The following is a 72,089-nucleotide window of genomic DNA, read 5'->3' as shown; positions in this document are numbered from 1 at the left end:
TTTCTAAAAGAAAGAGTATGAAATACATTTTTTTCATTAAACTACTGCCATATATAGCTCATATATTTACTGTTCATTTTAAAAGTTTGAGGTTTGTGGATTTATACATACACACACACACACACACACACACACACACACACACACACATATATATATATATATATATATATATTTTTTTTTTTTTTTTTTTCATGTAATGTATATTTTTACATTTTTCAGCAGCTATTACGCCAGTCTTCAGTGTCACATGACATAACTTTTGATTAATTTAATAAATCCATACGGTGTAATAAAAGTATTAATTTCTTTTAAAAAAGATTACTAACCTCAAAATTGTTTTAAAATAATTATTTGTTAAATATAAATATACTATAAATAAAATATATTTTTTTATTATTATCCTGAATGAAATTATCCTTCAGTAAACAAACTAACAAACGAATTTTGGGTAATAAACAATGGGGTCATATCATCAGTGCAACTTTGTTCTGTCCATGAAACATTTTGATAAAACTGCAGTCATCAGTGTCTCAGCATGGCTCTCTGCAGGTGAATGTCTATGAAATGTCTGCTATGTTGATAGTGGAATGGATAGAGGATATTGGCAGCCACTACAATTCCTTCCCAAAAGCTGCACAAATAAATGTAGACCTCTTGCTAATATCAGCAGATATGAGAGGAAGTAGGCCTGGAAGGACATTCTGACACTTGTGTGGCATAAACAGAGAAAGAGCCTTAAAGGTGACATCAGACACACTAATCGCTAGCCATGGTATGTTATTGTTGCCGTGGGAGAAAAGGGCGTTTAAAAGTATGCAGAGATATTTTACCTTACCGACCAAGAAAAACATCCACTTAGACCTTTACCTCCTGAGCTCTGGGTTATTGTTATTATACTTTAACAGTACTGCAGTGGGTCAGATACGCTAAAGCTACCATTGCCAAGAAAGATGGTTTTTGATAGATATTCCTCAGTCTTGGTTCATTCACACAACCGGAACCGCTGAAATATGAATATGGAGCATTAAAGACAGACAAACGGATGGAGCAACAGCCCTTCTGAGTTCAGTTCAACCATATCAGCTCAAATCTGATACTGAGCCAGTCATGCCTACTGCTCACATGTCTTTTTTGAAAGCCTCTGGTTTCATTCAAACAGCATTCTCAGCTTTCTTACTGGAAAAGACCATTATTTAGGGCCCACTGACATGGCGCAATATCATCTGAGAAGGATCGGGCGAGAGTTTCCTTTTAAAGCTCACCGCTTGCCCTTGATGATGACAGATTTAATATGGGCATACAGACACAAGGCAGATCTGATATCAAACATATCTCCTTATTTTATTCGTCTCCCTTTGGAGTTATTTTCAGCCGCCCATGACAGTCTCACAGGTCGAAAAATACAGACTGAAGCCAGACATCGAAAGGCCTGGGCGGGCAAAACCACATTGTTTTTGAGTTTTCGCTACCAGAGGAGACCTGAATATGGATGGCGAGTTGGAGCTGATTAGCCATGGAGATTATTCCCAGTTGGTTTTCATTTTCCCACCTTGTTTATAAAACATTACATTCCCCTAGAGTCCCAAAACAGCAGCTGAGGTTTCAGCAAGATTACACACTGTACACGGAGGGAACAGGGTATTTGTTACTTTAGACGAGGCTTTAGAGTACAATTGGGTAAGTCAAACATCCAATTAGTTTTACTGAAACATTTGCGGCCAGCTCATACTGTAATGTTTTAATTGTGCAGTCTGTTTTGTGCACAAGCCCTCTCGGTGCTTTTACTGGCTGACTATGGGCTTGCAAAGTAGGTGATGAATTATAATGTAAATGTGTCGCATATAAACCTCTCCTCTTTCCAATATGATCCTGATGTATTGATGTCATTAGTGCGCTTGGTCTAAATGATAAGCACAACTTGAAAGGTTAGTTTTGGCCCCCAGTGATGTCACTACACACATTATGTCTGTATTAGTAGACCTCTCTTTTTTTATTCTGTCTGCAAAAGGTTACGCAAACATTTCCTTAATGAGAAAAATCAAATTCATTTATCAACATATTTTGAAGGTGACACATTTCTCTCTTAAAAATAAAGGTTCTTTACTGGCATCTGTTTCCATGGAAACTTTCAACTCCAGGAAACATTCTTTATAGTGAAAAGGTTCTTCAGATCATTAAAGTGTTTCTCAAATTAAAATTATAGTGAAAAGGTTCTTTTTATGTTTTATTTGTTTATGTGTTTTAATTTTTTATTTAATTGTTAATTGATTTGATACATATTTTAATATTAATTTGTATTTGTGTGATACATAAATAAATAAATAAATAAAATGTTATTAATTTTATTATCTGTATTAGTTTGAAAAGCTAAATTAGTTGTTGCAATGACCTGGTGTAACATTTGACGGCATAAAAAGCTAAAATATCAAGGTGCAAACTTACAGTCAGAGTGTTAAGTTACGGAGCATTGGCACAGGATCTAAGGATCCTCAACAGGATGTGTTTTTACGAGGCATCCTCAAAAGTCTAAACCACTGGAGCTGTGGGTAACAGCCAGCAGTGTGCGTCATACTGTAGCCACCAGTGGTTGGATGCTTTGCACTTTTTCCCCTTAAAGGTACATTTGTAAGAAGCCATAACCATTTGCTTGCACTTTCCCTTATACTTCTCTCTCACACTGATTTCCATTTTTATAGCTTGAAGAACTTGATGGAGGTTTGCTGCTAGCAAACATTCTCATAAAACAAGAGATGGTATCATTATGGCTTGACACATTTATGTAGTGAAGAAACCTGAGATATTGCTTGTTTGTGATGCCATTAAAATCTAAAACAAAAATGAAAAGAGGAATACAGACTGGTTATATACAAGTCAAGTCTTCAAAGTTGTAAATGTTTAAATTAAATTTAATATAGTTACATTATATAATACTTTCTGTTTTATATTTTATTTAGTTTTCATTTTAATGTTTTTGTCATTATTTTCATTATTATTATTATTTTATTTTTAAATACATCTATATAGCTTTTACTAAGTTTTGGTTGTTAGTTTTAGTTTTAATTCAATGAAAATGTTTCGTTTTTAGTTTTAATTCAATGAAAATGAGGAATGTTACTTTGGCACTTGAAATAATTTTATTTCAACCAGTTTGGCAACTAGTTGAAATAAAACACATTTACTTTTTTATATTTTTTTTATTTAAATTAATGCTAATTTTATTTAAAGTAAATGTTTTGTGGTTTTAGTTTATGAGATGATATCAAAGAAATACTGGATTTGAAAATCCAGAATGACAGAAAATCCATTCATTCACACAGAAAAAATATACAAAACTCTTAATGTGCTCCAAAACATGTCGAGATTTGTGTACATCTGGAAAGTTTAACTGTGTGGCAATTGTGGGGTTCTGACCATGCAAAATTGGTCAGTAAATTTAGTTACTCTACTGAGATTTTCATTACTTGCAGGGTTCAATTGAATTCAAATGGGAAAAAAATATATATAATATGCAGCTATATTTTCCAAGATAAAGATGCAAACCCATTTATCTTATGTCACAGTTTTGGTTTGAAATGAAAGGCTTCGTTTTACTTTGGAAGCTGGTTTAAGTTGTCATCTTATTACTCTCACTCCTTCAAAAACACTTGCCATCCAAAGCCAACCAGACCAATCAGACCATCAAACCACTCTTTCAAAAAATGTGAAAATAATCCTCCCTCGATATGCATAAATCCCAAGATATCCAATTCTGATATGGAATACATTGTCCTGGGCAGAAAAATGGACTTTCAAAGATAATTTCTGACTTCTCCACATCAAACATGTAAGCACACAAACCCCGACACATGTGGAAGTCTGACACATCTGACTTATCAAATCAGATCAGGTTACCGCTTCGGGGCACATTTCTCAGGCTTCAACCGCATGAGACTCTTAGCAGAATTGTCGAGATCCAGGACCCCATTACCAGACCATTCGGCAGATTGCAACTGCATGATATTCTTCAGCCGCTGTCACTTTGCCCTCTATCATGTTCCACTGGCAGAACTCCACTGTTTGCCTAGTTAACTTGTAGATAGCCTTTCTTTCCGTCTGGCAGTAAGTACTTAGACTTATGCCAAAGAGAGTTTGGTTAACACTTCAGCTAGCCATTTATATGCTAGCTGAACATGGCCAAGATGCTGAGGGATCAATTACTTTCCAATCTTGTGCAATTGTGGCTGCATAAACACTCCAAACAATGCTGTTTATATGAGCGTAAGGTGGCCAGCAATATTGTTTTATTATCTCTAGTTTTTTTTAACTCAAACTTTAGCCTCTTAATTAATTTCTGTGCAGCTGTTAACAGATGTTGTGAGGTGAAACCCTGAAATATGTTTCATTAGCATCGTTATAGGCAGCCGGTGGAGAGTCCAATAAAACAGGCATGTCAGAGCAATCTGACAGCCAAACAGACGCAGCCGTGAAAACATTTGCTCAGAGCAAAGAAAATTGATGAAAAAGTCACTAGTGATTTGCGGTTCCTAGGAAGGTTTTGCCCACTTCATCGCTTCAAAACCAAGATAAACAATGTTAAAAGAGATATGAATCTGTGAACAAGCTTTTAAATGCATCAAGGGAGAACATTTGTGGTTTGTGTGTTTCAGAAATGTTGTAAGTGAAAAGAAAAAGACTGTCAATCAAATGATGTGTTATTAAAAATGTACAATTTTAGAAACATCTTGAAGCTGTTTATCAGTCTAATCCATTGCATCTAGGATAAAATATTAAATATAAATTATTTTATTTGTATTAATATTTATTATCATTGTTTATAATTCTAATATTGTATGTAGATATTTTTATTGACCAAATCGTCTCGGTTACGTACGTAACCCTCGTTCCCTGATGGAGGGAACGGAGACGTTATGTCGAACGACATATGGGGTCTCACTTCGGAGGCCAATCATCTCTGAGTTTAAGAGAAAACGCCAATGAAAATTGGCTAGTGGATTTAACATACCTGAGCCACTCCCCGTGCCTACGGGTATAAATAGGCGACAGGTGCATCCACTCATTCAGTTTTTACGCTGAGGAGCCGAGAACGTGTCCCGGCAACAGCGAATGGTTCAAGGTTGTGGCATGGGGACATAACGTCTCTGTTCCCTCCATCAGGGAACGAGGGTTACGTACGTAACCGAGACGTTCCCTATCTGTCGGTCACTACGAGTTATGTCGAACGACATATGGGGTCCTATGGAAAACGCCACAACCTGAACACCGTCACAACCCTGTGGCGCTGCAATTGTCGACAAGCCGCAGCGTGTCACAAAACGCTACGCTTAAGGTCGTGACCTTCCCAAAGCCCCAGCGCAAATTCACTGACCTTGGTACCGAAGGGGACCAAAAGGGTGAGTACATCGCTGCTGGAGAAGGCCATGCTGCTGTTCCGTCCACAAAAAGTTTTTGGAAGGGATTTCAACCTTCAGTGAAAGATTGCTTCAAATCTTCCCTATTTGTTCTTTCAGCTTGGCAGAACGATGGGGAAGCGAGCCTTAGGGAAAAGGTCGCTACGGAGACCACATCCTACCCGTAGGGAGGTGACATGTGGAGATACTGATATGGACTGACCCAGGGGGCAGTACTACATATGGAATGGGTCTCTGAGGCAGGTCCTACCTTGGAGTAGGGATGGAACAGCTGCCAGAAGAGACTGACAGAGCGGGTCTGTCAAGGGAAGACACGGGTTTACCAAGAGGGAAACCTTACCGTGGAAGAATTCACATATGGGATTACCCGTAGGGAATCAAGCCATATGGACACCTAGCCCAGTACAGGGGCTGACCGGAACTCCGGGGCATGCTAACACCAGTACTGGGCCTGGCGCCAGACTGCTCCGCCAAGTCTGACCGCCGAGGGTGCTGGAGGATGCTCGACCAGGGTACACCAACCGGGGAACTCTACTGGGAGAAGAAAGGCGCTCGCATCCCTGTGTGAGGGGGAATGGCGCAGCAAGCGTGACACCGAGCCAGTTCTTCCCGCCAATTACCTGTTACCCAACACACGGGAGAAACTGGGTCTACACGAAGGTTGTAAAACCTCACAAAGGTGTTAGGTGTCGCCCAGCCCGCAGCTCGACAGATGTCTGCCAGAGAGGCGCCGTGCGCCAGCGCATAGGAGGAGGCCACACTCCGTGTGGAGTGGGCCCTCACCCCCAGGGGGCACGGCTCGCCTTGGGAATGGTACGCCAAGGCGATGGCATCCACTATCCAGTGGGCCAACCTCTGCTTGGAGACAGCCTTCCCCTTCTGCTGACCTCCAAAGCAGACCAGGAGCTGCTCAGAGCTTCTGAAGCTCTGGGTGCGGTCCACGTATATGCGAAGCGCTCTTACGGGACACAGCAACGCCAAGGCTGGATCTGCCTCCTCCAGGGGCAGCGCTTGCAGGTTCACCACCTGGTCTCGGAAGGGAGTGGTGGGAACCTTGGGCACGTATCCAGGCCGGGGTCTCAGGACAACGTGAGATTAGGCCGGCCCGAACACAAGGCACTCTTCACTTACCGAAAATGCTTGGAGGTCCCCGACCCTCTTGATGGAAGTGAGCGCGACCAGGAGCGCTGTCTTGAGAGACAGGAACTTAAGCTCGACTGAATCCAGCGGCTCAAAGGGACCCCCCTGAAGTCCAGCCAGAACAATAGAGAGGTCCCAGGAGGGAATCAGGGGTGTCCTAGGAGGATTTTAACCTTCTGGCACCCCTCAGGAACCTAACGATCAGGTCATGCCTCCCCAGGGACCGGCCGTCCACTGCATCGTGATGGGCTGCAATGGCAGCCACATACACTTTCAAGGTGGAGGGTGACAGCCTACGCTCCAACCTTCCTTGCAGGAAAGAAAGCACGACTCTGACCGAGCATCTCCGGGGGTCTTCTCGGTGAGAAGAACACCAATTCGTGAACAGACTCCACTTCAGAGCATAGGCCTGCCTCGTAGAGGGGGCTCTAGCCTGAGTGATAGTGTCTACCACCGCCGGTGGCAGATCACTTAGGTCTGCCGCGTCCCATCCAGAAGCCACACGTGGAGGTTCCAGAGATCTGGACGCGGGTGCCAAATGGTGCCCAGCCCCTGAGAGAGGAGGTCCCTCCTCAGGGGGATGCGCCAGGGAGGGGCTGTCACGAGGAGCATGAGTTCCGAAAACCAGGTCCGGGTGGGCCAGTAAGGCGCAACCAACAGGACCTGTTCCTTGTCCTCCCTGACCTTGCACAGTGTCTTTGCGAGCAGGCTCACTGGGGGAAACGCATACTTGCGTAGAGCCTGAGGCCAGCTGTGTGCCAGTGCATCCGTGCCCAGGGGGGCCTGGGACAGGGAATAGTACAGCTGGCAGTGGGAGGACTCGTGGGAAGCAAACAGATCTACCTGGGCTTCCCCGAATCGACTCCAGATCAGCTGGACCGTCTGGGGATGGAGTCGCCATTCCCCAGGGAAAGTGAGCTGTCGTGAGAAGCGCATCGGCTGCACGATTGAGCTCCCCTGGGATGTGGATAGCGCGCAGCGACTTGAGCCGCGCCTGACTCCAGAGGAGGAGATGGCGGGCGAGTTGAGACATGCAACGTGATCGTAGACCGCCCTGTTGGTTGATGTATGAAACAGCCGCAGTGTTGTCCGTGCGGACAAACACGTGCTTGTCTAGCAACAGCGGCCGAAACAACTGTAAAGCTAGATGCACTGCCAGCAACACCAGACAGCTGATGTGCCAAAGCAGTCGAGGTCCTGTCCAGGACACCGAAGCTGCCTGCCCGTTGCATGTAGCGCCCCAGCCCGTATTTGGAGGCATCTGTTGTGACAACAACATGCCGGGACACTTGTTCTAAGGGCACGCCGGCCCGTAGAAAGGCAAGGTCTGACCAGGGGCTGAATTGGCGGCGACACATCGGTGTGATGGTGACACGATGTGTACCGTGGCGCCATGCCCATCTCGGGACTCGGGAGTGGAACCAGTGCTGAAGTGGCCTCATATGAAGCAACCCGAGCGGCGTGACTGCGGCTGCGGATGCCATATGCCCCAGGAGCCTCTGAAAGTGTTTCAGTGGTACCACTGTCCTGCCTCTGAAGGAACTCAGGCAGTTCAGCACTGACTGGGCACGCTCGCTGGTGAGACGTGCCGTCATACTCACCGAGTCTAACTCCATACCGAGATAAGAGATTCTCTGCGCAGGGGAGAGCTTGCTCTTCTCTCGGTTGACCTGAAGCCCCAACTGACTGAGGTGCCGGAGCACGAAGTCCCTGTGATCGCACAACTCCTCTCGGGACCGGGCCATAATGAGCCAGTCGTCGAGATAGTTGAGGATCCTGACGCCCACTTCCCAAAGTGGGGCAAGGGCGCCCTCCGCGACCTTCGTGAAGACACGGGGAGACAGGGAGAGCCCGAAGGGGAGGACCTTGTACTGCCATGCCTGACCCTCGAATGCAAACCGCAGAAACGGTCTGTGACGAGGGAGGATCGAGACATGAAAGTACGCGTCTTTCAGGTCGATCGCTGCAAACCAGTCCTGGTGAAAGTACGCATTTGATAATGCGTTTCTGCGTCAACATCTTGAACGGGAGCTTGTGCAGGGCCCGATTCAAGACTCGCAGATCCAGGATAGGTCGAAGGCCACCGCTTTTCTTGGGTACGATGAAGTAAGGGCTGTAAAAACCCCGTCCTCATCTCGGCTGGAGGGACCGGCTCGATTGCATCCTTCGCCAGGAGGACATCAATCTCCTCGCGCAAGACAGAGGGCGTCCCGGACTGCCACCGAAGTCTCGAGCACGCCATTGAACTTGGGGAGGTCGCCGGGCGAACTGAATCGCGTAACCGAGTCGGACCGTCCGAATGAGCCAGCGTGACGGGGTGGGGCAGCGCAAGCCACGCTCCCAAACTCCGTACAAGTGGCACCAAAGGGACAGTCGACATACCCGCAGTGGTGCAGCGATGGGGAGCTGTGTCGGATGGCCCAGAAAGCATCGCGTTCCGAGTCATCACAGCCACACTCCCCGTGTTCCTGGAGGAACTGGCCAGAGACGCGTGGAGAGGCGTTGCGTCTCCGAACCGCGACCTCTTGACCGCTGGCGAAGGGGGGTGTCGTGGGTGAGAATGAGGAGGCAGTGCGTCGCTCATCGTCAACCCACGAGCCTTGCAACTCGGAGGAAAGGGAAATTGCTCTTTTATTGAAAAAGTGGGTGCCGCCGGCCGTTGGACCAGCGGCGGAACAGAAAGAAACGTAAACTGAAGATTCTCCACCCGGCCCTCCTCCTCCGGGGGAGGGAGTGGCGCTGTTTCCGCCAACTCCTGAAGAGCAGTCTCCCAAATCTCCGAGTTGCCCGTGTCAGGGCCGCTTAGTCGTCTTCCTCGAGGACTTCGCGCAGCCGGGAGTGACACGGGGGGCGCCGCTCTCCTGCGCGGGGCTCGACGCGCCGGCCTCGAAGAACTCTCAGCACGGGGCGGAGCTGGTGTGGAGGACGCAGGGGGGCGCCCACGGCGACGAGCAGGCTGAGGCGCTGCCCCGCGACGGAATGGTGGCAACCGGAGAATCACGTCGGGGCAAGATGTGTTGGATGGCCTCAGTCTGCTTTTGCACTGCTGAGAACTGCTGGGCAAAGTCCTCGACAGTGTCGCCGAACAGGCCTGCCTGGGAGATGGGAGCATCAAGAAAGCGAGCTTTGTCGACGTCTCTCATCTCGGCCAGGTTTAGCCAGAGATGGCGCTCCTGGACCACTAACGTGGACATCGCCTTCCCGAGGGACCGCGCCGTGACTTTCGTCGCCCGTAAGGCGAAGTCAGTCGCCATGCGCAGCTCCTAAATCAACCTCGGGTCGGTACTACCCTCGTGCATTTGTTTTAGCAGCTTGGTGTACCTGCAGGATAGCCATGGCATGCAGAGCAGAGGCAGCTTGGCCCGCGGCACTGTAAGCTTTGGCAGCGAGAGCCACCGACAGCTTACAGGCTTTGGACGGGAGACGCGGAGGATTCCTCCAAGTGGCGGCGTTTTGTGGGGACAGGTGCACTGCAACCGCTCTCTCCACCTGGGGAATGTCCACGTACCCCCTGGCTGCCCCGCCATCGAGGGTGGTGAGGATGGAAGAGGGAGACGAGCGGCTTCTGGCCGTAAAAGGGGCCGTCCACGACTTCGTCACCTCTTCATGCACCTCCGGGAAGAAAGGAACCGGAGCAGAATGCGGTTGTGAGTCGCGCTCTGCGCCGAGAAACCAATCATCCAGCCGCGAGCGCTCAGGGCTGGGCGGTGCAGTCACCTCCAGCCTGATGCTCACGGCTGCCCGGGCAAGCATGGCTGACAACTCTAAGTCAGATTCGGCAGTGGCGACAACACCCGAGGGGGGGCACCCCCCGCCGAATCCTCATCCTCAGAAGCCGATAGCCCATCCCCCGATGCTGCAATCGACATCTGATCCTCGGGCGGTGCACCGAAAGACACGCTGGGGCCGCCGTGAGACGGCTCAGCAGAATCAATCGGCAGCCGCACGGGACATGCGCTGCGGGAGGAGTGAGAGGTCCGTGGGGCGTGGCCCGGCGGAGAAGCTCTCACTGTCACCCTCAGATCTCCCAGAGCGCCAGCCGGCGGTCCTCTGCTCGAGCCAGAGAAACCGGGACGGGTGGCGACAGAGGGGTCTGCTGCACTCCCCTTGAGGAGTGAGAGACGCGATCGCAGCGATGCCATGCTCATACGCCCACAATAGATGCATGAGACATCCATGAGCGCTGCCTCAGCGTGTTGGACGCCCAGGCACTGCAGACAACGCTCGTGACCGTCAACCGCGGACAGGAAACGACCACATCCAGAAGGACACGGACGAAACGGCATCTTGAAAAAGACGCGAATCGTCCGTGATTTGCTCTTTTAGGAACTGCTCTCTTAGCCGAAGCGCCCAGGGGAATCACTGCTGCAGGGACACCGCTGTAGTGCGCCGTCACGCCGACCAGGAACAGCTCTCCACAACACAAAGATGAAACGGCTTTGTAGTGATATCCCATCAACTACTCGGCTCCGAAGCAAAAATCTGAATGAGTGGATGCACCTGTCGCCTATTTATACCCGTAGGCACGGGGGGGAGTGGCTCAGGTATGTTAAATCCACTAGCCAATTTTCATTGGCGTTTTCTCTTAAACTCAGAGATGATTGGCCTCCCAAGTGAGACCCCATATGTCGTTCGACATAACTCGTAGTGACCGACAGATAGGGAACTAAAACTCTCCAATGAATACTGTAAAATCACATAATTTAATAAAGTAATAAGCCATGGGAGGCCATAAAGAAAAGACTGCACATTGAAAAGAATACTGCTGTATTTTTTCCCCACACATAAATATGATAGCTATAACATTTATAGGAGTTTTTGAATGTGTGCAGACATTTGTATTTTTGTAACTAATTTCATTTTCAACACATAACCTAAAGTTTATGGGTGGTTTAACCTAAAGAGCATGGTGTTTAAATATACACATTGTTCAAGAGAGTTTCTTTAAAAAAAAAAAAAAGTTATATGATAAAAGATACCAAAATTTAATAAATACAGTAGTTAAAGTCAATCTATATCAATGCAGAATGCAGGCACATAACAGAGACTGGAATATGAGTCTGACGACTTTCTTCTGTGAAACACAAAATGAGAACTTTTCATAATGTACTGGTTATATGTTTTACTGTACCATGCAATTACCAGTGCATAAGTGCATATGATTTTTCTCATTTGTACATTGCATTTAGTAAATGCCTGCTAAATGAAAAAATGAATTTTAAAAGGAAAATGACAAAGATGTCTGATGTGCACAGCTAAAAACTTGAATTCACGTTCCATCAAATGTGAACTCCCTCTTTCTCAAAGCTATAAATTAATGCCTTTTGCCGCTACAGAATACAGAAAGTCCTTTCGCGGACCATATTTAAATCAGAGAGGAGCCAACATGGCAACTGACCTCCATTTTATTTTCCAAACTATTTGGTTAGCACTGAGAAAATCAAAGCAACCTACATTCCATGTTTACCTTCCCACAGACTCCAGTAAAAGCCTCGTCTTTGCATGACACAAACACCCAAACTTACTGACATGAGTAACACGTACACAGTGCAGAATGAAGTGGATCTGGATGTTACCACATCAAAGGCGGCTGGTTAACAAGACTCCTCAGATGGTCAGAGATGAGTGGACTAAAGCACATTTTATAGAAAGTCAAAAGAATAAGATGGCAGAGTGTGTGTTTGGAGCTGTGCAGAGATGTGTTGAAAGCCTGGTCGCCTCTATTGTATGAACAACATGACAAATGCTGGTTTTTGTTGTGTGTGGGAACATCATTCTGGTTTTGGCCTGCTCTTAGGACAGATTTTATTTTATTTTTTTACAACAATGGAGACCAGTTTTCTGGATCACGAGAATGGAATGCTCATGAGCATCCAAGAGTCTCTTTAAATGATCCATCAAACCAGATCAGTAAGGCTCAGTCTTAAAACTTAGTCAAATGTTTATTGCTAATTTGAAGTAACTGACTGAGAAGGAAATATAATGGATGGAGAATAGATTAGGTTATGTGGCCCATTTTCAGATGAAGCAATATGTTTTTCATCAGGGTTGCCCCTTGTATTGTTTGATCAGGACTTTACTTCATGGATCCAAATCATATTTTTTACAATTCATTTTATTTGAAAATGTATTTATTTTTTAAGAAAAAATATATTTTATTCTTGTGTTTAGAGAAAAATAAATAAAAATAATATTATATGGGAACATGGACCACAAAAGCACTCTTAAGTCGCTGGGGTATATTTTTATCAATAGCCAAAAAACATTGTATGGGTCAAAATTATTGATTTTTCTTTTATGCCAAAAATCATTAGGATATTAAGTAAAGATCATGTTCAATGAAGATATTTTGTAAATTTCCTACTGTAAATATATCAAAACTTAGTAATATCTATTGCTAAGAACTTCATATGGGCAATTTTAAAGCTGATTTTATCAGTATTTAGATTTTTTTGCACCCTCAGATTCCAGATTTTCAAATAGTTGTATCTCACACAAATATTGTCAGATCCTAATAAACCATACATCAATGGAAAACTTATTTAATCAGCTTTCAGATTATGTATACATTTCAAATTAGAAAAATTGACATATACCCCAGCGTTTGTGGTCCAGGGTCTCACACACACACACACAAACAAACACACACACACACACACACACACACACACACACACACATATATATATATATATATATATATATATATATATATATATATATATTAAAAAAAATACAAATTTATTAATTTATAATATTATAATAATAATATTAATTTACTGCTACTTTTATAACTACACTGAAAAAAAAACTGATGTAGAAAAAAAAACTCAGAAATTGCTTTACAATTACAAAAAAATGGCAATTAACTGAAATAGAAAGACTGAAATAGTACTTCCTTGAAAAAGTACTCCAATAATCTTTGTTTTATTTATAACTTAAGGCATAAAAATGTATGTTAGCACATTTTAGCAGTTTTATGTTTCTGTAGAATGGCGGTAACAAGACCATATCTTTGATTCCCAGAAAATGCATGAACTTAATATATACACCTTTAATGCAATGCCACATTTTAGTAGGCACTGACCATCCTGCTCTATCCATGCTGCTCATCAAGCCCACATTCTTGAATGAAATAGAGGGTTTATTCAATACCTATTCTGTCATCCACAAAGCTCTACATCGTTAAGTTTTTATAAGACAGAATGTTTACATTTCTCACACAGCTGCCACGAACGGTTTCAATGTGTTTCATGTAGTCACTATTCAAGAATTTTCCAGAATTTCAGCAGACGTATCTTACAGCCTCAGCGCCTAATGCAGCTCAGAGCATGGTCTATTTTCACCCTCCCCAATGGAGGTGTCTATTACACATCACTGGGACGAACTGAAAACACCTGATGAACAGGGCAGATTATTACAGTGAAGGCTGTGAATACCGCAGCTGAGAGGAATGTCAGTAGTCAAAGAAATCCATGCCAGTCACCGCAGCTCCCTAACAGACCTGACTCATTCCGCTTGGCACCTTTAGCTCCACACGGAAACAATCATTGGTGTAATTTTGCTGAGTGCATCTGTATATGTGTGCTTTAAGAGGTGTTTGTGACTGGGAAGATGACAAGCACAATGCCCCTCATGCCATGTGTCAATGCCCAGCTCTTGGAGCTGTCGACATTTTCTCACACTTTAGCCCTAATAGTGGGTTTGTATTTGTGTCCAGCAGTTTAGTCCTGGGAAAATAAAACCTTTTGCTAACTGCATGTTTCTATCCACAATGTGAAAGCCAATGGATTTTTACATTTTTTTAAACCGACTGCATTAAATATATTAAATGAACAATGACTTATATGGTTATTTTTCTCCTCAAGACACATAACTAATGGACTTCATAGTGAGTGGCTGAGAGACTAAAGCAGGAAAACCTCAGGAAGCTTCTTAAACACAAGACAATAAACAGAAACATGCTCCTCAGGATTGATTTTTCTGATCTGTGAGCACAAACTATCACTCAAATTAGGTAACTATGCCAGGGACAATCACGTTGGCACTCAAGACCAAATGCTTTTGTTGCTGCAATTGCAATTGGCTCTTTGCTTCATTAAAATCATTACTGAATCTGATCATACTTTAGCAGCTGTTGTGTCTGAACTTTTTTAAACAAAACTTTTGCTCTTTTGAAACCTATACTATGAAGAAGAAAAAAAAAATTCTTAAAATGCATTTTTGTCTACATTTTCCAGATAAAATAATAAAAAAATCCATACATTTACTTGACAAGCGATATTGCATTACATTTTTAGATTTTTATTTTTACTGAAAAACAATCAAAAACTTTTTTGGGGGGGTTGATTGATTGATTTTTTAATACATTTTAAAGTAGTATTTTATGCTCATCAAGGCTGAATTTGATCAATCAGAAATACAAGATTGTGAAATATCATTGCAATTTAAAATAACAGTTTTCTACTTGAATGTTTTTAAAAATGTAATTCATTCTTGTGATGAAAAGCTGAATTTTCAAGAAACATTTTTTTCTTATTATCAACAGCTTAACATATTAGTAGAAACCGAGACACTTTTTTCAGGATTCTTTGATGAATAGAAAGATCAAAAGAGCATTATTTATGAAATGGAATTATTTTGTAACATTATAAAATTGTCTTGTCACTTTTGATCAATTCAATGCATTCTTGCTGAATAAAACTATTTAACCAAACACTTTAAAATTCTGCTTATGCCCTAAAATGCTCTATAACTACTATGTTTTTGTGGCTTAATTGAATTCTTTGTGGGAGGAAGGATAGATTCTATTTGATTTGACTGCAACTTTTTTTTTCTCTGATTGGTGGAGGCGATAACAAAACGGGTTTTCCAACATCTGGTCCTGCTGTATATTGTAGGTTGTTTCCTACATTGCAACAATATACAATAGAACTCTTTTAATAACTTAATTCAAAACACAAATCATTCTCATGGTCCATTTTTGATGTGGCACTTGAGTTTATGTGAAAAGGATCGCTGGTGAACAGTGAAGTCAGTCAAAGAGAACAATGGGCGCCTGTGTGGAGAGGCCACTGAAGTTGTGACTTAAAATTAAACAGTGTCACATCAGGGGAGGGCGTCACAGACAGGGTAACCAGTTCTGAAAAATGAACAACGAGTTAACTGACATTTAGATTAAATGATGAAATCATTCATCAATGACTTCCTCGATCCAGCCAGAACATTAATAACCTCAACATAATTGATCTTCTGAACCATGGTGAAACATATCTGAGTAATGGAAAGAAATGTAATTGACATCGTCATCACAGTGTGTCGAAATTTCACTCAGTGTTTATATAAAACTATAATGAAATATGTATCTATTTTAAGTTTGTTCTTGAAGCTGATTGCGCTTTAATATTAAGTTAAATGTTAAGTTACAGATTTTTTCACTTCATATATTTGAGCTTTGACTATACTGTAGCTTTACCGCCAGCAATCCCTCTTGTACCAGGTTAAATCCAGTTTAAACTCACAGCTTGAATTGAAATCTGATAGCCCCTGAGACAAAAGTGAGGCAATGTAACTCGCTCTCCAGATAACAATCACTAAAAGTAGCTAAAATGTGCAGATTTCAGTGCTTCAAATGTGTAAGCATGTGTGAATGTGTTTGTGCATTTATGCATCTTTCTAAACTAATTTGTGCATCTTTCTAAATGACTTATCACATGCTGTTCTTCTGTGTCCTGTGACCAAGGAAGAGTAACATCTCTGGTGAGCGTTCAGTAATGTCTAATTGCTTGTTAAATCAGGATGAAGTTCTGGAGTCAGGCCCGTAGGACGTCTCCAATAGCACCCTTCATTAACTGTTCTGCTCAGTGACCGCTTTGTCTGTGTTATAGCGGACTAATCCCACTCATTACCATGACTTACAAAAACAGCCCTGACAGTGTAACAGGGCAGAAAATCAGGGCAACCTCCTGTTCTTAAGGGCCTAAATAGATGATTATTATTATTTTTATTTTTTTTTAAGTGATAAAAGAAATTTGGTCTTGTACCAACACACATTGTGTATTTATGAGCTAATTATTGACACTTCTCCCAAGTCATATAGATATAATCACAACAATTACCAAGAATAAGACATGCAGAATGATGCATATATATATATATATATATATATATATATAATATATATATATATATATATATATATATATATATATATATATATATATATATATATATATATATATATATAATTAATCAGTGAATGTAGTTATAAGGACGTTTTTGAGAAATATTTTATGCAAAAATTGTTTGTGAATATTTTATACTTCTGTCATTTAGTCACATTTTACACAAGGTTACTTTAATTTCTCAATTGTTCCTCTAACAGAACAATGAAATACACTACCTTTCATAAGTTTCAGTATTTTTTTGGTGGGGGGGTGGGGGGGTTAAGTCTCTTATGCTCACCAAGGCTGCATTTATTTGATCAAAAAGTAAGTAAAAGGAAAAACGTTGATCCTGTAAATTATTATTACAATTTAAAATTGAAAAAATAAATATAAATGATTTCTAATATGCTGATTTAGTGCTCAATAAACATTGCTTATTATTATCAATGTTTTTAAAAAATAATTTGGCTATAATATTTTTGTGGAAACCGTGATGTATTTTTTTTAGGATTCTTTGATTAATAGAAAGTTCAAAACAACAGCATTTATTTGAAATAGAACTTTTAGTCACCTTTGATCAATTTAATGTGTCCTTGCTAAATAAGTTTTAATTACACTTTTGAATGAAAATGTACATTGCAGGCAAGTGGAGACTTTTGCTTAAGTCTTGTGCATCTTATAATTTTCTCCTGAAAAACAGACCCCAGTAACATCACACGTCTCCTTTAATAGTTTCTCAAACTATGTTCAGATTTGCCAAGTTATCAACATCTGCTATGAAAAGTAAGATTTCAATATGATCTGATTAAATACTTCCAATCTGTATGACAACAACTGACCCGTTTGTACTGTATCTGTTTCTATTTGCTTTACAGGAATGCAGAAAAAACATCTGAGACAAATGTAGACAGTAAAATAAAACATATTCAAGAACTCACAGCCCAACAGACCATATAAATCATTTAAAATCAACTCCACACAACAATAAGCAATTGCAAATACATTACAAGAATAGCACAAGATCACATAAACATTTAATCCAATCCTGAGCTATGAAAGACCATCTTAAATCAATAAAAATTTCCTCTGGGTTGCTGTAAGCAACTAAACCTAAATTCATAGAAGCTGTGCATAAAACTCTTACAGCAGCACTATTTGACTAAACATTTGGTAAATAACTGGAAATGTCCTGAACACAAATTCCAGAACACTCATCAGCTAACCTGTAGCTTAGACTGACAGACAGAGCCTGCTTGAATTAGACTGCCATTCATTTCAGCTTGGCTTTTAAAGTCGGAAAATATAGTAAAGCTTGCTTATGGAAATCTTTCCTGTGTGAATTGGCTACTTGTTTAAGTCTACCTCCCTCCATTGCCCCCCTCTGATCAGGAAGTTTTACGCAGTTCACCTTTGACTTTCGCGTCTCCGTATTTATGCCTTTGAAAACAGGTAAATTATAACAATCATCACTTTCGACTATACATGTCTGGGTCACTATGGTTGGCCAGGACTGAGAGCCTTTTAAAACTCCAAAGTCTCCTTTGAGAATAAGACCAATAATATTATTTTCTTGAATAGGGTGCTTGTCTCAAACACATTGGTTGCTATATACAAATGTTGTCTGTATCTACAGCTGCCATGAAATGCATTACTTAATGTATTCTAATACTTTTTAAGATTTAAATGTATGAAACAAATATGCAAATATTACATTAAAAAACATAAGATGCAACTATCTTCTGTCACACTTTTTAGTGTTACCCAGACAATCAGCAAAACAACCAAAGAATAACAGACTTAAACACAAAAAAATAAAATAAAATAAAGAGTTTATGAAAGACAAATGTCTGCCATCACCCCAAAATGAAAATCCTGTTAACATTTACTCACCTTCAAGTTGTTCCAAACCTGTAAGACTTTCCTTCTTCTCCTAAGCACAGAAGAAGATATTTTGAAGAATGCTGGTAATCAAACAGTTATCGGTAGCCATTCATTTCCATAGTATTTTTTTTTCTCCATACTTTGGAAGTCAGTGGCTACTGGCAACTGTTTGGTTACCAAGTCTTCCAAATATTTTTTTGTGTTGAACAGAAGAAAGAAACTCTTACGGGTTTGGAACAACTTGAGGGTGAGTAAACGATGCCAGAATTTTAATTTTGGGGTAAACTATCCCTTTAAGAGGAAACAGGAATTCATATGGTAGTATAATGTCAAGCAGCATGGTAGAGTTACTAAACAGACAGGGAGCTGACAAAGTGAAATGCTGTATTTATGTGGAAATAATGACACACTGTTGCATGAGGCTGGTAAATAATTTCTAACAGGCAGCAGCAATGAGATTTTTTCATTAGCAGTGAGCAGATCAAGGGCGCCACCTAAAGGTGATTCCTTACTTCCATTCAAGCACCAAACTCTCAGGTCTGTCATAAGTTGGTAACCAGAGCCCCGCAGGGAGGCATCACAGAAAACAGAGACTGACACTTGGAAATAACAATATGTCGAGTTAAAAAAAAAAAAAAAAAAAAAAAAAAACACGCACCCTGTCTACCAGACCGCCATCCTTTGATCCACACCAGTCTGACCTAATCATGGGCACTTTTGAACAATTTAAAGTTACCAAAACCACACAATGTCTGCTATTGATAAAAACCAATCAATGAGCAATCAGGTTAACTATATGAATGGGCTAGGAGGTAATTAGTCCAATAGTACAGCTTGGAATTACAGGCAACTGCCCACCCAAGTTCTGCTTAATGTTTTTTGTCCTTATCAGCAAATCTAACTGATCCAACTTCCATCTCCCTTCTGCTTCTTCTAGAAACGATACCTTAGCGAGAGTTCCTACTTAGGTTGCTTCAGACAATCCATTGATCTTCAGATTTTATTTTTAATGCTACAGTTTCCTCAGATACATTATGGTTCTTTTTCAAAACCTAGTGAGCTGCCTGAGTAGGCAGCATTTTAAGGCATTATAGGGTGTATGTAGGCATATAATTATGCTGCTCTCTGAGACACTTTTATGGTCAAATTCTTGCATCGCAAATGACACTGGAATGCAATCACATAAAAAAAATCAGTTCAAGTAATTTTAGTACTTCAGTAAACTTAATTTCTAATGTACAAGTTTTTCATTTAATATTTTGTGACTTTATTTCAATTAATAAAAAGATTTAAATAGTTTTAGTTTTAAATATAAAAACACTAAAGTTTACGATTCCTACACGTTTTGAAGTAAAAAGCAAGAATTAGGATAACAAACTGCATCACAAGTGCATGACTATGCTTCTGACAACTCTTCAATCTTTATTTAAAATCTATATGAGTTTGATGAGATATAATAGTTTGCAAGAGCACCAGTATAAATACAAAGAGGCTGTAAAAGTGCATTAGTGAGTAGAGGAGTTTACCTGTTCATTGTTAGCAACTGCCTTCTTCAAGACACATTAAAGCTTAAAAAATAAATAAAGCGCTTGATATTATTGATTTATTTTGTTTTGTAGAATAAAACATTCAAATATCCTGAGCTTATGTCAGGCCTTATACCTTATTTCAGGCAGTTATTCGAAAAACAACTTGGATGATGGAACTGGAAGTGCAAAAATGCTAACATATTTCCAGGATTTAGAACTCTTCCTGCAGCACTTTTGCGATATAAATATAAATCAAATGTTGAGTCAGATCTCTTGTGCACTTAGTGCTCATGTAATATCCCAAATCATCCTTTTGTAAAGTGTATTTCAGCTGCCTATGCAGACAGCAAGGTTTTGGAGTCTTATAATAAAAGAAAAGCTGTTCCACTGTTTTTGTATTTAAGTGATGTCATCAGGTTTAGATAGAGTTACAACATCAAGCTCCTGACAGAATATATTTAGTCAATGACTCAAGTATTTACTTCTGCCACTGGATATTTAGCCTCAGATTTCCCTCCATAGAAAATATTATTAGGAAATAAAGACAAATATGGTTTTGACAAAGAAAACCAAACCATCTGTTTCTACTGTGCTTCCTTTCACATCGCATCCTGGTCGAGAATTACATAGACTCAAGCTTAGCTTCTTGATATAATGGTGATTCCTTTGTTGTGACTCTGTGGCTTGACGTTATGACACAAGCACTTCTGGATGGAGAACTAACACTGGACTGCAGTACGAATCGTTTCAAACTTTCAAATAAATCTTAACTACATGTCAATCTTCTTGGCAGAAATTTTCTTACCAAAGAGACTTACAAAAAAAAAGCATCTTGTATTGCTGGCAGTACATTTAAGCAGGCCCACACAGAATCTGCGGTCACAGAACTGTCTACATGTTTCAGCAGGATTGAAACCCCATCATGAACTACACTTCCCCTGACCTTTGCATATTTGTTTATCTAATATTTTGCCTAATGAAAATGCATTCCATCTTCATCATCTCCGCTACCATTCAGTACCATGACACATGTGTGTATTCCTCTGCTTGTAAACAAGGCGCAGTTCATGCGTGTTCTACGCCAGAACACTGGCTCGTGTGTCAGCAGCATCACACGCATGTGCCGTGGTACTCTCGTCAATGGCAGCAGACTGACTGGAAGGGAAGAAATTGTTGAATAAAGTTGTTTTTTTTGTTTCCTTTGCGCACAAAAAGTATTCTCGCAGCTTCATAAAATTAAGGTTGAACCACTGATGTCACATGGACTATTTTAACAATGTCTTTACTACATTTCTGGGTCTTGAACGTGGTAGTTCCCTTGCTGTCTATCCAGGGTCAGAAAGCTCTCGGAGTTCATCAAAAATAACTTAATTTGTGTTCCAAAGATGAATGAAGGTTTTATGGGTTTGAAACGACATGAGGGTGAGTAATTAATGACAGATTTTAATCTTTGGGTGAACTATCCCTTTAATGTAGTTCATCTGTATACCCTCATTCTGTCATGTCTACCCAACCTGGGGACAGTTCTGTCAAACAAACTGTGGTTTAGGAGTTAAAATATGAGCCACTGGGACCTTTAAGCGACAGCCAGGTATGTGCTTCCAGCTGCCACCTCCATCTATGCAGCACATCTGCAGCAATGTGATTTGACAGACCGTCATGACTAAATCCCTATTGCTCCCAGTCAAATGGAGATCACTAGCCCTTCTGGTCATTCATATGCAGCGATTCCGACTTATTGTTCAGATTTTAAACATCTGAACTGTTTTATCTAGGAACATCCTTTCCTGTGTGCATCCAGCCCCCTCACCCTATGATTAGCTTCAATACGTCCCGCCCCAGGTCTCAGAGAGGAACAGGAGGCTTGTGCACACTCCTGCGTGAAGCCTGTCTGTTGTTCACCTTTGCTTTGATTTCATGATCGTTATCTCACCATGGAGCCGGTGACCCTAGACAACAAGGCCACTACCTGGGGGAACAATGCTGGGTTTTCAGGATTTCGGTGTCCACTGAGAAGGCTTTTAGAAGTGCGTTCTCCTCCCCCCGATTACAGACACCGTCACTGGTTGGAAAGAAAAGAGGGATATGGTGAAGCCCAATTTTCAGCAGATTAAATCAAATTAGCACAAGAGAGCTCCTGAGAGAGTGGACTTTAGGGGTCAGGGGTGATTGCACGTACTTGCTCTCCACTGCTTTCACTTGCTGTTTGCTTCCGCTGCTGCACAGCTGTTGAATGCTCAAATGGTCCCTCCCTGGAACAGAACCTCATCCACATGCTTCAGTAATGCCCTGAAGGGCAGGCAATGGTGGACAGCAGGTGGCAATTGGGGTTTATATGCTATTACAACATTAAAAACAAAGTTACATGAGTCATTTGAACTACTTTCTTGTGGCAGAAAAAATGCACATTGGCAGTGCATGGACACACGCCTGCAGCTGCACATCTAAAAGCCGTAAGTGTCAATAACAAAAAATATGAACAGTAATTCCTCTAAAGTAATAGTAATTCATAGTTATTCCCTCTAAAAGTTCCAAATTAGTTCTCTTAGAATTAGATCTCTTGAAAAGATATTCGTTGCCATTAGCATGGTTTAAGGTCAGTCGCTAAGTCTTTTACACTCTAGGTAAAGAATATCTTTAGAGTCAACCTAATCCTCTTGTTCACAGGCAATAAAGTTGTTTCCATAGCAGAGTACTGTAAGGTCTATTTCATATGTCTTAAAAGAACAAGGTGATGCCTACAAGGACATTAACTAAGCATGCACTCGTATATCAACTAAATTAAAAGAAAGCATCTAAAATTATAACATCTGAGAATGCAAAAAAGAAAAAGAGAGAGCTATCTTTGCTTACATGTATTCATTTCGCAGGCGTTTTTTATCCTCCACGTACAAGATGGCAGTAACATTAACCAAAATTAGTAATTAAATTAGCCAAAACACTCCAGTATAATATTCTAAAGTTGTAGCATTTTCAACAGTAACTTACACCGAGACTAGTAAAACATAACTGTTTACTTTAGTTACTTTAGTTAGTATTTGTCCATGACTGTGGATTAAGTGTTCGCAGAAGAGCCTGTGTCTGTAAATAAAAAATCAACAATTAGGCAACTCGTATTTCATCTGAAAAATGTGAATGCTAGATGCTGCTTTGATTCATTCAAGTGAATCTTTTAAATCCCTTCACTAAAAAGATTCATTCATATTCATTCAGAAATATGCTAGTTGGTGAGTGATTCAGTAAATCTTTCACTCAATCGAAACACAGCCGATCAGACTCGTATTGGCTTCTTTAAAATGCTACTTTGGGATACAGCGTTTTCTTTATATAATTTATTGTGTTTTAATTTATTGTGATCCAACATTTGCCTCGCAAACATTTCAGGTGAAGGATAATCCTCTTCTTACCTCCGAGACTGTGTTATGATCTATATGACCTTATTATTTTTATTGTGAGTATTAGGCTTATCATTATTGCTGATCACTGTTGTTGTGCTATGTTATTGTAATATTTACCATGATATAATCAGAGGAATATAGAAAAGTTTATGAAAGTGTCACTCCACAATACAAAAGCAAAATATATAAATATGTATAGTATTTTATGTTACAGTACATTAATCAGTGTCTAGCACACCTTCCTAAGGAAAGGATATGGACCAGAAGACACTGCAATTACTAAATGATATTTAGACAGACTTAAAGAAGTTCCAGATCTATAGTTGTGCTCTTATTATTTTAGTTATTTTGCCTTTAATGTAAATAAACGTGCAAACAATCTACTTACTCTTGGGAATTTATTTTGATGTTAATTACATTGTGCAAGCAGTCTCTTTAATATTTCTGTTTTAGGAATTTAACAAAGTATGCGTCGCCCGGGAATCGAACCCGAGTCGCAAGAATGGGAATCTTGCATGATACCACTACACCAGCGGCGCGTGCTGCTTAAGGGATAATGTGATGGACAGGAACCTGCTTCTTTCGCAGTGAGTCTAAATATACAATTATTTAGGCATATGACTTGCAGCACAACGAACAACATACCATATGAATTTCAATACGGCTACAACAAACAGTATGCAATACTACTATGTTATATGTACCACACATCCAGGGTGGAATATGAAAGAGATAAGCATTATAATACAAACTACAGTAAACCATTTTAGTAAAACATTTAAAATATTTAAAGATTTTAAACCTAAAGAAAATACATACATACATACATAGTGTGTTGTGCATATTCGCATCTTTCTCAACACCAGGAGTTTTTTATTATGACCACATGATGGCGCTTTTACTCGTCACACCGCAGTGGGAACTACAAATAGTTTGGAATTGCATATTATATTATATTATATTATATTATATTATATTATATTATATTATATTATATTATATTATATTATAGTTTATTTTTATATTATATTATATTATATTTTATTGTATTATTTTATGTTTTATTATATAAATATAGAAGGGAAAATGTGTTTATGGGGATTCCCCATTTATAAATGCAATATTAAATTACATGTTGGTGGGACTTTCCAAACACTAGCATCACAGTTTTTGCTGCAGGACACAGATTCAGCAACCCAACTGAAATAGCAAGCTCTCTGCATGGGAAAACTTTGCTTAACAAAACAAAATTATGCATATATGCCTCTGGACATAGTACAACATTTTTCCTTTTAGTGTAGAGAATACAAATGACCGTCCTTATTCTAACTTGGACAGTTTCTAGAAACCGTTAGAGTCGATACTGCTTTGCTGTCTGAAGCTTTTTCCTCTCCTAATGCAAATCATTGGTGTTCTTCATTATTACTGGATGTTATCTGTTGATATTCACCAGACCAGATCACACACTGTAAGGAGTCGGGACCAGACACTTCTTTGCAAACGGTGTAAAGTTAGTGTGCTACAGCTACAGACGGGTGACATACACTATGTCAAACCATGGAAACTAGAGCATCCTCTTTGAAAAGAAGCTATCAAGACTGCACCTTGCTGGTGACACTAAATACATAAAGATAAAGGGTGAGTGGCATAGAGTTGTGTGTTGTGAGAGAGGAAGGAAGATGGAGTGACAGAACAACATGAGGAGATGACGTGCTAGCAGTTTCTACTATATGAAGAAACAGTTAAGTTGCAGGTCCGACCTTTAACAGGAAACACCAACTTCCGCACCCTAAATGAAACACTGTGCATAGAAACATGAGACGTTCGTGAAAACAGTTGACTATTTGATATAACAGAAGAAAAGCTGCGAGCATCTGTCACTCACGTTGCTTGTGTTTAGGAGAGCTGAATAACTGGGTGAGGAGTACAGCTGTAAAATATGGTACCAGTCCAAGATGGGGCATCCACACAAGGGGAAAACCTACTTCTTCCTCCTAAAGAGGTTAGTAAAATGCATGACTTTTTCAAAACCTTTTTCTTCTTTGGGTCAAAACAGTGTTTTATAACTTGCCTAATATGTTGCATGCTCAAAGCAGTGGTATTAGTTGAGGGCAGGTGACGTGACGTGTCAAGCAGTGACGGCAGTGTCCTGCAGTACCATACTAAAACAATTTGTATAACTCTTTTAGAATTCAGTTCAGTTTAGTGACCTCATATGCATTAAGCAACAGTATTTGTGCTTTAAAAAATAAAAATACAAAATTTGGACACACCGCAGCACTTTTAGTTTTTAGTTATGTTAAATGCAAAAAGAAGAAGAAGAAGAAATTAAAATGGTGACCAGTTACATAAATAAAAACATTTAAACCTAAATTCTTGATGTTAAAACAGTTTCTGTTACATGGGTTGCTTTGACATTTATTCCATTTATTAAATATTATTACATATTTTTCAGTAAAAACAAGGCACACTAGCAACATGCTAAACCCATGATGGTGGGTCACTATGATAACGTTTCATACCGCTAATAATAAGGAAGTGCTGCAGTGAAGATAGACCAACAATCATGCATTTGCATGGGCATGTTCCATGTGGACCCCGACACTTGATAACTGAGTACAAAAGTGTTTATATGATATTATTTTATAAATGATTCCAATTCTGCTGGATGTTTTATAGCAATAAAAATAGGAATATCAGGAATTAGAATAGACAAGGTTATGTGTCTATGAAGTTTTGTGTCTGGATACATGTCAGCAAACAACAAAGGTATTTGCATGTACTGTAGTTTCTATATCATTGTTAACAGTCTGATGATTGCAGATGATATATTTATTGTCAAGTATCTTTGTTGCATTTGTTTATATCTGTAGACCCAATTCGAGAGTACAGGGTCGATCCGACAGAGGCAGGTACGGTATAATTATTTATGCTTTCTTTCTTTCTTTATTTCTGCATTTCTCTCTGAATTTCTGATTTTAATTGAAAGTCTTCTTTCACTCTCAGTCCTCACCTGCACGGAGAATGGGCATGACCAGAAAACTTAACAGAAAGGTAAGGAATTATTCATTCTATAATTTCTCAATGGGCATGACCAGAAAACTTTAAACTCTATTGATGCTAGTTCTGTTTTTTTCAAAGAAGGACATTGTATTATGTAAACAAATGATTATATGTGCTACAATATAATTGAATTATCAGGATTTCAAAGACTCTGAGAACCCAGAGGAGAGTGAAAAGAGACATAAAGAGAAGGAGGTAATGATTCATCAGAGACTGAGAACTTCCAGAATTTTCCTGTGAGATTTGCGGAATAATGACTTATTATTTTCCTGCAGCTCAAACCGCTATACAAGGAGCTTCTGTACACAATCACTCATCTTTTAGGAAAAACACACACAAAAGAGCAATACAGTGCCAAGCAGTTTCAAGACTATATCAAAGAGGTAACACACTTTTTTTTTGTAGTCTTGTATATTTTACAGTGTGGTTGTTAATCATTTTATAGTTGCATTTCGTATTTTTTATTTTTTTTTAAATATTCATTCTCTGACAGGCGTTCTCCATGACAGAGGATGAGCATAAAACCATAAGTGAAAAAGTTCAGAGCATGCTGGTAAGAATTTGACATAAAAAAATATTATAATATGATCTCCTGTGTAATATAATCCACATTATACAGTATGTAATCTATAAGGCATAAAATACAGTCAGTTAGTCATTATTGAAAAATACACCCAGACAGGGTGATCAAGACCCCTTATGTGTTCTCATGTGTATGGAAAAGCATCGGTAAACTTCACAGATGGCAAGATCACAAGAAAAGCTTACCGCCTATACCACATGTAAAAAGCGGTTTTATTTTAGTCTGTACTTCATTACATTTATTATGTTGTTATTTACTGAATTACATATGTACATTTCTCCATGACTAGCCCCCAATCTACAGCCTCAAGGTTACAGTGAAACAAGCCAAGGGAATTCTGGGGAAGGACATTAGTGGTATGACTTTATCTGCTTTCTGTTGAGTGTGGGTTGTTAATTTTACAGAATAGTAAAAACACAAACATATCTATTACTGCAGAATGGATTTTCAGGATTTGAACTATATATATATAATATAACTACTATCCAGACAACCTCTATATGTATCTGCATATTTGATTACAGGATTCAGTGATCCGTACTGCCTGCTGTCGATCCTATGTGAAAGCAAGGATTCTCGTGGTGGTGGATCATCCAATAAACCTCAGAAAGCAGTAGTTCGGGGTTCAGCTAAAGGGCGGGTGTTGCAGACAACCATAAAGAAACAGACACTCAACCCCATCTGGGATGAGACCCTGAAACTGTGAGCAGACATTTCTTCTGTAGAGAAGAATTTGTTCTTACAACTTGTTGACTGATTGTTTTGTCTCAATGCTTGCTTCTTATTTATAGGGAATTTGAAGACATCTCAAATGCCAATTTCCACATTGAGATGTGGTGCGTGAAAAGAACTTGCTTTTTAATAAGAAATACTGATTGTACTATACTGTATATTTTACATTATGTGTTAATTCTAATCACCTCAGTCATGCTTATTTTAAGGGACAAAGATGAAGAGGTGTCACTAGTGCAAAAATTGGATGAGTTTCGGACAAACTTCCATGGACTTAGGAGGTTTGAAACAATTAAAGCTTGCATTTTAATCATCATTGTAAATAAATAATTATTTTTAAGTCAAAATATTTTAAATAATTCTTATAAATGGTGCTGGCATTTAATTCAACGCTGTCTCTTCACAGGATGATAAAAGAGGCTAAAAAAGAGAAAGGCCAGGATGATTTCCTGGGGAATGTTGTTCTAAAGCTGAAGGTATTTTGCATAACATTTGTCAATACTCGTTATTTTGATTTTCCATTTATCAATTCCAGTTACCAGTTCTTACCTCAGACATACCGTTTTATACCATGTTTAAAGGAATATTATAGTATAATATAAAGCACAAAGATATCCCAATCTCTTATATTTCTTTTGCATGGCATATGCTTTATGTACTGTATGTGTGTTGTGGGCAGGACCTGCATTGCACAGAGGACACATGGTATAACCTGGAGCCCCGAACAGAGACGTACCCAGACAGAGGACAGTGTCATCTTCAACTTAAATTCATTCATAAAGAGGTGAAAGCTTTTATTCTCCTGTGTTAATCAGCAGGCCATCAAGTTTCCCAGTACTTAAAAATGGTAGTTTTTGTTTGGTTAACTCGTAAAGATAACAAAGGGATCTTCCACTGTGTTGCAAGTACTTATTTTTTTGTCTTTTTTTTTTTTTTTAAAGAAATGTCATTTTAAAATATCTTTTTAAAAAGTGAAGTGCAACTGTGTGAATGACTAGAGCATGTGGAATTATTTTCAGTTCATCTTGTGATTAAAAAAAACTGAACCTAAATATCTCTGCATTAGAATGTGTGAATTAATTATCATGAACTAAAACTAAAACTATTAAATCATTGCTAATTGAAATAAAGATGAAATCAAATAAAATATGAGTAATAGATGAAAAAAAAAAATAGTTAACACACTTAAATTAATTACTGGAAATATATATAATATATATAAATATATAATTATTTAGTTATTCTGAAACTGAAAAAAAATCTAAATGGTAAAAGAAAAACTAGTACAAATGACAAAAGCACATACAATTACAAAAATATACTGATGTGAAGTATGTTATCTAAAAAAGAAAGTGAAAGATTCAGTGTGGCAAAGTTATATAGTTATATAGTTATAAAGTTATATATAGTCTGGAAAAAAGCATGTTTGGACACAGACCAAACAAGAAATGAACATTGCGAACTGACTATTATACTTTTAATATACCTCAGATAATTTATGACTGAATGACAGATCCTTAGCTTACATTTAATTTGATTCCTTTATAACAGAGAGATGAGACCCTGAGTGCTGGACGGAGTCCTTATGTGAATTACTGTGGCATCCTGCAGCAGCTTGTTCAATACCATATCTCTAAACAACAGGTACACATTTAAAAGCGAATTTATGAAAGCTTCTCTAAAAATCATGAAATATCTTAAATGACCACTTGTTGTGCAAGCTCCAACATCACTTCCTTCTGCACAATACTCTGCATATACTGTAAAATGTTTCTTTTCAGAACACAGTCACGCTCTCGGTTTTTCAATGCCTTTCTCCTCTCACCCCTCAGGACAGTAAACCGTGGAAGGGAGATTTGTGTGGGGAGGGGACAGCCCTGCTCGAGCACTACGCCAGCCAGAATGATATTTCACCTTTTCTCCAAGACTTGGCGTAAGAATATGCCATCACACTTATCATATGAAACTGATTTGAAAGCAAGACTTATTAAATGAACTCAGCAGACCAAACAGTGTTGATTTGTGCTTTTCAGGGACAGTTTTTAACATTTTTAACTATGTACAGTGAGCTCAGCTGTGTCAGCATGCTGTTTAGATGTATTGAATGGAGTACATGCTGATGGATTAAAAACTCTTTTGTATATGTGTTTGTTGTTTGTGGTGCTACACAGGAAGTGGGTGGCCTACAGCAAACTTTACCAAAGCCTGGAGGTGGACTCAACTGTGCTTTTCCAGCAGATAACCAGTATAGAGTACCACTGGGATCAGCAGGAACTCCCCAACCAGCAGGTTGGTGATTCTTGAGTGGTATTTTGCCCCTGTGATTTGAAAGCTGAAACTCACAGCTTTCAGAGTGGGTGTAGATGAACAGAATTAAAAAGTATTGTCTACACTGCATCAGGAGCCAGGGATGTTGCAACAGGGTCACATGATGTTTTAGCAATTTATCACATAAATCATCAGTGTTATGGGCTGATATCAAGTCTCATCGTCATGCTGTGGTAAAGTTTTTGCTGTCACAAGAAAGCAAAATGTTTTATCAGCAGCTAAAAATGTCATGTGATAAACATTTTTATTCTAGTCATTTTTGTCTTCTATGTATGTGTGTGATTTACTGTCACTTTTGATCAATTTAAAGGGGTAGTTCACCCAAAAATTAAAATTCACTTAATCACTCTTAAGTTGTTGCAAACCTGCATTAATTTTTTTTTTTTTTTTTTTTTTTTTCTCCTGTTAAACACAACATTCGGAAGAATATTCATAACCAAACAGTTACTGGTAGACATTAATTTTCATACATTTTTTTCTATATTTGTCAACTTAAGGATGAGTAAATGATGACAGAATTTTAACTTTTGGTTGAATGATCCCTTTAATGCATCCTTGCTGAATTAAAGTATTCATTTCTTTAAAAAAATAAATAAAATACATTTAAATACTGACCCCAAACTTTTGAATGATAATATATTTAAAACCAGATCAGCATATTAGAGTGATTTTTAATGGATTGTGAGACACTGAAGAGAGACTGAAGTAGTGGCTGATAAAAATTCAGCCAGGCTTTCAAGGGAATCATTTACAGTTTAAAATATGTTAAAATTGAAAACATTTTTAAAAACATATTAAACGTGTTTTCACGGCAACAGAAACAGGAGCTAGGTGACTCTCTACATGGGTTTCTGCAGTATGGGCTCTGCTTAGTGTCTAAATACAGGGACATCTATCCTCCGACCCCTAAAACAACACCACGGCTACAAACTCTGCTGAGGTAACACACACAGACTTGCAAAACATAAGTTAAGAATCACTAGTTTGTTTATATATATATGTTTTTTATATGCTAAAATCTCATAAAGTATATTTTTGTTTTGTGTGTAGGGTTCTTGTTCAGATTTGTAAGACCCGAGCATTTCAGAAGCTCAATCCTGCTCAGTTTGACTTACATGTTGAGGTCGCAGATGCTGTTGTTGTGAGTAACAAAATCTGATTAAAATGATTAATTATATAGATAAAGTAAATATAGTATATAGATTAAGTATGTAGAACTATATAGATGTTATATACTGTACATCACAATAAAACACTTTTTTTTTTTAATGTTTTTCTGTGTATTTGAGAACAAACAGGCTAGTTTTTGGGCTTTACATGCGTGACTCAATTTATATATTTAGTCACCTAAAGCATGTCCCATTTCTCCTAGGATGGCACAGAAGAGTGGTTTAACATCAAAAAAGGTTTACATCAACCCATGACCAAGGTGAGAAACCATGCAGATTATTGACACTGATTCTATATGCATATAAAACATATATTATTTCAGTAAGTTTAGATGTGAGTTGAGGTTCTTTATAAGTGCTCTTTTACAGGATCCGTTGGAGTCCATCAGTGCCCTCTATCGGTTGATTGGAGAAGTACAAGAAGACATTAGACTCAGTAAAGATGTCTGGAATAAGGTGTTTGTCAGGTAAAAGTAATGAACTGTAGATTTTAAAATGCAACCAATGCATATATATATATATATATATATATATATTTAGAAATAAATATAATAAATATATAATAAAATATATAAGGTTTAGCTTCTTTTCTGTTGTAATTTAGTCGGCTAATTCATTTTTAAACATTGAATTTCTTCAGGATGTTGGAGCTGAATATACATGTGCTGCTTATTGAATATATTTTCAATGAGAAGGACAAATTGGAACATTCTTGAACTTTTTTCTTGGCCATTTTTGTGCCACTGAAAATAATGGACAGTTAAATTGACATCCATACTTGTCCATTGCATCACTGATGAGAAGTCATGATTTTTTCATGATTCTCTTATAATAAAATACTCTTTCCCCCGCTGTATACAGTGCTGTGCAGTTGGATGTTTTCACTGTGGTTTACCGAAAACTGGACTCTCTGGTGAGAATCAAGAAATATACATAAAAAACTATTGTGCATTTTTTCTCTGATCAGTTTTTTTCCCATGGTCAGTAGATCATTGGTTGACCCTTATTTGTTCGTGTGTGTGTGTGTGTGTGTGTGTGTGTGTGTGTGTGTGTGTGTGTGTGTGTGTGTGTGTGTGTGAACAGCTGGCTGATGAGTTACAAGCTACCCTCTCTCAGTTGGAGAATCAAATAGATCAGCCGCTGGCAAATGCCCTGTTTCCTGTGTATCTTACCTTGCAAGCCATCCACAAAGACAAAGCCTTCTTACAAAAAAGGTCAGTCCAACAATCAGCTGTAACTTCTGAGTTGTTACATACAGTGCAGATTATTTTGTGTTGTACTCAAAATCTGTTAAAATCTCAACCTAATATAATGACTTCTTTAGCATCTAGGATGGTTCACAAAAAAATGTAAATGTACTCACACTCAGGGCATCCAATAAGTAGATGAGAGTAAAGATGGATCCTTCGCAGTGAATGGGTCCTGAGCACAAACTGCTGATAAAAACATCACAATAATCCACATGACTACAGTCCATCATTTGAAGTGAAATGCTGCCTGTTTATAAGCAAATCCATCATTAAGGCATTTTAACTTTAAATTGGCGATATTCAGCTGATATATATATATATATATATATATATATATATATATATATATATATATATATATATATATATATATATATATATATATATATATATATATATATATATATATATATATATATATATATATAATTTTTGGTTCCACTGACTTTCATGGCAAACATACTATGGAAGTCAGTTGTACCTGAAATTGTTTGGTTGCCAACAACATTCTTCAAAATATCATCTTTTGTTTTCAACAGAAGAACGAAAGTCATACAGGAACAACATGAGAAGGAATAAGTGATGACAGAATTTTTGAGGGGACTATCCCTTTAAACATGAAGTTTTGATTTCTCTTCCAGGGGGAAGTTACTGCAGCTCACAAGTTTCCATGAGGACTTCAGAGATGCTCTTCCATACTGGTTAAATAAAGCCTTTAGCACCACAATTGAGAGGGTGGAAAAAGCTGTGCAAGTGGATCAGGTAAGACTCTCATTGTCATTGTTCATGTGAACTTCCATTAAGCAAAAATGAAAATGGATGGTTACATTGCACATTGACTTAAAGCAGAAGGGAAATGCACACACTCACATTCTCTTTCTCTGTTTTCTAGTTGCAGCCGCTGCAGACCGGAGGAGTTCCCATCAAGCACAGCTCTTCTGCTGTGGATATTGCAGCATGTTTGCATCCTGTTGCTCAGCTCTGGGAACAGTTGAGCTGGCCTGACCCGGAGGAGGCCTTCATGCTTATGGTCAAACTCACAGAGGTACACACACACACACACACACATTTTAGCATTTAAGTGAATTGTGATTGTGGGATGTATAAATTTGCGTTGTTTGTTACAGGATGTGTGCAAGATTGCATCAATGTACTGTAAAATGCTGAAGACTCGAGTGAAGGCGCTCTCTGTAGACTCAGACCGAGAAAGTGCTATAAAAATGGTGAGCTGATGATGATGAAATGCATGTGGTGTGTGATCTTTGCATTGTGTTTTAGCTTGATCATCTGCATTTTTTACAGTAACTCCTCATGGTTTATGTATATTTAGCTGTGCGTGGTGGTGAATGATCTAGAGCATCTGCACACCGTTTTGACAAGTCTACCGCAGCAGCTACGCTGGGCTGGGCTCCGGGAGCGCACGCGACATGTGATTGGAGATGCACAGTTCCAGAACACACTTCCATCACAGCTGCAACGCACACAGTCTTCCCTAAACCGAGAGATCCGCTCTGCAGTTGAAACACTCGGGAAGAAGGTATCATATCTGTGATTACATCATCAATAGCATCGGTTAAAGATTCCATTTGTGTCATAGTTTCCATTTGTGTCATAGTATATCACTATTGAGAGTAGGTGTCTCCGAACTGCCATATATACTGTTCTCAAAAGTATGATGGGAATAACCTGCTTCAAAATCAGCCTCATCAGAAAGGTTCTCAGAAACGTCTCATGACATGAATATTGTTGCTTTTTTGTTGAACAGAAAACAGGTAGTGTTTTAACCTCTCTCACATATACATAAGCTCTTCCTGAGATGGTGCAATAAGACACTTTCGCAACAACCAGAACACACATTTTGCCATGTCTCTTGGGCAACACTTCATTTTGACAGTCCACTTTAGACATTCTGATAACTGTATGTAACTTTGCAACTACTAGTAGTCACTGAAGTATTAGTAGACATTCTACTGACTATAAGTAACTTTGCAAGTATTTCAACTTATTCTACTAACTGTAAACCTAACCTAACGGTCTCCTAATACTCTAATGAGTGTTAGTTGACATGTAGTTGCAAAGTAATGAGAGTTAGTTGACTTGTAGTTGCACAGTTACTTATAGTTAGTAGAAGATCTAAAGTGGACTATCGAAACTTCACGAGTTCACCTGCCCATTCAGGCCTGTCAGATAATGGTAAACGAGCTTGGTTTGCTGTCCACGAAGGAGGCTGATCTTGAGCTCGGAATAAGAACCCCTCTCAATGATGGTAAAGTGTGGAAGAAAAAGAAGGAATTAGAGAAGGAGAAGGGAAGGTGGAGGGATGCCAGAAGAACAGTCGCTGGAACGGAGCAATGACTGCTGCTTACATACGGTCGTTGTGATGATTGACAGGACTGGATGTTTAGGCTCCTCCCAAACTTGCACTGGAAACTTCTAAAAGTGTAACTGTTTCTTGTGTCTCTTTTTAGTTAAATAAAGACATTGAGACACATGTTCGCAGCATGGCTTCACGTCAAAGGCTTCCTTCCAGATCTACAGAAGATGTAAGGGATATGACTTTTATCAGCTTGAGGCATGAAATAACATTTTTCTAAACTACTGTATCTCTTATCACCAGGCCGTGGTTCCTTTAATGAAATACCTAGAGAAAGAACTGCAGTATATGAATGAGAATTTGGTTCAGGAGAATTTTAATAGGTATCGTAACCTTTTTTCAGCCTGACTATATCTGTACATTTTTGTTGTTTTCACTGTCGCTGATCAGCCTTTGTGATATTTTTAACGGTCTCTTTCAGTCTTCTCACTCCATTGTGGATGAACTCGGTTAAGATTCTGCATCAGATGTCTACGCAGGGGGACAGTAACATGGTCTACTTTCAGAGATTGCTGTACGCTCTGCAGGTTAGTCTTTCAGCCTAATGCTAAATATTACACTTTTGCATGTAACTGGTCTTGTACTGTTTGTGCTGGAGACACAAATGATACCTCAGATTGTGTGGTTTGTTTCTAAACTGTCAGACTTAGAATTTTTCACCCAGGACCACATACTAACACATTAAAAACACTCATAACACCTTAGCAATGCCTTGGCAACCACCTTATATTTTATATTTTCTTCAGAAATGAACTTTTATGTGTTTGTTCTCTGGCAGTGCTTAGAACAGTGTTTTCATGCTGAAGGGAATGGACTTTCTCTTGAAACACTACATACTGAGGAATATAAGGTCAGTGTTATACTTTTCTATGCTGTCTTTCTTCCCTTTCATTCCCATTCAAATATATGTATTTGATTTTTGTTTTCTCAGACTCTACGGGCAAACCTGACACAAAACTCTTTAAGCTGTAATCAGCTGATAGAGAAGTTCTTTGAGAGAAAAGTGTGGGAACAGGTGGGATCACAGATCAAGAAATCACCCATAGAACCCCGCGGAGTATTACTGACATGGTTTTGTTTACATTTCCTACAGAAAGTGTTTAATGGAGAGAAATACGGAGCTGTCACTCTCATCACCTCGTACAAACGCTCAGAGAACAAACTGCACGTAGAGGTTCTCAACGCCGTCAATCTAATTCCTCTCGACTCAAATGGTGAGAAGATAAACACATTTTATACTATGCTGGTAACTCTTTAAAAAAAATCTGTGGGATTTATAGAAGAAATTGATAAATCCAGAGTCAGCAGGTCTTGAAACTATAGTGCTTTGACACAGATAACACTTAAAATTGTCTGAATGCCATTGCATTAGATATATATCAAAATTAGCAACTTTATTCCTCTGATCTCTGTTGAGTATAAAACTGGATTTTGTTCTTTACAGGTTCCAGTGACCCTTTCGTTCAGCTGTCTCTAGAACCAAAGCACATCTTCCCTCAAGTAGAACCACGATCCACCAAAATCAAGAGCTGCGATCTCAACCCACTGTTCGAAGAGTCCTTTGAATTGTATGTACACCATTTCAGTTCACTTTTAGAATCCAAAGTCAACTAAAGCTCCCTTTTCTCTGAAAGCTAGCCTATAAGCATGTTGTACATCCCAAACAGCACTAGCAGAGGGTGACAGAGAAAGACAGAGAGAGAGAGAGCGAGCAAACACAAACTGTTAATCTGATTAAAGATGGCTGGTTTTAGATTGTTGTTGTTTTATGGTTGTAATGCGGTTTCTGTCCTCTGGGGGGCACAGTATGATTACATTAGAGCAGTGCCAGTCTCCAGGAACATGTCTGCTGGTGACAGTGCTGGACCATGACACCTGGAGTCATGACTTCGAAGGAGAGGCGTTCCTCTCTCTTAAAGCGGTGCCAGGAGTCGGAGGTGGACAGCAAAATCCCACACCTGCACAGATCCGCTTACCTTTGATGCACCCCAAACCCAACAGTATGTCACTTCCTGTTATATGCACAACATTTAGTACATTAAGAAACTGATCTGTACATTTAGATCATGTGTCACTAAAGAAAATAATAAGTTGGAATGACAGGAGAATAAATTACAAAATCAACACTTTTTTCAGATTATTTTGTTTAGCAAGTATGCATTAAATTGCTAATGTTTTAATAGTCATTATAATGTTACAAACAGATCTGTTTCATAATATATATATATTGCTGATCTTGTGAACTTTCTATTCTTCTTCAAAAAAAAAAAAAAAAAGGAAAAAGCAAAACTGTTTTCAACATTGATTATAATAATATTTCTTGAGCACCAAATCATCAAATCAGAATGATTTCTGAAGGATCATGTGACACTGAAGACTGAAGAAATGGATGCAAATTCAGCTTTGCATCACAGAAATTAAAATATTATATATTTTAAAATATATTCGAATTAGAAAATGGTTACTTTTTTTTTTTTTTGATCAATAAACACACCCTTGGTCAGCATAGCTTCTTTAACAACTTTTAACAGTAGCGTCTCTCTCTCTCTCTCTATATATATATATCAAGTATTTTACATGTCATATGTTCAATATGACCTCATGCTATCTTGTCCCTCTCTTTTTTTGTAGGTGAAAATACCTTGAAGTTACTTGAGGCCAGGAAAGGCGAGAGAGAAGCTCAAGCCTTCGTTAAATTACGCAGACAAAGAGAAAAGAAGTCTCAAGAAACCTAAGTGCACAAAAAGATGAACAAAAACATTAAAACCAAATTAACATTATTTTTTCCCCTTTTCTGTCTATTATTTGTTATAAAAATATTATTTAATGTAGAGTCTTTTAATTATTGTAATGATGATATTATTTGATATTAAAAATAAACACACAGCATTTTCATCCAAAAATATACATTTGTTTATTGTCTTTTACAAAAAAATTCAGACTGAAACACTGTATATGAACAAAACTGAGCAGGTGATTGCTGAATTCACAGTGAAGCTCTGTTTCAAAGGAAGTCATCAGCTGAGCATCCCAAATAACTGTGCCTTCAAACTGAATTCAAATGAAATCATCCAAATAAATTGAAACACACTGAAGTCAAGCCCTCTCCTGACAGCCGTAGCTTATGACTGCAATCATGTTTGGTAATCAGTGCACATGAATTATCTGCTTCTCCACTGTTGGACATGTGTTCGCATAAAACACCTCTACATGAACGGAAAGCTGCAGTTGGGAACGTGCTGATGGTTTAGTAAACAGGCAAATTATTCAATAAATGCATTAAATAAAATATGCACATTATAAGAATTGCATAAAGAGTGTTTGCCGCCTTGCTCTTGCACTCCAGATTACCATGACTCTTTAAAAACAAAAAAAACTAAAAAAAAACCTGAGAATGAAAAGCTGCAAAACCGTATAAATCTTCCATCTTGCTGTAGCAGTTCCCTGGAATTTCTCCTTAAAAAATCCTATAAATGTAATTGTAAATTTCCTATATAGCTACTAACTATACTAATCTGTATTAATTATTAAATCTCCCCATGTCTGGGAAAAAACTTTTTTTTTTAATAATTTCAGCTGCACTGAAGATGCACAAACTGCATTTCTACTGTAAACATTTCAGAATGTTGTGGAAGGACATTCCACATTTCAATTTAAACGTGTTTTTAAAAAAGAACAGGATTGTCTTACTATATATGTGTATGTGTTATGATTCTATATAAAGCATATAGGGAATATGGCAATTTGGTATCATGATCTTCACTTAAATATTTCCTTAAAATCTCTAAATGTGTTGTCATGTAAGCATTATTATTAGTGCTTGACCAGGTCTGAATACTAATACAAGGTATGTTTGCTCTGTTCCCATTAAAAAGACATGGAAAATTATGATTACAATGAGACATAAGCATGTTATTATACTGTATCCGTGATATTTTGCCCTCACAATAAACATGAAAATATCACAAACTGGTAAAGTGTGTCAGTTTCTCTAGTCATTTTCTTTCTTTTTGAAAATAAAATGGTCCCACTGACTGTGTGCTAACGTAAAGAATATGGCATAGCATGTCTTATTGATATGGTCAATATGAATCAAATTAGATCACATTTATCAATTAAGTCTCAGCTTTTAGCTAAGATAAGGCTTTGGGCTTTATAGGATACATTTAGCCATAGTTGTAATGAGAATTTGAGTGAAATGTGAATGAGATCCTGTGAGGGGTCAGGGTTTATGTCTAGTGTGTGGATTATAGCAGATTATGATTATGATGATGACTGTGGGATGTTCATGCTCTGCTGGTGTTCAGTGCACAGCGGGCATTCTGTCGAGGCTGCACATCGTTCGCAGTGCAGGCCATGTTGGCATGGCAACGTCACTGATCCCATCTCATCGCAAGATACACAATATAATCTCTGGTTCCTGAACACAGCCTGAGGGAAAAGAGAAGAGAGATTCAATGCAATCCAACATGTCTTGTTATTAATCTAACTGGGCTTCATTGGTACTTCAAATTATTAGGTGAACGTTAAAGAAATGTCTAGGTTGTATTTTACCTGAATCGAAAGAAAAATAAGAAAGAAATTACATTTTTCATTAGCAAATTAATCCTATTTTTAGAAAATTTAGCGTTTTTACAAGGTGACATTATTTTCATAACAATGAAACACATTTCCCCTCTTTCATTAAAAATTATAATTTAAAAAATGAATTAAAATTTTAAAGCACAATATCAAGTAAATATCATGGCAATATTTGTTGTTCGGATAAAAAAAAAAAAAGTATACATTTGTAAATTTAAATCAGCCTAAAATTAAAAATAGCATAATGTGTTCTTCTATAATATAATATAAAGCAATGCCTAGGTTATATATTACCAGAATCAAAAGAAAAATAAAGAAATGACATTTCTCATTAACAAACGAATCCTAATTTGACCCCCCCACCCTCACCCCACCCCACTATCATAATAAATATTTTTTGTTTTAATTTAATTAAAAATATTTTAAAGCACAATTGCAAGTAAAATTAACTTAAAATATTAATATAATATATATAAATTGTAATATAGTGGGTATCACTTACAATAAGGTTGCATTAGTTAACATTAGTTAATAGGACATTGTTGTAAAGTTTTACCATGTAATATATTACAATAATACTTTTATATTAAATAATATCAATAATTAGCATAAAAGCTTCAATCTCTTTATGCAAAATATTGATTCTTACTTTTCTTCATTTGATTTTTGGATGAAATAACACTCATCATTTGTCAGGAAGCAGGTGTGTGTATTACCTGTTCTACAGTGCGTAAGCAGGAGCAGATCTGTGCCTGCAGGCTGCAGATGGAGCTCAGTGGAAGTCTGTGCAGTAACTGTAGCTGGTGAAGCTGGAGATGTGGGTTCTCTGCATGCCGTAGGCTCTCTAGGGCCTCCTCCAGGAGAGCAGCTTGCTGTTGTGCCTCCACTTCAGCCTGCCGCGCTCGCTCCGCCTCCATACCCAGCTGTCGTGCCAAGAGATGAGCTTCCTCTGCGTCTGCTTTTAAGACCGCCAATGACTGTAGCAGGTAACAGAAAACATAGTCAAAACACTAACCATACTATACCATACTATCAACAAATAATTCAACTGAAATGAGTGGTAACTCAAAGGCGCTGTGACACTATATGGACCACCTTACGCTTTATAAAAAAATAAATAAATAAAATAATAAAAACAAAAAGTGACCTGAACAATAACCTTTTTTAATTATTTACTTAGAATGTTCTTATTATTCCCTCTGTTTTGCACATTTCTGATTTTTTTGCACATTTCCTCCGGATGCCATTTGCACGGTTATGGTCCTTGGCTAAATAAACTTATGCTATTTACATACCTCACCGTATAATGCACCTTCTTTTTATACTCACTGTACAATGCATCTTCTGTTTATACTTTCTTTGCACCATGTTATATGTAGAGTCATTTACACTGAGCTGGTCTCTGCCCTCCTACCTCATAACTTGCACTGTATGTCATAAAGTTTAATGTATATACACATATTCTATATTTATTTTATATACGCTGTTATTTGCACTTCTGGTTAGATGCTAACTGCATTTCACTGGCTCTGTACTTGTACTCTGCACAGTGACAATAAAGTTGAATCTAATCTATCTAATCTAATCTTATGTTATGCATGGATTCTGTCCTAAGGAAATGCAAATATAACATAATTTGTAGATTTATTTAAACTGTAAATAATTACTTAATAGTTACTTGAAATGTAAACATTATACAATATATACATTTAATGTTATTTTGCATTTTGTTCCTATATATATATATATATATATATATATATTTATATATATATATACATACAAAAAATATATAAATACATAATAAACAATACATATAATAACATGCATAAAATAATATATACACATATTATTATTAATATGTATTTTGTATTATTTAGAAATATAAATACGCAGGTTGTTATGCAAGACATAAATACGCAAGAAATCTTGTCATCACAACCATGAATGTATTACATATGACTGCCCAGCACTTAATTATTATCTAAAATCCTGATGAACAACAGCCTGGAATATGTTGGTATTTTTTTACATACAAACAGGATAGCAAATTATATTTTCATGTGGAAGTCTTAAAGATATAGAACCAATATCACTGTGATTAATTCTCTGAATGAGAAAAGGGTGGAAAATGAGAAGGTCATGGCACAAGAACCTTGTCTAACATTAGTGGGAAAAAAATAAAACATCATAAAGGTGTGAAATATGGTCCTTTAAGTACACACAAACATGGAGTCTGACCTGAGCCATCTGTCTCCAGCTGTGGTCCCAATGTTTCAGCACCCTGTGTGCCTCCTCCACTTCCTGTTTGAGACGTGATGCCTCATACATGCTCCCTGTGGAAAGCAGGGCAGGAGGGGTACCTGGCGAAATTTGGCCTGTTGGAAAATGTTCCCAAATACTGCTGCTCATGCCATTTAAACCTACAAAAACAAAACAAAGCTATCATGTTTGATTGCATCCGCCACACAATCTATCCAGTTCATTACAGCAAAAGAACACTGCTTTGTATTGAAAAGACAACTGGTATTTACATTTAATGTACATGTGACTACTATATACTGTACTCTTACTGCGCTTGTAAACAAGAATGTCGACCTAGACATGTCACAGGAGCTGTAAACTCATTCTTATCCCAAGAATGAGAAAAGCAGAGACTGCTTAACAGAGTGTAATATGGGGAAAAAAATATACAGCTGACATTAAAATAAATAAAAATAACACAAACCTAAAGAACCATGGGAGGTCCCCAAAAAACTGCTCTCTGATTGGCTGGGTTGTGGCAACTGTGCAGAGAGGAATGGAGAGTGGTGAGCTCTGATTGGTGGAGAAGGTGAGGGTGATCTGAAAGGGGAGGGGCTACTGAGGGAGCCAGGGATGTTGACAGGTGCTGAACTCTGTAACTGACTGCCTCCTAAGGAAAAATTATTACAAAAACAGAACTTAAGATGGATGTCAATGCTGATTTTTTGAAGTGACACTACGGCTTACAGCAGCAACGCTATCATCTTTTTTGATAAGTCAAGCCAAGTCCAAATTTATTTCTATAGCACATTTAAAAGAAACAGAGTTGCGCCAAAGTGCTGTACAACAAAACACAGTATATATAAAGCATAATAGGAAACATGCATTATATGAAAAATAAATAAATAAATAAACATTAATATAGAATCAGAGCAATGATAAGACTCATCACCAACCCAACATGAGGCCCATGCTGGGTAGAGCTGAACTCTCCAGACTTTTCTCAAGAGCCGAGACTCCAAAGTCATTCAGGTCTAAATCATCCAATGCAGACTCTAGTCAAAAGGAGAAACAGATGTATACGTCAGTCTACTCAAGAGTAAAGCTCAATTATGTACATTTTTTGCACATAATTATAAACAAAAATTAATAAAACAACACCAATTCTTAGAACATTTTGTGTTCCATAGAAGAAAATGAAACAAATTTGGAATGACAAGAAGATGAGGAAATAATCATATTTAATATTTAATAATAACATATATAAAGTAAAAAAAAAATGAAATAAAAAATGAAATAAAATAAAATAAAAAATGTTATTTTTATGGGATGAACTATCTCTCACACACTCACCCACTACAGACTCCACCGTGTCACTTGTAGGGTAGAAGGGAAGAGCGTTGGCGTTCATGCCTGAAGACGGGCCGGGGGGTGCAGGGCTGGGTGGGGTGGCTGCCAGACTGGAAGGTATGCTGGAGGACATACTGAGAGGACTGCCGACAGGCAGAAACACCAACAAGTCCTGAAAACACACAACATGGAATACTGCAAAAGGTGCTTGGCCTATTTGTAATTTTCATTAACGTCTGTTTTGAATCAGTAGGTGTTCAGTACCTGTTTGCTGTGCATGGATGAAATGTCTCTGCTGCGCTGTTCCATTAAAAAACTTTTATGTTTCGCCTGTATAAAAGATATTAAAGTTATGCTGAAAGATTTGTTTTTCCTTATTTCAATTTGTATGCCAGGTATCAATTTGCAGAATTTATTGAAATGTCACCAAAAAGACAATTTTACATTACAAAAAACTACATTACCATTCAAAAGTATGTCCAAAAGTACCATTCAGTAAGATTTTTTATTTATTTTTATTTTTTTTGAAAGAATTAAATACTTTTATTTAGCAAGGATGCATTTAATTGATCAAAAGTGACAGAAAAGACATTATAATATAAAGATTTCTCATTTAAATAAACACTGTTCTTTTGAACTTTCCATTCATCAAAAAACCTGAAGAATGTACTACAGTTTCCACATTGTTTTCAACACTGATAATAATAAGAAATGTTAATTGAGCACAAAATCAAAATCAGCATATTAGCATGATTTATGAAGTCACTATACACTGGAGTAATTTAGCTTTGCCATCACAGAAATAAATGATATTTTATAATATATTCCACAATATTAGCATTTTTACTGTATTTTTGATCAAATAAATGCAGATTTGATAAGGGAAAAAAAAAAAAAACTTACTGACCCCAAACTTTCGTAGTGTATTGCAATGTATTTCTAGCCAATTTACTATTTTAGAGCAGAGCAAACATGTAACTTTGTGTAATTTTTATAACTTTTCCCAGTCTGGAGTCATAACTTTAAAATTCCTAGGTTTTGTATGACAAAGGCAACCCTGTGTTTATCTCAAAAACCGACGCCTTTAAATACAAGAATTAATAAACTGTTATTGTTATACCTGGTCTTCCCTCTCAAACCCAGGGGCTTTCCCATAACCCCCCTCTCCTCCTGGACTGGCATCAAGACTGAAGGACTCCTCAAACAGAACCCTTCCCAGCAGTCCTTCCTCTGTGCTGGCACTCCGCCCACTCTGGCTGAAGTCTTCTAAGGGAGCAGAGAAGGAAGTTTCTAGCGGAGGTGAACTGCATTGTGCGGCCAGCTGCTCATCACTGACAGTCACTTCTGTGAAACAAAACAGAAATGACACACAAGCATAATATACAGTACAATACAAGAAAAAGAAAAAACTCAAATTCACATTTACAATAAATCGGTATCTATTGGATAAGTTACTGTCTTAAACATCAAATAAAAGAGTGTATAATCACATGATAACTTTATAAAATATAAGCTTACTTTCTAAATGAGCAAACGCACAGAACGGCCCTCTGGGACAGTTGCCACTCTGCTGAATGTCATTGCATTTTGTGGATTTGTAGATCTGTGGAGAAAAAAAAATCTGTGCTTGATTTTTCAGAAGCCCCAAAGAATATCAGGATGTTGCTACGCTTCCAAGAGGGCCTAAAAATAACTTTCAAATATTTAAATTAGGAAGAAACCAGCTTTAAATATGTTAAAATGACTACAAAATCAAGGTGTTTATATACATTTTGTTTAAAAGTGTGATTTCTAGACCTGAAAAATAATGTAATTTAATAAAAGCTTAAAATGTCATGGGCATTTTTATAAAGAATATACATTTTTATATTATGCCAAGCTCTAAAATATTTTATTGGATAAAATTTGTTCTTAAAAATATTAATTAAAAAATAAATAAATTGATTAAATAGAGTGGGATGCTCCTAAAGCTTACATTTATCTATATTACAGTAAATATTAATTATTATATATTTTTTTTTACTTTACACAAACTATACATTTGTAAACCCTGTATATGGCTCAGGTTCTTGCTTTTTTCCACACATTTTATCCTTTGTCAGACTAAAATTTTATATTGTCACAGTAATAACACAGGTATGACTAATATCAACACCACTAATCAATAACCTTAAAAAAGAGCCTATTACGCCAAAAGGCCAAACAAAATAGCATCTCTAATGAGCATCACAAGCACAGCATAATCAAATAGTCACTGCTTTATTACATTACATCCATAAGTACCATGCAAGAACATGGATGCCCTTGTTCTTACAGGAAATGGTGATGTTAAACAGAGTCCAGCCGCGTTAGATTGAGTGTGATATACCTCCGGGTGGAACTGCTGTTCTGTCCGTGTGTGGCAGTACTGGCAGCTTTCTCCGCTTTCACATTTACTAGGGTCCCCCCACTCATCACTGTGCTTCACTGAGGGACATGGCAGGGCCTTCAGGAACAAAAGAACAGCACCATTAAAATGTATCACGATTGAAAATGTCTGTCACCTTCCTACATAGCAGGATATAAACTGAATTCAAATAGAAGTTTGAACACACAGCAGTCTGATTTGTCATTACTTGTTAAAGAAGAAAAAAACTGCAGGGGATTTGTGAGTTCATAAAAAGATAATAATTTACTAAATAATAAAACCATCAAATAATAAAATCAATAAATAAATCAAAATAAAATACACTGACAAAAATGAAATTGGTGAATTATGTACCTGCAAGTCATGTGATAACTAATTGACACCAGAGAATCATAAACATGCAAAAATTATAGAAATATTACCTAGTGGGGAAAAAACTAAGAGGGAAAGATCTAAGCGGGGGAAAAAACATCGCAAAAGCATAATTTGATTGTGAATGAGAGTTTGGCATTGGATAAAACAGATTCAACTTATTTCTTTTTTTCCCACAAAATGCATGTGGAATATAGTGTGCAATTTGTTTCTATCTTTTTTGGTCACTATGACATGAACTGCTGTTCATGAGATTAAGATCTATCAGTTTGTGTTCTACTGAAAATAACAGCATACTGGTTTGGAATAAAATGAAAGTGAGTAAAAACCTTTTTTTATCAAATGAAGTATTAGTTGTTCAGACCTGTATTTGTGTTTGTGAGGGCTCCGTCTGCGGTCTTTGCTGTTGTGATAGTAGGGACACGCGTAGCCCTGACGACACAGCCGCGGAGGTTTTTTGCAAAGCTCGGTCTTGTAATGGGAGAGCACGAAGCTACTGTCTGCATGAGGAGATATGAGCAAAGAACAGCATGAAGAATGACATATAAATGTATTGTGACATTTAGGTTCATTTTGATGTCGTGTGGAGAGGCAGATTTCACCTTGCCAGCGTGGATCTTCACTCAGGATCTTTTCTATGAGTGCAGTGCTGGCCACAACTCCTGAATGCCCTTCTCCAGATGTCCCCTCAACCAATCCAGTAGCAGCTTGGGCTTCTAACACCTGAACCTCTCTGCACAAGAAATTCAAAATACATACATCAAACCAAGGAAAAATTTACGCTACCGTTCAAAAGTTTAGGGTATGATTTTTTTAAAATAAATGAATATGTTTATTCAGCAAGGATGCATTAAATTGATCAAAAACAGACATGTTTATCAGAGAATCCTGAAATAAATATATATCACAGTTTTCAGAAAAATATAAATCAGCTCAACTGTTTTCAACATTGATAATAATCAGAAATGTTTCTCGAGCATCAGCATATTAAACTGATTTCTGAAGGATCACGTGACACTGAAGACTCGAGTAATGATGCTGAAAATTCAGCTTTAGCATCACAAAACAACATTACATTTAAAAATATATTCAAAAAAGAAAACAGTTATTTTTAACTGTTATAATACATCACATATGTCTGTTTTACTGTACTTTTAAACAAAAATTTGCTGCCTTGGTGAGCATAAAAGATCCTTTCAAAAAAAATCTTATCGACTAAACTAAAAGCTAATGTATCATAATAATAAATGTGGATGCAATTTAATTCATGACTTCAATTAAAAATGACTCTTTAGTGTCCCAAAACAAAGTAAAGGAATATGTTTGGAATGACATGGTGAATAAATGATATAAATGATTATTACTTTAAAAGTCAACTGCCTACCTGATGTCATAGACAGGGCTACGGAGGTCATGGGAGCCATGAGCAAAGGCACAGTGAGGGCCGTTCTTACTGCAGTGGCCCTTCCCATCAGTCTCGTGGATACAGGAACCTGTCTTATAGTACCGCAGGTGATACCGCCTCTCTGTGTCTCCAGCTGTCCGGTGCAGAAATGGACACCTGGCGGTACATAAATACAGAGAGACATTAGCATAAATTCAGACAGTGTGACTTAAAAACAGAATTTCTGCTGGTTCTTACTCATCTCCGTCGGGACATGTCCCCGAGCCCTCGTCGTATTTAACACAGTACACATCAGGGCTGTAATTAAACGTTCCATCTCGTCTGCGAATCGGCCTCCGTCGTCTCTGGTTCAGGAAGTGCCAGTGGAAGCAGGTGAAGGGGCGGTGCTGAGTGCACTTGTGCTGCACGAACAGGGGACACTGCTCCGTCCTGAACTCTTTCAGATACCTGAACACAGATATAGAGATGCTACATGACAATATGTCTGGAGGTGGATGTGGCTATTAACCATTAGCAGGTTGGAAAAGGAGATTTTTCAGAGCCGTAAACTACAAATAAACACTATTACAATCTGCCAATGATATGGCCTGCTTCAGGAGTCATTCAAATAATCATAGAAAACATGGAAATATAAAAAAAAAAAATCTTAAAATGTCATAGAAAAGTACAATGAAGGGATATTGGTGTAGAAATTTTTTTTCACTTAGAACATGCTAATACAAAAATGCACATATTGATCAATCACAATTCAAAGTATTTTCAGTGTCAATTGTTGTTACGGCCATGATGCATTAGAAAACAGAGAATATAAAATGAATTTACAAAAGTAATTTTGAATATAATATAGATGGATATACAGTAATGCAATAAAGTAAGGCCCTCAATAAAGTTAGATTTTTGGCCCTTTTTAGTAAAAGTTTGAGCAACTTTGGTTTGCAGTGATGAATATAAATGTTGTATTCTGTATACACATGTACAGTTCTAAAATATTTAAATATATAAACTAAATACGTTGTTTATGGAACGAATTACTATAAAATATTTAATTCTTATATAGTTATGAACGACTGGACAAAACGACTGCTTCATCAGTGATCTGAGATCAAAAGAATTAATTAAACTTTCACCATGATTGCATAAGCACCGTATGGCTCGCCTTCTTTAGTGTGTTTACAAATCGCCGGAGCTTTTGTCAGGATGCTCAAGTGGATTCTTCAAAACATCAGCTTAATGAAATGCATGCAAACGATCGCACTACTAGGCCTCTATAAAACACAGCTCTTGATCCAGCACATCACAGCCGCAAAAACCAATCAGAGGCGTGTAAAACTGCTGATGCATGAAAATGCGTGATCTGCACTAGTGCTCAGGTGGGTGGAAAGGTGTTTCGTTACATACGTGTAGTGCTGGGGTTTCTCGGGCTGTGCGTGAAGCACGTTAGCTGGGGACGTCGTGCCGCCTGCCGAGGGTGAGGAGCAGGAGGAGGACGATGAGGGTCCCAGGTTGGCCGCGGCACCCGAAGAACCGGCCTGAGATGGTGCTTTCGACATGATATATTAATTTATGGCCATCAAACAATTTAATATTGGGAGAGCTGCGAAGTCCACACTCTTTTTCGATGTGCGCATGCGCCAGATCTGGCGAGGAGGAAATTCCGGGCCATTGTGATGACGTCGTAGTAGTGCGCGAATCGGTCTTTCGAACAGTTCGATTCAGTTCAGTGCGAGCATACGAATGCTTCAGATTTGTTCTGTGAACTGATTCATTGAAAAGAATCGATTTAAAATAACGACTCGTTCACTAAACGGACCTTGCTAGGGCATAGAAGAGTGAAGTCAGAGATAACGAACAAAAATACATAAACAAAATTACATTTTTGGACTCCAGTGTGTGCATAAAATGTAATGGTGATTTACATTTCTTGATTGTTTAAAGTGTTTTATAATATTTCTGTATTGTATGAAAAAAATAAAAGCATAAAATCTTGTAAAAAAAAAGTGTTTCATGTATAACAATATAAAATTATATATATTATATATATATATATAATGTTCTAAAACACATGATGCACACTTCAGAAGATGTCCGGTTCTGTCCTGATGAGAGGCTGGTTTTGGGCCAAACTGAATGTGAAAATTCATGAAATGAAATTTTAATGGTACTTTAATAGTGCTTTTTTGTCATTTCAGGAGCTGTGCAGTTTATTTTATCATCTACTTTGTGGAAAACAGCAGCTCGAATATTGTACCTAACATCCTTTTTTTGTCTCCCAAAGAAAACAATATGTGGTTGGAACAACATGAGTAAATTATGACAAAATTCTAATGACAGCTGTCATATTCAGCTGCATCACCAGAATGATAACTGATCAGTAAAACCAGCGAAGCTCAGGTACAACCTTAAGTGTATAATAACATATAGGATATGAAAAAAGTAAGTTACCTTTAAGTGTTTCGATAAGCGGGTCTTTTGCAGGCATTATTGTGAACGCGCATATTCCGCGACATCCATCCAGTTACACTGAAAGCAAATAATAATACAGACAGTAACCTGTCATCAAAGGTTTGTTTTCCCAAGGTTGATTCATGAGTGAAATGTGAAGCACATTCAGTGGTGACACCTATCATAAATGTACATTAGACAGTCTATACCGCCGCTTTAAAATATGATTATGAAGAAGATTATAGTAGCGCCCTCTCTATTAATTAAACTCCACAGATAGGCTACTGTATAGACGCTCTCAGAAGGCTCCAAACCATTATTAAAACTGTGGAAGAATTTGTTTTGAATGGTTTCACCACATATAAAAATATACAATGAAAGAAATAACATCAACAAAGATGTAGTAGCCTATACATAAATAAAGCAGATTTTTCTTTTCTTTTCCTTTTTTTTTAACTTATAATATCCACTAGTGTAGGCTATATATATTATTTTTCATGATGTATTGAGTGTATTAAGAAAGTTTACGTTTTAGACTTGAATAAATAAATAAAATGTCAAGCTTCACTGTGTCCATATTATTTTCTTGTTTGGAAATGATGCACAATAAAACATTCTGTTCTCAAATTATATTTACCATTGTTTATGTAGCTATGTCTGCGGGAAATTGACCATTTAGCACAATGCATAATAAATGGTCAGTTTTCCTCAGATGTTGAAGGAGACAACAGAGCAGAGATGAATTGAATGGTGAAGTGTTCTGTTTTGTTGAGAGCTTTCAGTGAAATGATGGTGTCAGTGTGCATCAGCACATTTACAGAAGACTGCATTTCTTATTGAGTCAGAGCACGAGGGAATTAAAATTCATCAGCCCATAGAAGCCACTGGTTGTGAAAAGTACTTTTTGAATTACCATTTCAAATGAGAATACCATTTACTCAATAAATTTAAAGCCCACGTCTTACCTTGGTGATAATTGTATGTTGCTGGTGCAGAAAAATCACGCAGCTAGTACCAGCACATGCATTGATTATATTTTAAACATTCAGAATTTGTCAATCTGTGAATCTGAGTTAAAGGAACAGTTCATCCAAAAATGCAATTTTGCTGAAAATGTACTCACCATCAGGCCATCCAAGATGTAGATGAGTTTGTTTCATCATCAGAACAGATTTGGAAACATTAAGCATTCCATCACTTGCTCACCAATGGATCCTCTGCATTGAATGGGTGCCGTAAGGATAAGAGTTCAAACATCGCAATAATCCACAAGTAATTCACATGACTCCAGTCCATGAGTTAACATCTTGTGAAGTGAAAAGCTGCATGTTTGTAATAAACAAATCCATCATTAAGGCATTTTAAATTTAAATCGTCATTCCTGGCAAAAATATGAGTCCATAATCCATAATAACACTTCCTCCGGTGAAAAACTCCATGCCATGTTGTCCTCTCAAAACTAAATTTGATAGATATATTCAGTTAGAACTGTTTTTACTTGTAAATGGTTTTTGATCTGTGCATATTTCTCTCCTGATTAAGACAAGGAGAATTCTTCAATGGAGAATGCAATATTATGGATATATAGGACTCATATTTTAAAGCAATTATTTTAAATGCCTTACAAGCATGCAGCTTTTCACTTCACTAGACGTTAACTGATGAACTGGAGTCATGTGGAGCATTAAAGGTGAGTACATTTTCAGCAAATCACTGGGTAAATTATTCCTTGAATATTTCTGTATCATACTTGAACCCTTGTGAACAATTCTAAAAATCCATGTTATTTCTTTTTTCTTTTAATTCAGCACAAAAAAACACTGACAAATTCCTGCAGTGTTGGGCTTTTGATTAACAGCAGTTAAAATGTACTTTTCTTGTTGTTAGGAAAGTCCTAGATCCTAATTGTATATATTTCACTGGAGGCACAAGTCTGCTGGGAGGCAACATCTCTGTTCAATTCTCAAAGCATGCTTTAACTCACAAGTTCTTCCATTAGAACTGATTGGAAACATGAGGTAAAGGACAGCCCCTACCTGTTACATCCCAGTGTGATGTCTGAAATGATGGAGTTTACGAAGGATGCAGCAGGATCTAGACTTCAGCAGTGCTTCCCTTCAAGAAAACTGCATTCTGGTTAGATGAATGCTGATTTATTATGTTTTCAGCAATGATGACACTGTAATGGAGTATGTCAAGTTGTTCTGGCTATATTAATGTCAGGGTTAGCAGTTTAGTACAAACCCAGAATATAGATCAGTAAAGCACTGCAATAACAAGCTTTCCAGTACAATGCTATCAGTGGGAACACTGTTTACTTTCACAATGTTCTGCAACAAATCAAAGCTGACAAGGTCCATCTAGACAAAAATCAACAGCTTTCATTTAAGCTGGATCTTCTTTTTCTCCTTTTCCCCCAAGAGACACAATAAGACGAAGGAGGCAGTAGGAAAAAGTACAAGTTCACCTCATCTGTAAACACTGAGGTGTGAGGTGGGCAGATGTGACATCCTTACAGAGAGACAACTAGTACCTTGCCTCATCGACATCAGATAAGTCATTGCATGGCCCTGAGAGGCAAGACAGAGGAGTAGCTTAACTGGTGAACTTTGACTTGACTGTGTAACACTAGGCTATCACATTGTATTTGCAGCAGAGAGCCATTAAAAATGTGTGGGGGTTGGTAGTCTGAACATCAAACACAAGAACAGGCTAGAAAATGCCAATTTAATGCCAGAATGCACCACTGTGCAGATTACACAACTAGTAAAGGGATTAAACCTGCAAGAAATACTTCACACGCAGATTTTTAAGAGAGATTTTAAATGCATTTCTCTGTTTACTATTGTCAAATTTACACTGTAAAGGTAACACATAAGCACTTCTGAAGTGGCATTTGAGTGTCTTTACACAGATTGTTTAATGCTACTTAGAGGTGGCATAAATACATTTACACTGTAGTTACAACTCTATATATTTAATACTAGGGTATGAGGTGGGTCAGAGCAGTCTTAATTTAGTCTGGCTTTTATGCAACATTGCATCTGCACATTGAATTTTGAGCAGGAACAAAGCAGCTTTAACTAGACTGCGTAAAGATGCCTAATGACTTAAATCATTGAATGTCCATGCATTTTTTATTTTTTTGCTTTTAGTTGAAATAAAGCTGAAAAAAATTAAATATTAGATGGAAAACCAAAACTTATAGTTAAATGTGAAGTACTAAAATGACAAAAAAATGAAAATAAAAATAAAGATAAAAAAAACTAATAATAATAATGTCAAAAGCACATAGAAAAATTACTTTAAAAACCCACTATATATATATATATATATATATATATATATATATATATATATATATATATATATATATATCTTTTATAGTTTTTAATATAATTTAGTATTTATAGAATACCAAAATAACACTGCAGTGATTCTCTTTTGTTGTATTGTTGAAACTGGCATGCAAAAATGTATTATCCAGGAAAGGTTATGACATGTTACAGGGTCATCCATGTCATAATGTTCGTTTTATCCCACATCACAGCTCAGTTGAGGAAAGATTGGAAATTAACGTTTTTATGAACTAAAGTCAGTACTATTTGTTCAACCCCCAACCCCCTCCTTCACTACAGATTATTCCCAGCAACATATTCTCACTGGTGGTCTCTACCATTAATAGTGCAGACAGGAAGTTTGACAGAATTAACATTTTGTCTTCATTTACTCACCATGTCATATTTTTTTTATTTTGTGGACCACTACAGGAGATACCTTTCTCCAAGTTTCTGTTTTCCATACAACCACAGTGCATTGCAGTTTATACCATCATCACACATGCAAATGAGATCTAAGAGCTCTGGAAAACAGAAAGATTTTGGTCCGTTCCTCGCAGAAATCTACAAATAATTTTTTATTCAGCTCAGCTGTATAAATCACCATCCACTTTCATTATTCGGTAAAGAGAAGTTTAAAGGTGAGTAAATGATGACATAATTTTTATTTTGGGTTAGGCGAACTCATCTAAAGGAAGAGATTTCTTTCAGGACACATTCTCTTTATTTATTCCTTTTCTGACCGCCTTGATTTTCCATGACTATCATGTCTGATCTGTGTCAAAAGCTCAGATCAGTGTTTGGCTCCTGATGAAGAGCTGAACACATGGGAAGAATAATCATGAGGAGCATCATCATCATCATCAGTAGAGAGCCAGAATTGCTTTTGCCACTCCACAGCTGTCCTCTCTGCATACGCCAATCAGTTTGACTGCAGAGTGGCTCTTCGAGAAAGACCATAAGTATATGGTTCATGGGCACCAAAGTCTCCTGCACAATTACATTGTGCATGAAGAGACTTTTGACACCCATGAAAGACACTGAAATTAACATATTCAAATTCACTGACCTGTTTCTTCTTGTAATATTACTAAAAAAAACAACCTACTTGCCAGAATGGCAGCAGCTGTGCTTTACAGAGAAGCGCTCCTTAGAAACAGATGCCCTCATACTCTTTTTTTGCATATGAGAAGCATCATGGGAAGTATAAACTAACCACAAAACTGGTTAAATAGTGATTGTACAATAAATACTTATGTCAGATGTTAAATGAGGCTGTAACACTGGGCTTTTTACACTGATGGAGCAAATCAGAACACACATATTACCCACAAACTCTCTAAGCAACAGCTAAGTCTAAAGCAGCTACAAGCGAGAACCAGCCAATTAACTGGCACATTCCCAGTAAAGCCAGATCCTGGGAGGACCAAGATAAGTGGATGTTCTTGTGCGGATCATAACAGCTTGAGTGATGATTCTGTAGATTATGTTGCTTGGAAATCATCACAAAGACCAACCTGTATTTTTTTTACTATGGATTTACTTGTGAACAAATGTTTGTAGATTCATTGTTAATTCTTTGTAAGCATTTGTGACTCAACCCAAGTCAAAATACATTGGGGTCTCACCGCCAATACATTGATAATAGACATTCAAAGCATTATCTTTAAAATTCATAACATGCTTTACAAATTACACAAACCTATATGACACAGAAGAGGTAGTGGTACAGACAGATGTGAGGCGAAGTCAACTATATTTCTGTTTAGTTGTTGAACAGAAGCAAACAGTTTTAGGCAATTTGCTATTTCGATCAATTATCACTGTTTGCCCTATTTATTACTTTATTCAAAAAACATAAGAAATGCAGTCATATAATTGCTACACTAGCATTCAAAGTTTGGGGTCAGTAACCTTTTAAAGGAGCTGAGAACATAAATTCTAAAAATATGTTCAAATATGATCAAATTTGTTATAAATGTTCACCGTGTCAATGTTTGAACCAAACAACTTGATGCCGGCACTGTCCTCTGATAATTCAATCTGTTCGTACCTCCGGAAAACCCTACCATGATTCACAGTCTGAAAGCACACAGCCACCACTGCACAGTGACGAAAGCTGCCAACACTGACAAAACACAGACACAAGAGATTTTCATTTTAAACATCAGTCAATGTCCTCACCAAGACCACAAAAAGCGCTGCTTCCTCTCTACCTGACAATCTGCGCCTATGATAACTTTTGTTATGTAATCACAGCTCAAATGCTGTTAAAAGCCACTGGAACAGAAGAGTTTTATACTCTGGTAAGCGCTGATTTGACAGTAGGTGAGAGTGTAAGTGGATTATGTCACATTAAATGTCATGAAGGCGCTCGTCATCATCTTGCTTTTGCTCCAGAGGCGACCCCGGTTTGACCCGTCGTTATGATTGGATCCTTCGCACGAGGCAGCTTCCATCAGGCTCACCGTCTGCGCCGGTTGCACAGTGTGGATCCGGTTTATGACCCGATTACGAAATGCACAGCCAAACACCTTCTTGAAGCCCTTTCGAAAATGTTTAGACACCAGGGCGTAGACGATGGGGTTCAGGCAGGAGTTGGTGTACGCCACCAGGTGAGAGAGAATGCGGAGGACGTAGGTTGTGTGGTTGAGTGGGAAGTGGCCGAACCACATGCACAAGATAACCAGGTGATGTGGCAGCCAACATAAACAGAAGAGCACAGCCACGATGATTATCATCTTGGTCACCTTGCGCTTGGCCTTGCGGGACTCTGACATGTCCTGCATGGGGTCCACGGAGGTCCAGAGGTAGCGGATGGTGCGGGCATACGTGATGCTGAGAATGAGAACTGGGATCAGGTAGCCGAATATGAAGGTGCAGACATCCATGGCTCGACGATGATAGGTGTTCCACGCTGGGATGCAAACGGTGGTCCCGTCTAGATCCATCTGCTGGTAGTAGCTGAGATAAGGGCTAGAGAAGAACAGCGATAGAGCCCAAACAAGGCTGATGGACGTCAGAGCATTACGGGGAGTTCTGGTTTCTCTTGAGCGCAGAGGATACCGAATGGCGAGATATCTGTTGGGAAATTGCAAACATTTGTTTTAGCTGGTTTTTCAGCATGGTCATAGCTAGTTTAGTATGGCTGGTTTTAGAGGGGTTTTGACCACTCTTTAGATGAACACCAGCTTAAACCAACTATATATATGTTTTTTTTTAAGCATGGTTGGCTCTGCGAGGATAAATGTGGTTCACGGCAAAGATATTCAGGTGATATTCTGAAGTGTGTATCTGATGGGCACTTTCCTGTCCCATCAGGCCACAGAAGAGGATTTATGAATGGCAGTAAAGTGATGCAACTGTTGCCATAGTCACATGACAATGACAACATGAACATACATGCATTCATACTATATAGAACATACTTTTTAAATTTTTTTATACGGTCGATAAGTAATTACTTATTTTAAATAATTTCCTACTCAGTATGTGAATTTGGACGCAACCATGGTAATCTAAAAAAGTAACCTGAGCATCTTATTATGGCACTAAGAAACTCATTTCATTTCATTCTTAAGAAAATGTGCTTGGTGCCTTCTCATGCAAAACTCACCACCTTGTTGCCTGGGCATTGCTATTTGGTTGCCAAGAGGTTTAGCTGGCATTTATTTGTCAAAATACATACATATAATACAGTATGCTTAATGGTAATTCTTTAAATCTCTCTCTCACTCTCTCTTTATGTGGAATAAAACGGTTTGGTTTGGCTGGTTAACATTAGCCCCTGCTTGTACACCTATAGCTCTAAAATCATCGGTCTTCATTGAAGGCCATCCAATTGTGTGTGTGTTTGTTAATTTGCAAGCAATGTTTAATTTATATATATATATATATATATATATATATATATATATATATAAATATATATATATATATATATATATATAATGCACTAAATTATAGTAAAGGGTTTTGGTACACACACACACACACACAAACACACACACACACACACACACACTTAAATGTGCATACACACACACACACACACACATATATATATATATATATATATATATATATTTTTTTTTTTTTCTCTCTCTCGGTGCTATCAGCCAATCAGCGTTGTTGTGACACTTCTCAAATGTGCTTTTTTTGCTAACAATTTTTAGCAATTAAAAAGGTGCAGTTTATCCATTCAAAAAAATCCTTCATGTTATGATTGCTGTAATTATATTTTATAACATAATTTAATTTCTAAAGTGCTAGGGTGATTAAGGTAAATTGAGATTACTGGGGAAAATGTCCCAATTATTCCGAATTTACCCCATATTAATCCATAAAATGCAAAATTAAACAACTGCAATTGTATAATACATTTTAATAATTACAAAACAATACCAAAATAATAGAGAATGAAAAATACTTAAATTATATGAATTAGCCGACACACCGCCGAAGACACTATGGTAGCAGTTAAAGTTTCTTTCTGCTCTACTCTCTGTCTAAGTTTCTTGAATTTGCTATTATTTTCCTTCTTTACAGTTATTGCATATTATTGTCGCTAATAATATCTGAGCAATTAAGCGTTTCAACAATGAACTGGAAAGAAAAGCGCGCGCTGACTGTGCGCGCCAGAAACGCACCTGTCCAGAGACACCGCTGCCAGCGTAAAGATGCTCGCGTACATGGTCAGGTAGATGATAAAGTGCACAGCTTTGCACACAAACTGTCCAAACACCCATTCGTCCATGGTGTAGATGGTAGCCTGGAAAGGCACGCAGAAGACGATGAAGCAGAGGTCCGCCAGCCCGAGGTTCAGAATGAACAGGTTGGTGCTCTTTGTGTTCATCTGGCCGTTGTGAATGAGAACCGCGAGCACAAGACAGTTCCCCACGGTACCAACCAAAAAAATAATCGAGAATATGACAGAAATGATTACCGACTCAACTTTCCAGTTGGAGGAGAAGTGGATCTGCTGAGATGCGTTCATCTTTCTGACCACTGAAACGTCTAAAATGCTTCAACGCTGCTTAGACTCCATATGGACACGATTCAAGAACTTCTACATCGTCAATTTGTTTTTGCGCAAATTCCTATAAATATACGCAAGCACAACGAGAAAAGAAAAGCATCTTCTGTCTGGATGGTTTTCATGCAGGTACAGATAGTGGAGGTGCTGAACATCTGGTCTGATTATAACCATCACCAGCCTCCTCCCCTTCTACTCTATTCATCAAGAACTTTTCTTAAAATACAATGCAAAACATTTACATAAACGAAGAATACTAAAATAAAATATTACTTCTTTATATATATATATATATATATATATATATATATATATATATATATATATATATATATACATACATATACTGTATATACATACATATACTGTATATATACTGTATATATATATATATATATATATATATATATATATATAAAACTACATAGTATATAAAAACCTGTAATGGGCATTTTAATAATTGGTTCCATTGTGACAACATACAAAACACATTTCAATTAAATTTTACTTACCCCTGTAATTATTTGTTTAAAATTATATACAGTATTATAGACACCACTACAATAGCAGCTTCTGTGTGAATGAAATACATTTTCATGTATAAATTCACATATTCCTGACAGCTGAAATAATATGCATTGTAATATTAATAAATATTGAAGCAGTAATGTTCGATGCATGCACTTATTTGGTTGGTATGATTTGTTTTTCATGTTAAATTTGTCTTAAGAGGACTGGTGTAAAATTCAGCATTATGATCATTCCAATTTAAGACTGGTCTCCAGTAGCTTTATAATGAGTGTTCACAGTACACAGTACAGTACAGTACACTCCAGACCTGCATCTGATAACTTGTCATGCTGCTGTGGAGGTGCTGCACTGGTTTGTATATATCATGCTGTTTTACAAATCCTCAATTCATCCGCATCATCTCTCTCATGTACCTGCAACGCATCACATGTCATTTAACACTGCTGATATGTTACAGCTCTTACTATGTCTTAGCACAACTGTCATACTGAATTTATAACAAAATAATAAAATAACATTCTCACATGATATAGTGATAAAGTATAAAGTGTCAAAGAGCTGTTGTTTTCTTACTTAGTGATATACTTTAACAAATATATAATATTTAGCATTAAACATTTCAAATAAAGAAAAAGTATTAAATATTCCATTCTATTCTACTTTTGTTAATAGGGGGCCCTCTAGAGGTAAATGAAGAGTTTTTTTTCTGACAAGAAAGTTCACTGAGTACAACCCCTGTGAATCACATGATTAAATATATACTGTATGCCTACCTTACATTTGCATACTGAATAAATCCATGTATCTATCTGTGATATTCTACCATGACATATAAACAATAATGCTCAGTCATATCTCACATATTTATATGCCTTATAGGATCCCAAACCACGATGTCACCAATAAGTCACACAACTCAAAGTCAAAGTCATTACTGTATCTGATAGAAGCTAAACCTGTAGGTCTTGAACTCTGATTGCAACCAACATAATTAATATCCAACGGTATCCCTTTTATCCATCGTTCATCTCATCCTGCACCCAGAGACCTGACCCAGTTCCCTCAGAAGAACCCCATTCATCCAGTTCGCCCCTGCTTGAACCCCACCATCCTTACAGTGTGAGTCACGTTTTTCCACTGCTACACATACCACATACACTCATTACTATGTTTAACCACTGCTTTTAATACCGCTGGATATAGACTGAGCTTTGCCATTTGTTTCCATCTAGATTTGGTTGCAATATAACAAGAATTCCAATTACTGCAACTAGACAGATCTAAACTGATCAGGTAAGAGTTTAGAAAAATGTATTTATATATTTCTCTATGCCTGATAGTACATTAACCAGTTACAAAACATTTGTGAAAACACTCTGAATCTAAGTGATCATGAAATTCCATCACAAATCTATGTATGTAGACTTGCTTTCTTCAAATAAAGAATATTTTTTCTTTAACTGTAATGTCAGTTTTTGACCTTTGCTTTGACCTCATGCAGCAATATGTATGCATTAGCATGTAAACACATGAGTGTACCACCAGAGGGCGGCACTATCATAATAAAATGATAAAACTGTGGCACTGGAACAACAAAAATGATGCTGTGCATTTTTTAAGCTGACTGGAACTATGCACCTGTTGGTGTATCTTACATATTGGCATTAACAAATGAAGAAGGTATCAATTAATAATGAAGTTCCCAAGCATCTAATAGCCTATTGCTTCAAATTGGAACACTTCTTTAGAGTATTAACCAAAAAAGAAGAAACACACATTTTTGTTTACCAGCTTATGGATTTTTATGGTATATTTTAGGTTATTGAGGTAATTAATATTTTTAAAATGAAACATGGCAAAACTATAATAATAATAATTATTATTATTAATATAATTTTTTAGTAGTAGTAGTAGTATTTATGCATATTCATCATTTCAATTAAGTCATGATTTCATTTTCAAAGAGTTGTAATGCTGATGTAATAATAAAAAAACTGTCAAAGGTCTATTGACACTGACTGTCCATTCTCTCCAGACTCTTGGCTGGTTGGTTACTACTGAAAGAAATGCCTGAAATATCTGAGAGCTGAAAGTGGCCTAGGATGCCTCTGTAATTACTTAACCTTCTGTTGGTGGGTCTCTGTCAAAATAATGACTACTGCTTTGGGAGTCAACTAAACAGCACTCCATTCATTCAGAGAAAGAGAGGACAAGGAAATGTTTCCCTTCCTTTCCTCTGACCATTTATCACTCTCTTGTACGTTCTTTACGTCACACAGTCTTTTTCTGAATACAAGCTGTCTGTTTTTGGCTACGGTTTCGCTGTGGTCTCCAAGTGCCAGTGATCCTTGAAGAATTGAGGGTTCTATATTTTCCATTGGCCATAAATTGGTGCCTGCTTAAACAACTGTTGCTGCTACAAGGTTCTTGAATCAGGTGAGCCTGGCCTGAATGACCACTTTCTATGCATTGGCACTAGCGGAAATGACACAATAGGCTGTGACCTTGTTGCTCCGGTGGGCTTTGCTTGTTCAAAGCTGCTGGGTGATATTGGGGTAACAAGAGCTGACAACCTCATGCTGGCCACACGTGGGAATATTTTGGGGCCCAAATGCGTGTGGGCTGGGTGGCTAAGAAAAGAGACACTATGGGAAGCATAAGCTCTGCACATTTAATTGTAAGGGGTCATATGATGCGATTTCAAATTTTCCTTTCTCTTTGGAGTGTTACAAGCTCTTGGTGAATAAAGAAGATCTGTGAAGTTGCAAAGACTAAAGTCTCAAAGATATTCTTTATGAAAGTTAAGACTCGTCCACGCCCCCCTGAAACGGCTCGTTCTAACACGCCCCCACATCTCTACGTCACTATGTGGGAAGATTTGCATAACGCTGCCCAGATGTTCACGCAAAGAAAGAAGGCGTACCTTTTATTCTCATTGTAGTATTGTTGTTGCTGCCGGCGCCATGTCTTATAGACGCTGTGTGTTTCACTGTGAAAGCAAAACTCCTTTGTTTGGCCTTCCAAAAGAGGACAATATCCACTTTGTCATGCCTAGAGCTGATCCATGCTGGTCGCTGAGGAAATACATCCACTTTGCACTGAGGATCGCTGAATCGGATTAACCGTGGACAAAGTGGAGTCCAGCCCGGGGTCGTCACATGTGGTTGCTGCAAGACCAAGTTACACTCCTTCGTAGAATCCGCCTGCCGCACGGTTCTCAAGCCGCCCGCCTCTGCTCACTCAAGCCGGCCGCGGCTCACTCTAGACTGTGGCTCACTCTAGGCCTCCGGCCTCTGCACACTCAGTGTGTGACGCTGTTTCGTTGAGAAAGCGAAACTACTTTGTTTTTGCCTTCTAAAAGAAGACATGACTAGAAATCATGTTTAAATCACGTTCATAATGGGTTTTATGTTTTTTTCTCGTCGCTTCGGCCAGACAAGGCATCACAAAATGTTAAGAAGCATAACATTTTCGTCACACGCTTGAGGCATTCGGCCAATCACAACGAGCTGGATAGCTGGCCAATCACAGCACACCTCGCTTTTCAGAGAGATGAGCCTTGTGAAAATCAATGTTTCAGAAGACGGGGCATAAAGGAGAAACAATAATGTACAGTATGTGGGAAATAATGTGTTTTTTTTAACCTTAAACCGCATAAACACATTTCATTATAGCAAAATACACAAAATAATGGTCTTTTTAGCAACATCATATGACCCCTTTAACATATTTATACATACCATTTAGTACATTAAAAAAAGAAGAAGATATATATATATATATATATATATATATATATATATATATATATATATATATATATATATTTCTTCTTCTTTTTTAATTCAATGAATGATTTGTCAGAATGACTCAAAAAGTCTTTTTTAATGATTAATTTAAAAGACAGATTCAAATGAGTAATTTCATTGTATATATATAAATTATATAATAAAATGCTTTTTAATTGCATACTCTCTCTGTGATTATTTAACGCAATTGTGTTGATTATTATCTGTTAAATATGAAGAAGAAGAAAAACAGATTTAGAAACAAATCACACTGACTCAAAATGAGAATAGAAAGCTTGTGGTTGAAAATTAAAGTGGAAAATGTGTCTCGTTCCCAGCCCTATAATCCAAAGCACTTGTGAAGCAACTGAACAAATCAGAGACAAATCTAATGCACAGTATTTTATTCTTTCTATGAGCTTGTGCTATTGTTCAGCATGCCTTGCATCTTAGGAAGTGCAGAACAAGCTAGGGCTGCATAATAGTCACTGTCATACTCTAAGTAATGGTTTGTGTTTGTTGAGGTTGTGCGCTCTGTACAGGAAGTTTTATTTCATCACTGACTTTTTCATGGAGGCCAGCCAGAGCCAAAGCAGTACGGACATGTCCATAACTGTAACCCCACAAATCACAGCGACCCCATTTAGGTCGACTCAAAACACCCAAGAAACAGCCTCAATGTTTAATTGGGCAAAGGTGGCAGCCTTTAGTAGAAATGGGATATTTAAGAAGGTTATAATTTTTTTTTCTTTCACAAACCTGGGTTTCATAATGCTCGAGTTCTCTTTATCCCTTGAAATGCCTCTTTCCATTCGTGATAGACTCACATGTTATGAATAGCATGCATTTCTAATAAGTGTGTGTGTCTAGTGGATAGCGTCACTGCTTTGGGAAGCGAGCTAAAGGAGTGTTTCATTATAAACCTGTGTCATTAAAAAGCTGCTGGCAAGATCTGACTTTTGGCTCCTGCTCAAACTTTCTTCCTTTTATACATATTTAGTGTGTGTGTATGTGTGAGACTTCTTAAGGGCCCCTTAGTGAGACCATTACATGAGTACTACGACCTGATAAGAATTGAATTTATCAGCTTGTTGCACCCTCGTAAATCAACACGCATTGTGAACCGACCAAAGCCTGTCGACAAAGTGCATTTGTAATGGAAAAACATGTCTGAATTATAGTGGTAAGATATCACAAAAAGCATTCAGTTGAGACGCAGATGATCACGGGTCAGAGACTCAGTTTGTGCTTTTATTATTTCAATCTGGAGCTCGTCTGCAATGCGCACAAGAGAGGGTGAAGTAAGAGCTAAACTTAGACCACTTGAAGATGTTTATTGCACTTTTCTTTTTTTGCTCTCAATCTGTCATTTTGTCTTGTTCAGACAGTTCTCAGAAGTTCAAAGGTCACAGAGGTCAGGTGGCGGTGCGTGCAGGTGCTTCTGGGAGTTTGGGGGAGGAAAGGGGGAGCATGTGCAGGCAGCAGAGCCACAATCACGCAAGCTGCGTGTGGTTTGGCACTGGCAGCCAAGACCTCTCACTCTGCGCGTCTCAGACTTTCTCCCAGGGTTATCCGATCTTTCCTCCATCCTTCCACTCACTCCGCCGGCTGCTGCCCGCCCCTGACTTCCAGCCACACACAAATGTTTTGAATAAAAGACCGGCATGACTGGGCCATGTCTTCTGAAGAAATCCCAAAGAGTAATAGTTTACTTATCCTAAATACCCCCGATTAGACGAACTGAAACATTGTTGTTATGCGGTGGAAACTCAAGGACCCATTGGCCGAGTCTTTTAACCCAGTTCCAGAAAGGACCCACAGCAGTTTTCTGTCATAGGTGAACCACAAGTTCTGGTGAACTTCAAAAAAAAAAAAAAAAAAAAAGAAAAAAAAAAGGGACGGCAGCATCAACAAAACACCTCGATGGAACTCCAAAACATGGATGGCGAAAAAGGCACAAGGTACTCAAGTTAAAACAGACCTGCCCACATCCGTTCAGTCCTGCCTCAGGACCTCATAATATTTTCCTCCCCTATTATACATTATGACATATTTTAGCATCTCAATTGCTTTCTGAAAGACATGGAATAACATCTTGGACTCTCACGAACAGCTTTAGTTCATGGAGGAGGATTAGACTTGAACTTGGGTCTTCTGAAAGCCAACAGCTCTTGTACATGTTTTGAGCCCAATGCATGATTAAAATGATATGATTTGTCACGACTTCTCCTACTAGAAAGCATTTGCCACCGTGTCATTTGATTTTTCTACTGCTATTTATGTTCAACAGTCCTCACATTACCAAGACAGGCCAAGATCCATACCACATGACCATGTTAATTCATCCAGCCATCTTGGAATTCGCTTTTCAAGAACACCCATCTCCCATCTGCAACAGCTGCAGATGCCATAGACAAGAAGTCATTTTCTCCCCAATCAAGGTGATTGAGGCTCTATTTCCAGACAGCAGTGCTTTGAACTCTGGATGCCATGACTCGAGGGCAAGCTCTGCTACTGAGCTCAGCCAGCTAGACACTCTCGTTTAGGTGCAGTTGGCTGCCAAGGCTGAAGCTGGAAATAATGCAACAACGCATCTCACGTATTTAAACAGAGAGCGGCTGGAAAGCGCAGCTGGATACAGCACATGTCGTCAAGACCTGGCAAAGCTCACATGCATATTGGGCCCTTCTGTGCCATTAACCACATTATCCATCTCCAGACACATGAAGGCATTTGAATTCCTTCTTTGCATGAAGGTCCACAGGCTGTTTAGAGGTCATCATCTGAAAGAATTACATCATCTGGGAAACACTTTCAACTGTTGTCACAGTCCTGGCCATTACTAAATAATATAAAGAATGCAGAGAATCTTATAGTGAAGCATCAAGTCTACTACTACTACTATTATTATTATAGCTGTAATGATATAAACTGATAATACACAAATAAGAACCCTGTTTGTGCCACAGTTGATCAACTGAACATATTGTGTTTTTTTTTTCTCTCATAATTGCCACTGTATATATCACAATGACAACTTTATATCTCAGATTTGTGACTTAACACACTACAAGATTGTGTAAAAACAATTTTTACTCAGAAATCGCTAGCATATTTTACAAATAAACAGCCTGTAACACATGAAATTTGGAAGTACAAAGACTGAAATAGTAATTTCAAATCCATAATCCAATTAACAATCCTTTTTTTTAATAACTTTGAATCACATTAGTTGCAAATAAAAACAAAACTTTCACTGCAGACAATTTCATGATAAAAATAAACAATACTGACTAATCATCTTCATGTTTTACAAGCGCTCTGTCCTCAAATCTGTGTAAATGTGCGTGAGATGGACACAACAGCTGTAGCAGCACCTTACAGTTTATTGATGCTTTGGTAAATATTGTAGGTCATACATGATGAAAGTTTCCATCAGGGGTGGTTTTTCATTACCACTATAACAGGGGAAATAAATAATGATTGCACACTATGACAAACATAGAAAAACTTGTCTCAGAAATCCATTTGAGCAGGATGTCTACAATCAAAATGTTTTGAAATAAAATTGCCACACACGTTTCATCTTACAGAAGCTCACTACTTCCAAATGCTCACGTTGTGCAAGTGTACAAGCCAAAATCATCTCACAGTCTGTCAGGAGTATCACCTTCGGCTTTTCCCCATCCTCTTCATCAACTTTGTATCTTGGTTCAACTCTCTGACCCATCAAGACTGTCACTTCACCTGAGCCAGACTAAAATAAATGACTCTATTAAGCACCTACTAAGACCTCTCCAGAGCCTTTAATATAGATTGAGAGAGCCCTTTGCATGCCTTAATTTCCTCGAGGGGAAGCGGGAGTTTAAAGTCCCGGCAGACGCAGACTGATTTTCCACTGTTTTAATGAGAATGACAGAGAGAGGGGAGACCACGAAAGGGGTATTTATAGAAACAGCTGGAATGTGAAGGGCTAATTGTGCTTAGTCTATTGCTCCCTGCATAGTCTGTTCACCATTACAGTGTTTTTCAACAGTAAATGCAGAGAGGAGAGATACACCACTAGAAGAAAGGTATCTGAGTTTCTTGACCTATTTTCACCCACAATGGCAGAGAAAAACAAACAAACAAAAACAAACAAGTGGACTATAGGTATATTTCTAAATGTGTTAGGTTACAGTTTCAGAACTAACTCGACTGACAAATTTAGGGCCAGGTTAAAATATCAGTATTCTGATTAATTGTTTTGAATGATTTCAATATTGACTCCTAAATCCCAAGACTGATCATTTACATCTGAGCATAATACACCCCACTACTAAATCACCACTCCTCAAGAAAACAAGTTATATGTAGTCCAAAATGAATGAGTTGACATAAAAGGTTGTGCATTGCGAAGCAATATCAAGAAAACATGCATTTCCACTGAGTTGTACTTGCATGTGCAATGTAGTCTAATTCAAGGACACATGACTCCTATAAACGATACTTTTTAGTGACTCAAAAACATACAGCACAACCAGTGCAGTCCAAATCACGAACAAACAAATCCTCTGAGTCAGTGCTATTAATGTATTTTTCAAATAAATAAAACATCAAAGCTGTTATTGAATCAATAGTTTTCATTAATTCTAGTGATTAAATATTTTTATATTACTGGAATATTCCTCCTTCTGCAGGTTACATTGTTATATTTGCATTTATGCATTTGGCAGATACTTTTATCCAAAGTGACTTTCATTGTATTCAAGGCACACATTTAATCAGTACTTTCTTTCCCTGGGAATTGAACCCATGACCTTGGTGTTGCTAGAGCCATGCTCTACTGTTTGAGGTACAGGAAGGAAGCAGTAGGTGTCTTTATGAAAGTGATTTATTCAGGAACAAAACTAGGGACTGAGTCATTGAATCATTGATTTACATGACTCGTTCAAACACACTGATTCATGGAGGAATAAGTTACATGCCTTTATGAGTGAGTCATGAATTATTCACTCAACCGATACGTTTAAAAACATTGATTCATGCAAAAATGCATTGCTCAGAAAGTTGTTGGGGCTTTTTTTGGAAAAGTTTCATTAGCAGAGCAAAAGCAAACCAAGTTACTGGCAATATTATGTCTAAAATATAAAAGTTACCTAATAATAATGTTTAATGCAACTGTTGTATAAAATCAAAATATGAGTGTCTGTGTTTTAATGGAATCAATGTCATATAAGTTCATGATAATTTATTCTAATTATACAATATAATAAAAATTATTAATAGGGATTATAAAACGGGAAAACCATGCACTAAACATGCAATAATTCAACATACACAGTTTCCTAGAAATCACTAAATCAGCTGCAGCGCACAGTGTGTTTCTGTTTGTTCATGTTTTCTGTTTGTTGTCACTAAGCCAATCTTATTTCAGTTGTTGGGGATGTGTGTGTGTGTGTGTGTGTGTGTGTGTGTGTGTGTGTGTGTGTGTGTGTGCGCGCATGTAAGAGTCATATGAGTTTAAATTCTATCAGGAGAACCTGGGTGCAGAGATAATGCCTGCTCCCTTGAAAGGCCATTCAAAGAGGAAAAAAAAAGAAGAATAAAAAAACATCTCCACAGGATTGCACTTTAAAACGTGGACGTAATCCTTTGCAATATGAACCAGGCATTACATACTCACTGTAATTAAAAATATTAAGCCAGACAATGCGGAGCAATCAGTTGATCTCCAATGTATACATCAGAGCAAAGACTGACATGGAAAAAGTGTGTCGGAAAATTTGATCCTATGGAACATGCGCACATACAGCCTCGTGTCACTTTGCATGCGACAGACGTTCGCTCGCAGCCTACATCTGTACAGCAATCAACTCCACAACACACAAAGCCAAACACCCAGCGGTCTTCTGTTTACATTTCTCAACGATGACATGAATTATTCACTCAACCGATACGTGAGGGAAGGCCAGACTTTAAATAGCACATCCGCACATTACCATGTACAGCGGACTGCTGCAAAAGGTGCCGTTACCCTTCCTCCAAACCTGTGAAGACGATTATAGTCAACAGATTATTTATTTCAAAGACTGTTTCTACCCAAACAGACTGTTATCTAAAAAAAACTGGACAAGCTGTTTAGCAAACAATATAAAGGCAAGCACCTGTTAACTCCCGCTTAAACAATGTCCCGCATTAAACTCAGCTGCTCATTAAAAATCCCTAACTGAGATAAAAAAAAAATCATGTTAAATCTATGACTTAGAACAAATGCAAAGAAAGTAACCAAACATGACTTTTTATTAATAATTCTTCTTAAGATTGTTCTAGACCTTTTGAATTAGGTCAAATCTAAACTCAAATTCAGGTGTGCCCTAAAAATGGTCAGTCAAACAAACATATAAAAAATAAGAATAATTTTAAGTCAATGAAACCCTATATTAACTGATAGAATGTTTAAATAAATAAATAAGTATAATTTGTTAAGCTAATAAACCTATTACAATATATATAACGTAATATTGTGAAATATTATTGCAATTTAAAATAATGGTTTTCTATTTCAATATATAATTTATTCCTGTAATGCAAAGCTGAATTTTCATCAACCATTACTCCAGTCTTCAGTGTCACATGATCCTTCAGAAAACATTCTAATATGCTGATCAATGTTGAAAACTGTTAAGTTTCACGTATAGTAACTATCACTTACTTTACTATAAGTGATAGTAAAGTCTTACATTGTTAGAAAAAAAAAAATCCATTTCGAATAAATGATGTTCTTTTAAACATTCGATTCAGCTCTGAGAGGAAGTGGCACCTCGACACAGACTTTCTGGATTTACATGAAATCCCTAAAATAGCATGGAATGTGTTGTACTTTTTTAAAAGGCTTCTCATACAATTTCTAATGAGAATAATCAAAAACAAATGCAGACCATATTTTTATAGTATGAAATGATTGCATAGCAATTTTAATGACTCTGTCAGACTTATTTTTCCTTTCTCCTCTAGTGTTTCTACATGCATTTCAACACAGAGGGCCAAGAATAACAAATACAGAACAGGTTAAGAGCTCATCTGGTTGTCTGGAAGACAGCAGCAAAATTCTCAATTAAAAAAAATTCAGAATTCTCAGGGTCAAATCCTGGTAAAATGCTTTAAAAATATAACTGAAGAAGAACTGAAAACTGCTGACACTTCGACGCCTTATGATCTGCTAGTCACTGCTTGCAACAACTGCAAACCCAGATTGCATGCTGGATTGATTAGAATAAATTTTACAGGCCAATCATATATTAAAACAACGTTTCTCTGGCCACTGAGCAGGAAACAGATATTGTCGTGATTATTAATATAATTTGTTTTGTTGTGCCGCTCATCTTAAATCAGTATTTCCCAGTATAATTTGACTTGAGCGATTCAGGTCAACCGTTGCAAAGAGATGCATTGCCCAAAAATATCTCAGAGGGGTTCAGTGAGTTCTTTTTCACTTGCAAAGAAACACCATGAACTTCACAGTCTTATAAAACTACATTAAAATAGCTGTAGAGTGTTATTCAGTGAAAACTAGAAGCAAAAATGACAGAGTTACAAAAGGCTTTCTGCAGTTCATCAATTATGTGTAATGAAGTGCAGAAGGGTAGCTGACAAATAGACATGCAAGTCCATGGACATTTTCAACATAATGATATAGATTAAATATATGTTTATAAATGTATATAATGAAAACTTTTGAATGGAAAGTAAATTTAGCATGTCACATCGCAGGACAGTTTAACCTTTTATCTTTAAAGTTAAAGGAACAATTCACCCAAAAATGACCAAACAGCTGATAAAAACATCACAATAACCCACAAGTAATCGACTCCAGTCCATGAATTAACGTCCTGTGAAATAAAAGCTGTGTTTTTATATTAAACAAATCCATTGAGTTATTTTTAACTTGAAACCATTACTTCTGGCTAAAATATGAGTCCTCTATCCATTCTCCAGTATTACTTGAGGATTATTGTGATGTTTTTATCAGGTGTTTGGACTCTCATTCTGATGGCACCCATTCACTGCAGAGGATCCACTGGTGAGTAAGCGATATAATGCTTAATTTCTCCATATCTATTCTCATTTACATCTTGCATGGCCTGAGGGTGAGTACATTTTCAGCAATTTTCAATTTTTTGGGTGAACTACACCTTTAATTGGACTCCAGATTAGCATTTGCTCCAATTAAAATTGCATACCTTGCATTACACCTTTGTGTGTGTGTGTCTGTACAAGGCAAAAAATATCAATTTTAGCTCATAGTCCTGGACATCTTGTATTAGGTCTTGAGTCACATTCAGTGTGCCTCAAAAATTGCACAATTATGACTTTCACGCATAGCGAGCTGTTTCACACACTCATGGAGTTCTGATAATTATATTTTATTTTCCTTCTCTCCACCTGTACGGTTTCTGCTGCCAAAGAGGGACAAGAGCGAGACAAGCGACCACCAAAACTCACTGCTCACTCATCGAAATGCTGTCTAAAACGGCAGTGTCATGCCCCCAGGGCTCACTGAGAAGCCAACAGAAACACACGGAGAATGACGTCATCAAGAGAGAGGAACTGCAGTGGTGAAGCTGAGAAAGCCAACAGAACTGGCCTGTGCTGCCCGTGTTATTCAATCCACTTCCTCCTCTATTCAGCTGTGTAGGCCATTAGCAGAGCTATGCATGGGAACTAAGGGCCTGCCAGACAAGTGCTTCTAGCGTCAGGCTACATTTCCTAGGGCTCTGTCAGGCAGACAGCCCCACAGATTTTGAGGGTGATTGGATAGAAATAAACTCTCCATATGACTTGAGAAAGATGCATTTGAATGCAAAGTTGTGGGGAATGTTCCTTTTAAAAGTAACACTCTCTGAGAAAAGTCTGTAAAAATCGAGCTCAATGAACTTTGTTAATATGAAGTAATTTTACATAGTGATGTTTCACTGGTATTTTACCCATATTTTAAATTATGTATTGCACTGGTTAAAGGGTTAGCGGAAATATTTGTAACAGATAACCTTTTCTTTTATTATTCTGTTCTCACAGCGTATATATGTTACAATTTTTTATCATCATAAAAAGTACTAATTATGTTGTATTGCTACATTTAACGGAAACTGCATTGGTTTCTCTTACCTACTCTTTTATCCTTATCCTCCAGAATGGCTTGACTTACAGGATTGTTTTTACAGGGGAAGTGCTGTAGGGGGAAAAAAAACTGTGTTATCACTCAACATAGTATGCGTGCAATGACAAAAGGGTTATAAAATTCAAAACAAGTCATAATAAAGGCAAAGTTTATGGGGGCCGTACCTGTGAGCTTCAGGGAAAAGCAAATCCACTGCTACGCACAACAGGCATCTGAGGCAACACATGAATCCTGTGTTATTTTGTCGGCTACAAATAATGCATAAAACTAGCTTTATATATATATATATATATATTTTTTTTTTTTTTTTAAGTATGCATTGCTGCTTTATTGTGTTGGAATCCCTGAATGCACATGTAAACATTTTCAGGGAAAAAGAAATGAGACCTAGACCCATATTTTGGTTTCTGAA

At 37.8% G+C, this 72,089-nt stretch overlaps 3 protein-coding genes and 1 non-coding gene across 5 annotated transcripts; 1 reads left to right on the top strand and 3 right to left on the bottom strand.

Moving 5' to 3' along the window:
* Positions 1-23,993: 23,993 nt before the first annotated feature.
* On the bottom strand, positions 23,994-24,064 carry trnag-ccc. The gene has a single exon. It is a non-coding gene; the product is annotated as a tRNA-Gly (tRNA).
* Positions 24,065-24,840: 776 nt separating this feature from the next.
* LOC109050710 (protein unc-13 homolog D-like) lies at positions 24,841-39,001 on the top strand. Of its 2 annotated transcripts, XM_042768012.1 has the most exons (35): positions 24,841-25,278; positions 25,426-25,527; positions 26,399-26,437; positions 26,532-26,579; positions 26,727-26,783; positions 26,864-26,971; positions 27,082-27,141; positions 27,461-27,527; positions 27,696-27,873; positions 27,963-28,007; positions 28,113-28,184; positions 28,310-28,379; positions 28,583-28,687; positions 29,455-29,547; positions 29,736-29,836; positions 30,075-30,192; positions 31,050-31,171; positions 31,282-31,372; positions 31,604-31,660; positions 31,770-31,867; positions 32,262-32,313; positions 32,484-32,614; positions 33,292-33,412; positions 33,543-33,695; positions 33,778-33,873; positions 33,981-34,187; positions 35,119-35,193; positions 35,268-35,347; positions 35,446-35,551; positions 35,803-35,874; positions 35,956-36,039; positions 36,118-36,238; positions 36,469-36,592; positions 36,831-37,024; positions 37,656-39,001. In XM_042768012.1, exons 2-35 carry the CDS (start codon positions 25,465-25,467, stop codon positions 37,757-37,759), a joined length of 3,312 nt encoding a protein of 1,103 aa, XP_042623946.1. In that variant the 5' UTR covers positions 24,841-25,278; positions 25,426-25,464; the 3' UTR covers positions 37,760-39,001. The 2 variants fall into 2 exon arrangements, with proteins under 2 accessions (XP_042623946.1, XP_042623945.1); XM_042768011.1 differs by lacking the exon at positions 24,841-25,278 and having other exon boundaries at positions 25,285-25,527.
* On the bottom strand, positions 38,545-49,117 carry LOC109050711 (RING finger protein unkempt homolog). The gene is made up of 15 exons (XM_042768013.1): positions 48,782-49,117; positions 47,621-47,830; positions 47,363-47,539; positions 46,581-46,711; positions 46,343-46,478; positions 45,568-45,685; positions 44,718-44,802; positions 44,320-44,543; positions 43,464-43,529; positions 43,203-43,371; positions 42,806-42,904; positions 42,334-42,519; positions 41,847-42,028; positions 40,322-40,582; positions 38,545-39,455 (listed from the first exon to the last, which is right to left on the bottom strand). The coding sequence occupies exons 1-15, from the start codon at positions 48,931-48,933 to the stop codon at positions 39,288-39,290; spliced, it is 2,364 nt and encodes a 787-aa protein (XP_042623947.1). The 5' UTR covers positions 48,934-49,117; the 3' UTR covers positions 38,545-39,287.
* A 5,195-nt stretch (positions 49,118-54,312) lies between these two features.
* LOC109050715 (galanin receptor 2a) lies at positions 54,313-58,361 on the bottom strand. Its single transcript, XM_019068289.2, has 2 exons — positions 57,813-58,361; positions 54,313-56,244 (listed from the first exon to the last, which is right to left on the bottom strand). Exons 1-2 carry the CDS (start codon positions 58,157-58,159, stop codon positions 55,509-55,511), a joined length of 1,083 nt encoding a protein of 360 aa, XP_018923834.1. The 5' UTR covers positions 58,160-58,361; the 3' UTR covers positions 54,313-55,508.
* Between the last annotated feature and the right edge of the window lie 13,728 nt (positions 58,362-72,089).

This window comes from Cyprinus carpio, chromosome A12 (genome assembly GCF_018340385.1).
Source record: "Cyprinus carpio isolate SPL01 chromosome A12, ASM1834038v1, whole genome shotgun sequence".
NCBI classification, from domain to species: Eukaryota; Metazoa; Chordata; class Actinopteri; order Cypriniformes; family Cyprinidae; genus Cyprinus; species Cyprinus carpio.
The sequence above is the reverse complement of the archived record's forward strand: the minus strand, read 5'-3'. Positions and strand labels throughout refer to the sequence as shown.

Excerpts from the sequence above, each read along its gene's own strand:
- LOC109050715 (XM_019068289.2), bottom strand. The coding sequence starts at position 58,159 with ATGAACGCATCTCAGCAGATCCACTTCTCCTCCAACTGGAAAGTTGAG. Across the intron at positions 56,245-57,812 it reads GCAGCGGTGTCTCTGGACAG|ATATCTCGCCATTCGGTATC; the intron begins GTGCGTTTCTGG and ends ATTTCCCAACAG.
- LOC109050710 (XM_042768012.1), top strand. The coding sequence starts at position 25,465 with ATGGTACCAGTCCAAGATGGGGCATCCACACAAGGGGAAAACCTACTT. Across the intron at positions 27,528-27,695 it reads TCTGGGGAAGGACATTAGTG|GATTCAGTGATCCGTACTGC; the intron begins GTATGACTTTAT and ends ATTTGATTACAG. Across the intron at positions 31,172-31,281 it reads CGGCTACAAACTCTGCTGAG|GGTTCTTGTTCAGATTTGTA; the intron begins GTAACACACACA and ends TTTTGTGTGTAG.
- LOC109050711 (XM_042768013.1), bottom strand. The coding sequence starts at position 48,933 with ATGTCGAAAGCACCATCTCAGGCCGGTTCTTCGGGTGCCGCGGCCAAC. Across the intron at positions 46,712-47,362 it reads AGCCCTGTCTATGACATCAG|AGAGGTTCAGGTGTTAGAAG; the intron begins GTAGGCAGTTGA and ends TTTCTTGTGCAG. Across the intron at positions 42,520-42,805 it reads CAGCATGGGCCTCATGTTGG|GAGGCAGTCAGTTACAGAGT; the intron begins GTTGGTGATGAG and ends ATTTTTCCTTAG.